The 63,504-nt window shown below is 41.1% G+C and overlaps 1 protein-coding gene across 6 annotated transcripts; it reads right to left on the bottom strand.

The window, feature by feature from the left end:
• Positions 1-6,689: 6,689 nt before the first annotated feature.
• SALL4 (spalt like transcription factor 4) lies at positions 6,690-26,897 on the bottom strand. 6 transcript variants are annotated; one of them, XM_084646048.1, is made up of 4 exons: positions 26,753-26,897; positions 11,191-13,719; positions 10,186-10,493; positions 6,690-8,825 (listed from the first exon to the last, which is right to left on the bottom strand). In XM_084646048.1, the coding sequence occupies exons 1-4, from the start codon at positions 26,835-26,837 to the stop codon at positions 8,403-8,405; spliced, it is 3,345 nt and encodes a 1,114-aa protein (XP_084502174.1). In that variant the 5' UTR covers positions 26,838-26,897; the 3' UTR covers positions 6,690-8,402. The 6 variants fall into 6 exon arrangements, with proteins under 6 accessions (XP_084502174.1, XP_084502175.1, XP_084502177.1 ...); XM_084646049.1 differs by having other exon boundaries at positions 26,765-26,897; XM_084646051.1 differs by lacking the exon at positions 26,753-26,897 and adding an exon at positions 26,190-26,251.
• Between the last annotated feature and the right edge of the window lie 36,607 nt (positions 26,898-63,504).

Here is a 63,504-nt window from a genome sequence, read left to right as displayed (position 1 = left end):
GAGCGACAGCCTCTATAGAAGTTGGTAGAATTAAACTGGAGTTAACCCTGCACCTCTAAAAAGCAGGCCCTAGGTATGTTTCCAGCTGTGTTGAGTGGAAGTAGTTGACACTTTCTGAACAAAAAGCTTTTTATTTTTAAAAATGGCCTTTTTTCAAAATCAAAAATGTTAGTTACAAAAAACCTGACTTGAAAACTTTTTTTTTTTTGCAAACTTTTATGACTTATGGAAGCTTTTAGTGAAACTATCAAAGTGGTTACTAACATTTAAAGTTTTGGTACAAACACCCAGCATTTAAAAGAAACCCTTAAACAATGGGGCTATTTCAAACCCTGAGAAACAAAGAAAAATGTAAATCTTTGCAATTTTTTTTTTCCTTTTTCAACTACTGAACATGTGTAAGTGCTTCATGGACCATAGTCTGATCACCTCTGCGTTTGGTGATGTACTTTTTATGCAAATCATGCCGGTTTGTACATGGGACATGATTTTTTTCCCAGTCATTTAGGTGCCTAAATACAGATAGGTTTCAGAGTAACAGCCGTGTTAGTCTGTATTCACAAAAAGAAAAGGAGTACTTGTGGCACCTTAGAGACTAACCAATTTATTTGAGCATAAGCTTTCGTAAGCTACAGCTCACTTCATCGGATGCATACTGTGGAAAATACAGAAGATGTTTTTATACACACAGACCATGAAAAAATGGGTGTCTGTGTGTATAAAAACATCTTCTGTGTTTTCCACAGTATGCATCCGATGAAGTGAGCTGTAGCTTACGAAAGCTTATGCTCAAATAAATTGGTTAGTCTCTAAGGTGCCACAAGTACTCCTTTTCTTTTTGTAAATACAGATAGAAACTTAGGGGGATTTAAGGTAGTTAGAGAAGTTAGGAACTCTTGAAAATCTGCATCTTTAGGCACCTAAATAGCCTGGAAAATCTGGCCTATAGGAACATCTTAGTGGTAGGGCCAAACTTTTACTGGCTTCTAGGAGAATGACTCAATCCTTGGCTTGACTCCTACGAGTAAATCTGCTGCTTCTATATTAGTAACAGCTAGGACAAATCCACTAAGTAGCTGCAGTGGAAAGGTGAGCAATTACAAGAAGTACAGAATGGTGCTTCGGGCAATCAGAGTGTCTAATCAACAGAGACAGTGCACTTACTGGCCCCAGTCCCTCTCCACGTACACTGACATAACTGTTGGCAGCAGTGATATTCCTCCCAAGCTGCATGAGCATATAAATAATAAAAAGGAAATGTTACTTTAAAACTAAAAGTTACCTCTTCAATAAGTTCCATTACAGTGAGTCTGAAAATTGCTTAGAGCACATATTTTTCAGCACTGTAGATTGGAGTTAATTTCTGGTCCCACCTGTTCTGCAAATGTAGCCAACCTGGCACCCAGTTACAACATTGCTCTCCCCTCTTAGAGGCTAATTCTCTCTTGCAATATAGATGAGATCTGATTGTAGTCACAATAAAAGGTCAGACATGTCTGCTGCAGTTAGGGTGACCAGATGTCCCAATTTTAAAGGGACAGTCCTGATATTTGGGCTTTTTTCTTATATAGACACCTTTTACTCCTCCACCCCATCCCGATTTTTCACACTTGCTGTCTGGTCACCCTAGCTGCAGTAGCCCCGCTGCAGAGCATAGTTAAGATCCCATCTGTGCACAAATTGGAACTATATTGTAACTGAGCCATGGGACAGTATTATAAGTGGGTCACTGACACTTTAGTATAGATGAGACCCTTGCAACAATTGTAGCCAGAACCAACACAGTTCTATTCCACCTGTAGATTACAATACAACCTTTTCTTCTGAAATGTTACATGAATCACTTGCTGTAGCTGAGTTCACTCCACTCCAGCAAGACTCCCCCCCCTTTTTTTTTTCAAATAAGAGAAAGCATTTAAAAAGAACTGAAAAGAGACTCAGTGATCTGCTTTCCCTTGCTTGTTTTGACATCTCTCCTTGCTGCTGTCTGTTTTCATTTGATTGTAATGTCTTTGGGGCAGGGACTTCTGGTGCCATATAACTAATTGTGTAGGGTAGGGGTCTCCAAACTACAGCCCACAGGCTGGATCCAGCCCGGGACTTCCATTTGTCTGGCCCTCCAACCAACAGGGGAGATGCGAACAGCTGAGCAGGCCCCCGGAGCAGGCAGGGGGAGGGGCCGCTGGCAGCAGCTCAGGTGAGGGGGGAGGGGAGTAGCTCAGCTGAGCTGTGCAAAGCTGTGAGTGCCCCCAGGAGCCAGTGTCCCCCCAAAAGGGGAGCAAACTTAGGGGAGAGTCATTGCTGCAGCCAAGCAGGCACATACCCCTGCCTTAGAGTAAAAATACAAGCCAGATGCTTAATTACATCTCCAATAAATGGAGTAAAGAAGATGGAATTTAACCATTTCATAATGGTTAAATTTTAACTACAGCCCTAATAGAACCAAATAGTCCCAACCAACAATGGGAACCTGGAGCTCCTCTTACCAAAGTATAGCCAAACTTTCAATCCTTTGTCATTTTCTTCAGCAGAGCAGGCACAGGGCAGAGCAGACCCAAAAAGGGGAGCCAACTTACTAACTTTTATACCTGATTTAGAATTTAATGCAAGAATTTAGAATTTAATGCAAGCAGACCCAAAAAGGGGAGCCAACTTACTAACTTTTATACCTGATTTAGAATTTAATGCAACACTGACACAGTATAGTGTTTTTTTTAATGATTTTGCATATATTTAATTTCTTTCACAGTTGCTTCGGCTCGTGAAGCCCCTTCAAAATTTTAACATGGCCCTCGTCACATAAAGTTTGGAGACCGCTGGTGTAGGGAGACCAGATGTCCCGTTTTTAAAGGGACAGTCCTGTTTTTTGGGACTTTTTCTTATATAGGCACCTATTACCGCCCCCCCCCCCCGGTCCGGTTTTTCACTGTTGCTATCTGGTCACCCTATAATTGTGGAATGCACACACTTTAGCTGCACAGAACTAGTCCTTTGAATTTAGGATGCCTCTTTCATACTATCCATGGAAGCGTGCATGGATGTACAATATAGCAAGTCCTAATTTAGGGTAGCTCTTTGATAATTAAGACCAGGTCCTTGCCTCTGCCATCTGACTATTGCTTCCTTTCTTCCAGCAGCTGCTATCTAAGCAGCTTTTAAGCATGGAGAGGTGTTTGATTTGACCTAAATGTCACTGACATTTTACCAGGAGGGGTACCAAGCTACTCATTGTCACAGCAGGAATAGTCTTGGGATCCAGCTTGTTCTCAACCTAAAAGGTGTGGTGTATTACATGAAATATGAATGAGATGCCCTGGTAATAAACTGATAGACACAGAATACCTGAATCAAGTTTACCCTCTCAAAAAATATTGAAAGGTTTATAATTTGGCTATTACAAGAGCAGCCTCTACTACAGCTAGCTGGAGGACAACAACTGCAATTTTGCAGCAACTTTCAAAATTTGTTTTCATGCCATATTGGAAAACTAAACACTTCAAATGTTTTTGTAAAAACTAAGAGGTGTTGAAATGTCCACTGACCGATCAAAACCTGGGAGTGTTCTTGTCCTAGGGGTCAGGGCTCTAATCTAGGCTGTGGCAGATGCAGGCGAAAGGCTCTGCCCTTCCTGATTCAGAGCAGTTTTGCATCCCAGATCACTTTGAATAAGGCAGGGCAGTAACTAGAAGCAGGTTTCCACATGGTGGGCTAGTGCTTTAACCACCACATGCTAGGCTGTGAGTCTCTCCCTCCAACTCCTTTCCAACAAAGTCTTTGCTGGGACAGATACATCTCTGCAAATTGTTTCAGCTTTGGGAAAAAACAGCATACTTCATTTAATTGAAAATGTTCTGAGCAGTGCTAGCTGCCTACACGCTGGGGGGATGTAAGTGCATCCTCCTTCCCCCACCAGTAGACTTTGCAGACTGCAGTCAGTCGTTGATGAAGACAAATGCTGGAACATTAGTAACAACTGTCTTCAAAAACTCAAGCATAGATCGTGACACCCATTTTGACTGTGTCGTAAGAGATGCACCCCTGGAGATGGTGTAGAGGGGAGGGTGGGGTGGAAAATACCCAAGCGCAGCACCACTCACTCAGGTTTGCCCCAGCCACCTGCCCAGTTTGCCTTGAACTAGAGCAGCTCCTAATGCTATGCTACCTTCCATGTCCCACATGGAATGACCTGGAAGAGAAAACAATCAACACTGATAAGGTCTCCAGGTGACACAAATTGGTGAGTGGTAAATAATGAAAAGCATGGGTCACTACTTTGAAGTGATCTAGCTTGCTTGGTAAACTGAGTGCATGCAAACAGTGTGCATTTTGATATGGGTGAAATATAAATGCACACATCTGGGAACAAAGAATATAGGCCCTAATTACAGGATGGGTGACCCTGTCCTGGGAAGTAATGACTCTGAGAAAGATTTGGGGATTGTGGTGGATCATCAGCTGAACATGAGCTCTCAAGCCGATGCCGTAGCCAAGAGAATTAATACAATCCTGGGATGCACAAACAAGGGAATCTTGAATAGGAGTACACAGGTTATTTCACCTCTGCATTTGGCACTGGTGCAACTGGCACTGAAATACCGTGTCCAGCTCTTTTGCCCACAATTCAAGGATGTTGATAAACTGGAGAGATTCAGAGAAGAGCCATGAGAATTAAAGGAAAAAAGCCATATAGCAGGGATGGCCAAATTTACTAACCCCTCTGTGCTGCATATGACAATCTTCAGAAGTTCAAGAACCAGGGTGTGCCTACTCAGGGTCTTCAGCCCTGCTGCTGCTGAAGCCCCCAACCCCAGCCAGCGTGCCCCACGACCCTCCTCCCCATTGGGCAGAAGTCCCTACACCCCCACTCCGCTGCAAGGCACAGGTCCTGAGCTCTCTCCCCCCAAGTCTGGTAGGTGAAGGGACGGAGGGGGAGAAGCATGGAGGGCTACACGAGCCCCACTTTAATGGTAAAAGAGCCATATGTGGCTAAGGCAGGGGTAGCAGTAGCCAAACCGTGGCTTGTCATAGTGATACTCAAGGAGCTGGAGCTATTTAGATTAAAGAGAAGGTTAAGGGGTAATTTAATTATAGTTTAAGTACCTAGATGTCGAACAAATATTTAATAATGGACTCCTCTCTCTAGCAGAGAGAGAGCTGGATCCAATAGCTGGATGTTGAAGCTAGACAAATGCAGAGTAGAAATAAGGTATAAATATTGAATAGTGAGACTAATTAACCATTGGAACAATTTATTAAGGGTCACAGTGGATTCTCCGTCACTGACAACTTTAAAATAAAGATAGAGCATGTTTTAGAAAAAACATCCAAAGACTTATCTTGGGAGAGTTCTAGGGCCTGTGTACGTGTGTCAGACTAGATGACCACAGTGGTCCTTTCTGGCCTTAGTTTTTAGATTCTAAGTGTACAAGCTGGTGAAGAGAAGGAAAGAAGTTACTCCATATTAGTAGAGTAAGTAAGTGGAAGAGAGAGACAGTTTGCATTACAATGCAGAGGTGAAAAAACTAGGCACTTTTATGAATTGTGTTATGCTAAACAGTGATGTTAAACTTAGATTACACATTAGTGTATGTAAAAAAAAAAAATCATGATTTCCTGTAAAGGAGAGTTTAAAGTTTGGAATTTAGAAAGGAGGAGTTCCTTCTCTAGAACTGAGTATAAGAGACACCTTTGGTGAAGGAGCACAGCAGCCAAGTTCTATGGAGCAAGTTCCTCAAGCTATGTCATGGTCCTCTTGCATCATCCAGATGGTGCAAGAGGGACCATAATCTGCCTGCAGATGCCCAGAGCTGTTTCTGTCTCAGACAGGACATGCCTGTGGCAATAGTATGTCAGATCCAGGCCCTACTCTTTGCGGTCTGTTGTAGGGGGCCAGAGATTCCAAGGCTAGAAGGGACAACTATGATCATCTAGTCTGACCTTCTGCATAATTACACACCCTAGAACTTCCCAAGAGAATTCCTGTTTGAGCTGGTTGGCATGTCAGGGCATGTGGCCAAGAATCACTTATTTTCTATTAGTATAGGGTCCACTAAAGACAGTGATGACAAGCTCCTGGTGGCTGGAGAAGCCCTACCCATTTTGCTGGCTAGAATAGAAAATGGCTGCATGAACACATCTTATTCACCCAATCAGTGGTGCACCAAAAAAAAACAAAAAACAAAACAAAAAACCCTACCCAACCAGACCTGAACAACAAGCACCTCTAGAGGTTACAAAGGGGCAACCTACTCACGCACCTTAGCTTCTGGGCAGCCATGTTCTGACCCTCAGAAATTGGGAGCCAGAATTAACTAGTCCACTTACCGAGCCAGAGATCTGCTTGGCAGAGAAAGATATGGCTGTACATCTGCAAAACACACCCACCCATCCCTGCCCTAGACACCCATAAAACTGTGGATAGGTGTGTCAGTGACTGTGACCTAGTACTCTTTTCCCTTTGTAGCCCAATTGCAATATACCTGTTGCTAAGAGTTCAAATCAATATTCATGCACATACTAGTGTTTCCCCTATTAACTAAACTAAACTCCAACATGTAGCATGCGAATACCAAAAAAAAGACTCTGTGGAGGCAAAGGTATTACTAGGCGTACTGGAATTTCAGTTCAAAGGGGACAAAAGTACTTTACCAGAAAAATGTAAGCATGAAGTGCGAAAAAGCCATCCCAAATTTATTCTCAAAACATCAACAGAAATGCATCAGATACTCAAAACTACAGAATTCTTAAGTCATACATTCACAATGCAGAAACGTGACACTTGGGATGCCTTTGGCATGTTCGACGTAACAATATCCATTTTACAGTGTAAACAGGTACTGTTGTGTTCTTACTTACAAGTCCAGCAGGAAAGGCACAACATGGCAAAAATAGATCATAAACAAGAATCAGGTGCAACAACATTACACAAACTTTTGGTGATCTGCATTTTGGAGGGGGGGGGGCCCTTCCACAATTGAGACTGGACTCAAAGGATTTCCTGCAGTCAGAAATCAGACTTCTTTCCATCATTCAGTCCTTTAATACCAAATGCTTAGTTGTTCTTCAATCTAGCTTTAGATTTTGTTACCTACACAGATCCAGCAAATGTAAGAAGAGTGAAAAATAAGTCCACGAAGTCTTCAGGTGCTTCCACTAATACATCAGGTTTTGGTTTCATATAGTGCATGGAAGCATCTGCTTGAATCTCAGTTCATTACAGTGGTCATTTATAGAAAAATAGACACTACATCTACAAAGAAAAAAAATGAGGTAGATAACTTAGAATCCAGAGGGCTATCCCAATAACCTTCATACAATACACATGGGTCACCATGGTTTTGTGATGTAATGCAAGTGCACTAATCACCAAGAAACTTAATGACCAAAGTGGGAATGCCATCCAAAAAAACCCACAAAACATTAAACTTAGGTGTGAGTACTTTTGTATTTAAATACAGGTTTACACAAACTGATCTCCTAAATAACTCAAAATTTAAAAAAAAACAAAAAAAAACACAAAAACGTTCCTCTTGCTAAAGGAAACCAGTTCCAAAGCTTAGATGCAACAGTCATCTGAGATTCCTTGCAGAGCTTTCAGACCTGACCTTCTCTTTCTAGAGGAGAAAGGGGGGAGGGGGAAGAGAGGAAAAGTATATACATACCTACCCATGCTTCTTCAGGGCTCTTGGTACAAATAATATTTTAGGAGAAACTGCACATCTTTGGAAGGAGTAGTTTTGGCACTATTCTTAAGGGACTGTCCAAGTATTAAATAAGCAGCAGTCAACAATACAAGAGTATTCAGTTATTAGGAGCAATGATCAAAGGGGGAAAAAAGCCAGTAAGAGATCTTTTTACAGCTTCGGAGGCAAATAAAAATAAAAAAAATCTGTAGCCATATAGTAAAAAGTACATTAAAAAAACAAAAAACAAAAACCCCACACAAAGACTATTTCTAAAAGGGTGGCAGACATTCTAGAATATTTACCCGCATAGTAAGTTTTCGTGTCGTCTGTAAATACAAAGTTTTTCCATGAACAGTAGGTTGTTTCTACTGTGTTCCAAACCCCCAAAGATTTCAGTTTAAACAGAGGCAAATGTTATAATCTTTGGAATTTCAAGTTGTGAAACTTCTGTAAGGCTGTACACATTAAAGTCACAAGTAACAAGGAATACTTTGCAAGACCCGCATCTTTCCAAATAAGAGGATTATTTTTTTTTATTATTATTATTACTACTTTTGCAAAGCAACATCATGATTGTACTGTGGGCAACTCTTACAAAGACAACCATAAAATCATTTGCATGTCAATAGGAAAATAGGAGGTTGAGATGGAATCTCTTAAAAATATGTTTGTAAATATATTTGCTCTTTCTGCATTTCACCTTCACAAAGAGTTTTTCTAACTAACAGCAATTTTGTTCTCCTCCATGAAGTGAGGGAACTGGTGTTTTGGCACATTGTCTGCAGCAGCACCACCAGCCTTCTCCATATCCGAGCTAATTCCAGACTGGGACCCATCTATCTTGGAGACTGTTGCAGTATTTATTGCAGAGCCACTCCCAATGGTGACTGGAAGGGAAGGTATGCCACCACTCTGGATCACTGAAATCTCATTAGTCTTCATTGCCAAGCCATTGCTGAGTACTGCTGCATACTGGTTCCATACTGTGGGATCAATGTTCACTGAAGGAGGCACTATATCCTTTGGAAACATTTCAGATACCTTCTTTGGATCATTCCCCAACAGAGCCATGGGATTATCAATGGATAATCTTCTTCCACGCCTGGCAGAGTTATTCCACATGTGAGTTCCAACATGGACCTTGCAGAAGAGGGGGTAGGAGAAGTTAGAAGATGAGAGCTATCATAATTCTTAGCTCCTGTTCTAGTCTATCCAAGTTCTTATACCTCACCAGCACTAGGGTATCTGAGCCTCAAGATAAAGTAAAGCCAAACATTCAGAGGAATGTTTATGTAGTTCTGTACTCAAACTACAGCAAAATCTTTGTTTAGATCTTTGTTACTGTAGAATGGCTTATATGCCCTACATGTTCTTGTTTACTTTCACCTGAAGTAGAACAAAAAGAGGGAAAGCAAGAACAGAAGTAGTCAGTTACTTAGTGCATGGGAAGAGTTTATTTTTTCCTCTACACAATTTAAGATACATTGGTTCTTAAGAATAGGCTACAGGGAATATTGGCAAGGCAAGGACTTATAGAAATGGTTTTACAAAAAGTTTAGCAGGAATAGAATTTTGGCAGCTAAAACACTCCTGTGTAGTTGGAAAACACAAATAGCATATTACTGCACAAACAGAGAACCTCCTGAAAGACCACCCACCTACAAACAAGCAGCTATCCGTGCCCCAGTCTTCATTTTGTTTTCTAAGTTTGAGCATCTCTTTTCTCTCCTCCTCCTCCACTCCTTATAGAGTGCTTATGCAAAGGCTGTTAAAGAGGAAGAATCTTGAAGCTCTACAGCGTCAAACCATAGTGTGGGTGGGGAAGCTAAGTGTTCCTTAAAAGATAAATGGATTAATCTGATAAACAGGAGCACGATGGGCAATTTTTTGTGCTTAACTGAAATCCCTGAACATTGTTGCAGAACTTTGCTCCAGTGACAGCCATTTCAACAGGGGACTCTCAATGTGCTCCAAGCAATAGTGGAGCCTATAACATGTTTCATTAAGGTGAACAATGATCATTGCTTAAAAGTGTGGGTTTGAAAGAATCAGATCAAATACAGTTTTGGTTTTTTAAACAGGGCTTTTCCCTGCATGCTGAGGTATCATCTAGATATGGGCTTCGGCTACTAAATTCAGATCCCACACCATGGTTCAGGAGCATTTGGAGGCAGGGTTTCTAAACAAAGCAGTTATAAGTTGCAGTTAAAAATTACAGTTCTTCCCCTACAGGGTTTTTGTTTTTTAAAGTAGATTTAGGCTGATCTCAAGGCCTACTAGAGAGCTGTATGATCCTTGCATATTGAGAGACTATAGTAAACTCCGTCTTAAATGACCACCCAGAGGGCCAAGAGAAATTATTAGTGGCCATCTTTAAAGTGTGGACGATTATGATTAGGAGGAATAGAAGCATTTTAGCGAGGTTGTTTAAGAGACTCTTAGTGAAGGGGATTCCAAAGGCAGGCATCAGCACACCTCAGCCCCCTTAAGAACTGCTTACCTTCAGGTTTCCTTTTGTGGTAAAGGCTCTCCCACAGATGGTGCATGCAAATGGCTTTTCACCAGTATGGGTCCGTTCATGAATCTGAAGAGCACTTGCAGAGGAGAAGTTCTTCCCACACGTAGTGCAGATGTGCTGTTTAGCTGGACGGCAAAGCTTAGGCCGTGGCACCAGGAGAGGGGGAACACCAGGTGATAAAGTTGGTGGGCCAATAAAATGGCTAGTGCTAATAGGACGCTCACTAGGCATTTCCACTTTTATGAGGGCTGGTGGTGCCCTGACAAAAGCAGCATGAATGCTGCTGTGACCTGAAGAGAAAGAACACACACATTAGGCTACCCCCACTACACATTCCAGCTCTGTTTAAGCTTTGCAAGCAAGATATTGGGTCCAGATTTTTGAAGGTGCACAAGCCCAACACTCAATGCACATGCAAGCTGTAATTTGCAGGCACACTGGTGCTAATGGGTTGTAGATCTGTTTGAGGCAAGAGGAAGATGGGGTTCTTCAAATATGTCCCTTTGCATTCAGGATTTAACAACTTTCTCCCTGATCCAAAAAGCTCAGACACAGCATTCGCGATGCTAGGTTTACACTTCATATACTAGTGCTGAACAGTCTGTTCCATGGTTTATCAACACTGAAGTGTCTGCTTTAGAGAGCTAATTAATAACTTTAGGACAAAATGCAAGATACTGAGCACAACTCCCATTGCAGTAAATGGGATGAGTGTGTGCGTGATCACTAGGCAGCAGGAGGTTACAACTTGAAAACGTGTGTGTGTGTGTGTGAGTGAGAGAGACTTTACCTTCAAATGGGAATTTGAAACTAGGAAGGAGATTTTCAGTGGCTTGCAGAGCAACAAGCACCATGTGCCTTTTGAAAAGGAACCAAACCAGCAGGATGGGGGGGGGGGTCTTACTCCCACTGGTCCTCTGAGGAGCTCCCCTCCAGATGGTTTTGTTAGTTGTGGGGAGTTGTGTGCAGCTACTGGTCATAACTCACCATACTCTCCATTTGGGAAGTGTAACCCAGGTTCTTCTTTGATGACCTTTCGACCAATATTGCCATAAGTTAGATCCAAAGCGCCAGCCCCTTCCATCTCTGCAAGATGGTTTTCAGGGCCCTCAGCTTTATTTCCCATGCCAGCATCTTCTTGACTGTTGAAACCTGGTGACTTTGACCTAATGCTTTCAGATTGGCTATTGGCTGGGGACAATGCCTGGAATGAAGCAGATTCAGAGGCGGCAGGACTCCTGCCATTTTGATAATCTGGATCACCTGCCACAGAGGAAGAATCATTCGTCATGCCATCACTTTCTGCTGAACCATTGTCGCTAGACTTCAGGCTGCTTTGCCGTTGCAAGTTCAAAGCTGAATTTACCATTTTCATTTGGTTCTCCAGAGCTGCAATCCCAGAAAATGCTGTGCCTGGAGATTCTGACTGTGCATCATATGGAATTGGTGGTTTCAAAGAGTTGCTAGGGCCATCCTGAGAGTCTAGGTCTTCTTCCATCTCTTCTACGTTTTCTATGTTCTCACCTGGGCGAGTCAGGTCTCCATTCTTCTCAGTCACAGTAGGATCCACATCAGTATTATCACAAGTGTTTTCCGGCATAGGTGTATTGGGAATTTGTCCCCCCATATGCATGCGAATATGCTGCTGCAATACAACTGCATTTGTAAACTTCTTCTGACAAATTGGACAGGAATGTTGCATCTTTAGGGGGGTGTTTGCCCGGTGGACACCATAATGAGTCTTAAGGTTACCTTTTGTTGAGAAGGCACGGCCACAAATTTTACACTTGAATGGCCTTTCTCCAGTGTGAGTACGGTAATGCATTTTGAGTGAACTCTGGCAGCTCAGCACTCTGTGACAGATGAGGCACTCATTGGGGTCTGTGGTGGACTTGTCAATATTCTCAACCAATTGCTGTAGCTTAGATGTTTCTGAACCTTGCTCACTTGCTCCGCTTACATGGAAGACACTCACACTGCAGCTAGCTTGCGGTGAGCTCAGGCTCTGCTCAGTTCCAGACTCGTGACTCGCTGCTCCTGATGAGGAAGAACCACCTTCGCTTTCTGGAGAAGGCCTTGGCTGCATGTCACTTGAAAATGTGCTGGCAAGAGACTCCTTGATGCATGCTAGACTGGAGATATTCTGAGGCAAGCCAGTACCTACTGAGGTAGGTAGTGATGCCAGAATAGGCTTGCTGTCCACAATTAGGTTAGACTCATCCAGTGGTACAGACATTCCATATGGGATTCCACTGCTGGTGGGCACATTGTCCAAATGCTCAGGTACTGGATAGGGATTCATTTTAATGTGAGGGTACTTATCTTTATGACGCTGAAAATGCACTTTAAGGTTTCCTTTGGTTGTAAATCTGTTACCACAAATGTTACACTTGTAGGGTCTTTCGCCAGTGTGGGAGCGGAGGTGTATCTGCAAAGCACTATCGTTGCCAAAGACCTTGCCGCAGAACTTGCACTTATGTTTAAAGAAAGGTTCTTCAGTGTTTGGTTTGCTTTCAGACACGCTGATATTGGGGGGCTTCCCTTTCCCTTTCTTTGAGGGATCAATCACTGAAGAAACTGCCGAGAGTGGGTTTTGGAAGATGACAGAGCTGGATGATTGAGGTAGTAAAGGGTTTGGAAAACGAGACATAGAACTTGGGAGGCTTCTGTTTGCTTCAGGTTTCAGGGAGAAGGAAGAAGAAAGCCCACTGGCTACTGAGCCAGCAGTTGGAATGACCATGTTAGAATGAGGTAGTTTTCCATGCTTCAAGGATTCCAGTGATAGGCTTTGGCTTCCAGCTTTTTGTCCAATTAAAGCAACAGCAGCAGACAGCTGCTGAGACATCTGAGCACCCAAAGCTTTTAGTGGATCAGTAGCAGCTACTATTGAAGGATGTAGGGCATGAGGAGCCATCATGGCAATTTGAATACGGATTTGCTCTGTGAGCTGAATTTGCTGGAGTTGCTGCTGCTGCAAGCACACGAGCTGTTCAAGGATCATTGGAATAGCATTAAAACTGGCTGCTGAGGAAGAGATAGCATCAGAGGTACGTTGATTCACAGCCACTTTAGTGCCACGTATTGTCTGCAAAGTCACATTAGTGTTTGGTACTTTGGATTTTGGTAAATAGCGTAGCCCATGAGTTGCAGGAGTAACAGGAGGTTCTGTTTTTAGATACATTCCTCCCACTGCTTCAGTATCAACTTTCCCCTCTCTCTTCTCCACAGAACCAGTGCAACTCTTTGACTGACTGTCCTTGGCTGGCTGGCTATCCTGTCGATCATTTGGAAAGCTCTCTGTAGAGGCTCCAGGGAAGTCTTCAGGGGGTATTGTTCCTTCACTATCATTCATGATTAGGACAGGTGGATTTTTAGTGCAATTTTTCTTATGCTCAAGGAATTCAGAGAGATCAAAGAACTCTGCACAACATTTCTCACAGATATTGGTTTCTTCTGTTCGGCACCTTTTGGAACTCATTTCACCATCTCCATCACCTGGGGCGTTTTGTGGACTCCCTAAGGAGGGGGGAGAAAAAAAAAGTAGTCAAGTATTCCCTATGTATACATACATCTAGCACATGGGTAAGTTTTTTCCAGGTTAAGGCTGTAAGTAAGCCAAGAATTGAAAAGCTATAAATGCAAGATAATGGGAGCTTAGACACATGGACCAAATGCAAACCTCGGAGATGGGATTCCCAAGTCCTATCCCAAGCTCTGCTACTGATTCACTTTGTAGCTTGCTCAAGGTCACATTACGTCGTTTGTCTGTGAAAGTGGTATACTTTCCCATTGTCCGCCTTGTGACGGAAAGAGGAGCGATGTTACCTCCTAATTCAAATGGGGAAAACTAGGTCACTAGAAGTCTCTTTACACATGTAAAAATAGAAATGGGTGCTCTAACTAAGAGTGCTTGGATGAGTTGTTTTTTTAAACAACTCAAGGCAAGAAAGTAATGGAGTGCATACACGATTTAAATACAAAGTAAACAAATTAATAAATTATGTTATTTAGAGGGTCAATGGCCAAATTCTAGCAAAGCCATATGAAGCTGTGAATCACTAGAATTAACATACATCGTAACTGCCTTCCATTTTATGAAGATTCCATTGAAGCACATAACCACTGCAGATAGAAACAGTGAAGCTGCAATTATTCTCCCATATTACAGTATACGAGGTATTTTATGAAAAGGGTTGATAGAACGAATAAACCTGGTGTTATAGTCCATATACTAGAAATCAATGGAGAACTAATCATGTTAAGTAGATTACAGCTCTTATAATAATGAGACTTTTTGAAAGGAAACACTTCCTTTCAAGCAAATCAGACTGTATAAACACAAGACAAACCTTTGTGTGAATACTAGTTTGTTTAATTTAATGCTACTTTTAAGGGAAAGGGCTAATAAAGCCTACATTTTTAACATTCATGTGGAACAACTTTAAAGCTTCATTTTGTTCTAAGAAAGAGCACATATTATATATAGATATACACACACACACACTATTTTAGCATATACCAGAGGTTGCCAAACTGCAACTCTTTTATAGTTAAAGTGTGGCTCACAGAGCCTGCCCCCCTCCCCCACCTACCAGAATGGCTTCTGCCCTGCAGTGGAGTGGTGGGGCTAGGGGCTTCTGCCCAGTGGGGAGGGGGGCTAGGGGCTTCAGCCCTCCAGGAGGTACCTGCTGGGGCTTCCGCCCCACTCTTGCTGAAACCCTGAGCACCAACAGATACCTCCCATGGGGCTGAAGCCCTGAGCCCCACCACCCTACTGCAGGGCAGAAGCCCGGAGCAGGCTCTCCGACTTTGAGCAGCATATTATAATCTTCAGGAGGATCAGAGTGTAGGCCAGGGGTGGCCAAACCTTAATAGAAAGGGGTAGTAGTATAATAATTTAACACTTAGACTATCGAGAGTGGACAACTCACTACAGGATGGATTTGCAGTGTTGTTGGAACTACGTTGGTCTCAGAACATTGGAGAGACAAGGTGGGTGTTCAGTGTCACCAAATTCTTTTGACTTTTACGACAACTTTCAGGATATTTGGTATATGCATTGTAGTTGTAGCTGTGTTGATCCCAGGATATTAGGTGGGAAGGTAATATCTTGTATTGGACAAACTTCTGTTGGTGAGAGAGACAAGCTTTTGAGCTACATGGAGCTCTTTTCCCACCTTGTCTCTGTACAAGGTGGGTTGCAAGATAAGCATTCCACTGTGAACTACACTCACTTTGGAATTTATGTAACAGCACTTGCCTGTCAGAGACAGTCTGTGGGGTGCAGGAAGCAGAAAGATTATGTTTTGTAAATTAGACAAGAACCCAGGTGTAATCACTTCCCCCTTCAATGTGCCAAAAGCTGAAGAGGAATTTTCCTGTTTTTCCAGACTTTTCTGGTTCCCCTCCCCTCCAAACTACATAGACTTTTAAAAATTCTGCAGAAAGATTTGAGGGGAAAATTTTACCTTGGTCTGAAAAAGGTGTTAACACTCATCCAAATGACCCTGATTTAGAGCCTTAAGCGCCTTAGGTCAGCGGACACCCAGGAGCCACTCATCAACTCACCATTGATGAGTTATGTCACATTTATTATCCCAACTTTAACAAGAAATCCCACAGTAATCGTATACTTCCATCAGTTGTGTTTTCACCTCAGAAGGCTGCAGCCCTATTTTATTCGTTAACAAGTTCCCCTTTCCTGCCACCAACCTATACACACAGCACTGGAGACATTCTATCTTCTACCAGGAAACCATAAAGTGCCCTCTGGCCACACACTGTGTGACCCTTTGATCACAGAGGCACTTTGTTTGAGTTTCATCTTTATAGGTCAATGGTGTAGAGGCCTGACACTGTATGGCTTCAGTAGGAGTTCAGGGTGTTAGCACCTCACAAGATCCGGTCCAATAATGCCAATAACCCAGGGACTGGAGTTATTTCAGTAGTCTAGTTACTAAAATGCAGCATCCAAGACTATAGAGTAAGTGGTCACGATTATCACAGATCATTGATAAGCTTAATTTTCCAGCTTACTTTAAAAAGCATTCAACTGCAAAATAATTACAGCCCCTATATCAGAGACATAGGTTACCAGGCTGCACAACGTGCATCTTGTGTGTGCAAGGGGGGGATTTACATGGACAGACATTTTTACACCTACAACTCAGGCAAGTGTATATAGTTTGGGCCAGAATAATTTCATGGGGGAGGATGCGCCAAACCTTGACATTTGGCTAGAGTAACAGAGAATCAGTCATACACTCTCTCTCTCTCTCACACACACACACGCTTTTATCAGCAATGAAAACGCAAAAAAGTGTTTAGGGTTGAAATCTGTAGTTGCCCAGAGAATGAAAGGCTTTGAAGGAGTTTCCTTAAGCTAGGTCAGGTTAAGAAAAATTCACAGTAACATTATAGTGGAGAGAGATATAATCTCTGCCTTACAATAGCTACCAAAACAAGGCCTGTATAAGAGCAACTGAAGTAATATGCGCCTCAGTGTAAGGGGCCTGAAGGGGAGTATGGACTAGATGGTGACCTCTTGGGTGCCTTCCAGCCCTATATTTCAGATTAGCAGAACTGCACAACACACACAGAGGCAAGGTCTATACTGCAGACCTACATTGGTATAATAATGTCATGTAGGGGTGTGAAAAATCTGCACCCCTGAGTGACACAGTTATACCAACCTAATCCCCCATCTAGACAGCACTATGTTAACAGGAGAAGCAGCTACTGCCTCTCGGGGAGGTGGATTAACTACGCTGAGAGGGAGGAGTTCCTGTTGGTATAGGAGTGTCTTCACTTAAGCGGTACAGCTCCACTGATGCAGCATTAAGTGTAGACCTGCCCTGAAATACACAAAACAGAGCCTCCCGCAAAAAGAGAAAAATACAAGCCACCACACAAAGCATTTCCTCTCCACACCCCCAGCAACTCTACCAAATTGTTTTTTAAACCTACGGATAAATAGCCAGGCAGTCCCCTAAGCAAAAGGTAAAGTGCTAGATCATAGTGACCAACTCTCAGTGCTGCACCCAAAATATACAATCAGCTCTCCAAAGAAATAAGAAATAAACCACTGTAGCTAAAAATCCATTTTTCACTGAAAAAAATTTTACTCGGAAATTTCAGTCTCCTAAAAATTTAAGGCCCAACTTGATTCAGGACTTGGTCAACAGAAAGCGACCAACCAAAGTCAAACATGGACATTTTAGAACTCCATAAATTTAGTTCTACCCTTATCAATGATGAGGGAGAGTAAAATTGAGTTTTTTTTTTTAAACAAACAAACAACAAAAAAAATAGAAAAAAACCCCACTGTCCTTCCTGGAACTAAGATGCACACTGACTCAAAAGGCTTTTTAGGCTCAAAGTTTCACAAGAACAATCTCACTCCCATCCAATATGTAACCCACCAAGCTGCAGGTTAAACCACCACAGCCTTTGTTCCAAACACTTGCAAATTTGGGATTAAGGCAGTGAGGTTTTTGTTCTGCCTGCAAAAAAACAGTATAACTTTGAGGGGGACTCTGATTTAACTTGACTGGATTAGAAAGATAAATGTGAATGGTAGCGTCCCCCTTGTATTGATAGTAGACTTGTTTTGGCAGATGAGTACCTTGTGTCAATTGAAATTAAACTGGTAAAAAAGGAGAAGCTATGGACCTAATCTGTAAATCCCCTCACACATATTCCAAAAAGGTGGAACAAAAATGTTGAGATCACAAAATTTTTCACGAAATGGGAGATCTTGGTTTCTGGTCAGCCCTAGTTAACTTCCCTCCGATACACTCATGTGGTCCCATATTGCTCATTTGTTTCCCTATTTTTGACAATCTCACATTCACTGGGTCTGAGAAGATCTGAATTCAATTCCCAGTATAGACTCCTGGGTAACCCTGGGAAAGATAGTGAGACACAGCCTTCCTCCCCGCCTCCAGATCTCCTCCCAATTGTGAAACGGAGGATACTTTTGTGCCTCACAGGGCAGAGGGTTGAATATAAATGAATCAATATTGGCAACTTGGGTGAGGTAATGTCTTTTTTGCACCAATTTCTGTTGGTGAGAGACACCAGCTTTTGAGCTCACGTAAAGCTCTTCTCCAGGTCTGGTAAGCTTAGGGCTAATCTACACTGGCAATGCTAAAGCGCTGCTTGCCTTGTGTGGTTGCGGCGGAGCACTGGGAGAGCTCAAAAAACCCACCTCCGTGAGGGGTGTAGCTCCCTGCTCTGGGGCACTGTTTACACTGGCGCTTTACAGTGCTGCAACTTGCTGCGCTCTGAGGGGAGGGGGTGTGTGTGTTTTTTCACACCCGGGAGCGAGAAAGTTGCAGCGCTGTTAATTGCCAGTGTAGACAAGCCCTTGGGCCAGGTGTACATTACAGACTTATGACTGTATAACAACAATCACTCAGGGGCGTGAAAAATCCACCCCCGAGAGAGACATAAGGCTATGTCTACTACGTCTACACGGCGCAACTTTTAGCGACACAGCTGTGCTGCTACAGCCCTGCCGTTAAAAGGCGCACAGCCTACCTGCTGTTTGTCAGTGGGAGAGCGCTCTCCCACCCACAAAACTGCCACCCCAACGAGTGGTGGTGTCCACGGGAGAGCAGTCCTACCAGCACTTGTTGTCAGCAAAACTTGTGTCTTTTGGGGGTGTATGGGTGTTTTTTAAAAGACGCCATTGAACAGCATGAAATTTGTCTTTCACTTGCCAGTGTAGATAAAACCATAGTTAGACCAACCTAACTCCCAGTGTACACAGTACTACAGTAACACTGTAGTTATGTTCCTGAAAAATACTACTTTAAGTGAAATGATGTTAAGCTAATCAAATTTCCCCATAAGAATTAATGTAAACGGTGGGGGGTTAGGTTCCAGGGAGATTTTTGTTCCACCAGACAAAAGATTATGTACATATACAGTACAAATTGTAAATAATTTTAAACAATTTAATACTGTACTCACCAATGATGTTTGTGAAGCTTGGTTGAGGCAGGGGTGTAGTGGGGTCGGGCTGCAGGGGCTTAAGCCATTCCGCCCGCCTGGCATGCTCCTTCAGGGGAGTGGGGTCGGGGGCTTCCCTGTCCCCCGGCTAGAACGCTAGGCGGACTGGGGCAAGCCCCCACACCCTGACCCCGCTCCCTGGCTGGAACGCTAGGTGGAGCGGGGCAAGCCAAACAATCTTATAATGGAACATAATGCGACTTTAAATAGATCAGCAACCTAATAACAAAACAATGTTAACCAGGATGATTAAGTGAGGAGTTACTGTATGCCAGGAGACCACCAACCAACATAGCTACTGCCTTTTGGGTGAGGTGGATTAACTGAGCCAACAGGAGGTCAGCATAATAGGGCTTGTCTACACTGGCAATTTACAACACACCCCTGAGCGCTGCAAGTTTCAGTGCTGTATACGCCCCTCATGGGAGTGATTTAAAAAAAAAACAAAAAAAACAACCGAGTGCTGGGAGAGCTCTCTCCCAGTGCTGTGCTGCAACCATATAAGCCACCTTAGTTAAAGCGTTGCCAGTGTGCACCGCTCCAGTGATGTAAGGTGTAAGACTGTTTAGCATAAGTAGTTAACACATTTCAAGGGACCATTTATGGTAAAGTGGCCCATTAAACCCGTTCCTCCCTATGACTGGAGGGGTGGTGGGGTGTTAGTGGAATATAGATTGTAATAAACCATAAATCCAGTCTCTATTCAGTCCATGTTTAATATTTAGCAAAGTTATGAATTTAAGCCCCCAGGCTTGTCTTTTGAAAGTATTGTGTGTCCTGAGGACAGAGTGACAATCGTGCATTCAATAGTGGTAAAACAGTTGGGTATTATAGGTACTGAGATCAGAGAAAGACAAAGAGTGATGAGCTTCTCTCTCACCAACAGAAGTTGGTCCATTAAAAGATATAGCCTCCCCCATCTTCTGTCTTTTATCCTGGAATTGACATGGCTATACCACCACCACAAACATTTGAGATCCTAGACAGAGACAGGGGCGGGGGGAAATCTGCTCTTAAAATAAATTAAAAAATTAAAAAAAAAAAAAAGTCACCAGAGATCCTTGTTTTGATTTCTAGCTGCCACCTCCTCTTCCCAGTCTTGTAGGAACACTCCAGTGATTGCAATCAGGCCACCTCATTTACCAAAACATGCCTTGCTCTACCAACCCACCCTAGAAACAGTTATCAGTGACACATACTTAACAGTCTTAAAATGTAAGGTTACTTCTGTGCAAAGAAAGTTCACCATGCATGTCTACATCTGTGGAGAACTCTGTCCAAATACTGTAACAGTATTTGTCAAGTAGCAAGGGAGTTCTGTTAGAACAGTTACTCATGCACTTAAGTTAACCCGCTCAAAAATGCTTCACAGGGATTGAACCTCTACTGTTTTCTATCCCCCCCTCCCCACCTTCGAATTTCAGGAATGTTATCTCTCAGCATCTAGTTATCCAATAAGTTAGAAGAATGCAGTAAACCCAGCAGGGGTTTTAGATTCAATCACTGCCAAAAGGATGGGGGGGGAGAAGAGTCCACTATTGTGTAGGATAAGGTGGTAATTTACAATAAGGTCTGATGAAATCTTTAGACTCAATTTTAAGTTTTTAAAAAAAGTTTTCTAAAGACAATTAATAAAATACCCCACACCTTTTACCTGATTTAATTTGATTTAGTGAAGAGCTATTGGAAAGAAGAAAGAGGAGAGGAGGGTGGTTGGTCAGAGACCATGAAACAAAACAAAAAAAACAAAAAACACCCACACACCAAATTTTAAAGTGTCTACTTCACAGTAACTGAAGTTAATACCCTGTGAGGTTTCTTCATTTTTACAGAAATTTGATCAGTTTATCTATTCTCACTTTCCCAATAGTCACTGTTAGCATAATCATACACTCCTTTTCTTCCTTGCTTTCAAAAATTAATTTTAAATAATCAGTTTAGTAATTTCTAGTTTTGAAGGGCTCAACCAGCATTTAAAAAAATTAGACTAGACACTTTATTCTCAAGTCTAGCAATGTCTGCAACAAACTCAAAGTGTGCTATTTTAAGCCTTTCAGGGGGAAAAAAAAAAACCCTCACAAGCATGTCGAAGAAAAATAGGACTGAATAAACGTGTCAAAACAGCTAACTACCAAGACCCATCTGCTTTAGTAAATAAGTTTGGCTCCCTCCCCAATTTTAAGAAATGCAGGTGGTTTATTTTAAAACATTTGAAGTTTCCAATAATGATTGGAGACAATGTAATTAAATCTCCCACAGCAGAAGTCAGTCAATACCAGTTTCCTACCCAAGAATAACCAGACAAGAGACTTCTTGTGCCTTATAATACTTTTAGTTTATAGGTTGTGAATTGTCTTCCAAGGTTTTAATCTAACCTTGTTAACAAACCTTTAAGAGTACTAATTAGGTTAACCCAGAATATATTAAAGTTTCACAGAAATTGCTTTGAAAATCTAAAGGTACCAAATCATTTAGACAAATTTAAGACTCTAGCTATCCTCACATAAAAGAAGGATTTTGTAAAAACAGAGATTGCAACTCTTAAAAGTCTTAGGACTAGATCTCTAAATTCCATGTCCTTGCATGATTAACCTTCTGGTGTAGTTTCAAAGGGCTTTAAAAACAAAGTTACTGAATGCCATGACAAACCCCTTTAAAATGTCTGCAGTTACCTGCTGAGGCTCAAAACTGAAAGCTTTAGCAAACATGTTCTGATGCTGCTATTAACAACTGAGCTTAAAAGGCCGAACAGTGGAGGGCACTCATGTATTACACTGAAAACAATATCCATTTCTGGAGCCGGGAAGGCAGGTTAGCTCGATCAAAAATGACAAAAACCGTCTACTTTCTCCAGAACAAGAGATTGCAATTTAAAACAGCAGTAGCGACAAACATGCAACTAAAATTCATTCGTTATTGGTGGCTGGAACAAATTAATCATTCCCTAAGGACATGTAAATAAGTAGGTTACCATCTGCCCCCCAAACTATGCTAATTTAAAAACGGAGGTCGAAAAGTGCAGTGGTTAAAATAGGCTAGAAAAGCTACCAACATTTTGGATTACACGCTGCAGGTAAACCCGAGTTCTTGGGTTTGCGGAGCGAAGAACATTTCGGAAGCTAAGTTCAGGACAGACAGAGTCAACTCCACACTGGGAAAATTAAATAACTCGGTGTTGCAAAGAGCAGAACAGAGGACTCCAAAAGTCAATGAAACCTGCCTGGCTGCAACACCCCAGAGTGGAGGAAAAGTCTTTTGCTCTACCTGACCCACCACGGTTTCTTCCTCAGCGCTCAATTACTTCCACCGGCCCGTCCTTCGCCCATAAACAAGGCGGCCCGAGACCACACTTAACACTAGTACAGTGTTTAAGACCAAGCTAAACGGCGCAAACCCCGCTGCCAAGGTCAATTGCATGAGAGTCCTAATTGTAAGCTTGACATCAACTTACCACCCACAGCAGGCAGGAGGAGGCAAAGGTTAGAGCAGCAGCTCTGTCAAAACGTCACATGCTGCAGGGTTTAGCAAGAGGACTTGATCAGGACAACCAATATAACGTTTCACTTACGTAAAAGGGAAAAAACAAGACAGACATTTTCCCCCTTCCAGTCAGTCAGTCAGCCTGCCTTGCATGCTTCCCCCAATGGCTAGAATTTACAGCTCTGCACAGATTAGCCAGCCCCAGCACACCCCACAGCGCACAGTCAGCCCTGGATGCAGTAATGGTGACTGAACCCACCTAGAGCTCTGGTAGATTCAAACAGCACTAACTAGCTGTTAATTTAAACCGCAGCAACGGGCCACGGCAGGCGTGTTGAGTTCTCAAGTTGGGCCGCACTGAATATTTCCATCAAATATAACCTGACCCGTCTCCGAGCGCTATCTGGCTTCACCTCACACCGACTCAATGGACAACTTTTGCAGCATAAATCATGTTTGCACCAGAAGTTCTGGAATCAGTGGCTCACATCTCTAAGGGCTCATTAACACAGTTTACTGCATGAAACCCATTGTTTTGAGAAGCTACAACTAAGAATACCTCCTTTATAGCAGCATGAGCTGAGAAAAATATATTTTGAGAATTATTACAGAACTCAATTGTGGGGATCCCAATGTGAATGGATGCCCACATACAGTATACAACTTCAGTTCTTAGCCTGGAAAGATTTTTTTTATTATTATTTAAGAGTCGTATACTGCATTTTAAGAATCCTACATTTTAATGGCTGTAATCCAGTACAATGGGCAGTTTAAACCCTTTTGTGAAAATGCTAATTTCCCACTGTGTAGTATTATTCTCAAGTGACCACCTGCCGATTTTTTTGACCTGTTAATCGATCACCAGGTTAGCAAAACCATTTTCTGGCACACTGCATTGTTCTCAGAGGTGGGTCTCAAATTGCTTTGCAAATGTTCTCTTGCAAAAGAGCGAGATAAGGGCTTGATTTTATTATTGCCATTATGCATATATTTGATCATTTCTCCGGCAATCTGGCAGGAATTTTAACTTTGTCATGGAGCTTCATCCCTTGGTATTTATGGACACACCTAGGTCGGAGAATATCTAGATTCTTCTGAAGAGTAGGAGATAAATTATGGTTAATCCTAAATCCAGATTTTATTTTATTTTTTGGTATCACGTCAAGGCTGTTTTATTTAGCTAAGGGGTTCGTAGAGATGGTTTAACTCCCACCCACTTCTTCTGATCGTTATCACAAACAGTAGCGGAGAGATTTCTGCAACGGTTTCTATAACTTTGTTCCAAGCTGGTATTGTAGGAGTGGAGAAAGAGCAACAACAGTCAGGTAGCTCTGGCTCAGGATGGGCGGCACACTAGCCCCATTCTGCGGGGGTGGGAGGAAGGTTAAGATCAGAGGGAAATCTGCTCAGAGATTCACCAGCAGGGCTTCTGAATAATACAAAGTTTGGGCGGGGCACTGGGGGAAGGGGCAACCCGTCTGTCCACAAGTCCTTCAAGAGCAGGAGCCGTCATCTGCAGCTCTGAACACCATGTTATGCGTCTATGGGCGAAGGGGAAGCTACCATCCAACTTCAAAAGACCTTGGGGGGGGGGGGAATGTTCAAAGTTTTCTTTACAGATCGCCTAGTACTGCCAGTGACCCCTGGGTGGCGCAAGAAAGCAATTCAAGTTCCACAATAAATTAAAGTCAAGCAATGCGCTACATTGTGGATACCGGGCTAATTTTGTCTGTTACAGATTGACAAGCCCCCCCACCCCCAATGCCCATCGAACCTAAGGTAATGTAGCCAAAGCAAAAAAGTTAGGATTAAAAACAAAAACAAAAACCAAACACACTCCACCCCACTCTGGGTATTTAATAGACTGACAGACATGCACACCCACCAGGCAAGTTCCAGAGATGGTGCTTTAAATTGCTGTCCTTCGAGACCTTGCAAAATCATTAAAAAACCCTGATAATACCTGTTACTCGAAAGGATGAGAAAAACCCTTCTCTTCTCCCTCCCCCACCCCCTCTGGAGTAACTCTGCAGCTTCAGGAGAGTTATTAACCCTTTTGTTTCAGCACAGCCCCCGGAGGTGACTCTCCAGCAGTGGGCAGAGATTTACATGTGGAAACATCACCTCCATCCCCCCAGCCTAACCATATGCACAAAGGAAAACAGTCATGCATTAAACATGGGATTTATTGCCTTCTGGCCAGCTTGCTGTTTCTTAAGTCACCATTAACCGGACCCAACAATTGGACATTTCGGCTCAAAGAAAGAAGGGGGGGGGGGAGAAAGAGAAATAAGAATCCTAATCTCCTGCGGTTTGGGAATAGGCGGCTCCTGTTACATACATTGTTATTGATCATTTCTACCTATGCGGAAAAAGTGATCAAGCATTGAATTTGGGGAGTTATTTGAATATTTGACCTTTAAAGACAGAAGAGCCGACCCACAGAATTACAGAGTCCAGGTTGTTTAGGGTTAGTAAAATCCTGCGGACCCTCCCATCCCAAATATCTCGAGGCAGTTGGTGCTTTAATAATAATAAAATAAATCTGAACTATTTACAAATCCCACCTTCATCTCTCTTGGGGACGGGACTGAAACTGACGATTCTTAATTGAGACCAGAGAAATCCACTGATCTACATAACCAGGCAAATTCAGTTCTAATAATACCAACCCCAAGTAGTTGCAGAGGTTGATATCCAGTCGGTCAATAGGAATTATGCGATGAGTGGCATTAGATCCGCACCGATTTTTTTTTTTAAAGAGTAGGTTGAAATTTAAACTGACAATTAATAGTAAAGGAATCGGCCCATGCAGTCGTCTACAAGTGCTACAAATTCTCCCCAATTTAGCAACGCACCAACAGAAAAACCCTGGGAACATATGAGAAGAAACTGCATAGTCTCGATGAAACTTTCAAACAGGATCCAGGAATTACAACTCTGCTCAATTCGTTTCTAACTAACAGCACTTATGCTAGGTGATCAATTCCACTCCCACCCATCCACAACCGATCTCCCCCTCTGCGCACCCCGCTCCCAAAGATCAGGGATAACTTCATTGCAAACGTAATTTTCCCTTCCTCTAAAATACAAAGATCCAGAGCATCTAATAGTGGTTCCCGATATTAAAAGTCCCACCCCACCCAAATACAAAACACACGCACACACACACACACACACCACGTTAGCTCACCGGAGTTATTTTAGGAAGTCGGAAATCAAAGATGGCTGGAGGTCAGGCTACAAAAGGTCCAGGGCGATTGTGATCTCCAACCAAACTAGCCAAAGCAGGGTTTTTTTTTTGTTTGTTTGTTTTTAAGAAATCCCCACCAAAAGAACCATAAAATAGATCCAGAGAAACAAAACTAAAGCCTTTCCCTATGCCTGCGCTAAAGAGATGGTTTGCAACTCCTTTCTGTCTCTCCCCCCCCCCAAATCTTTTCCGGCTGGGTAGGGTTTGGGGGTTCACCTTGCATTAGGCTACAACAAACCTGGCTGTATCAAGGCACGTAGCAGATCGCATCCTGCTTCCCTGGCATGACACAAGGTAGAGAGCCCGGATTCCCGTCTAGAGCCAGCACACGTTAAACTTTAAGGGGGATGGGGAGGAAAGGCTTTCACACACACCCAACAGGGACGGCAGGGCAACACACAGAGAGATTTCGGCTGCGATCCGAGTGGTCAGCAAGGAGCAGCCATGGGGCTGGAGCTCTGGGCAGACCCACCGGACAGTTTTAAGGGGCGGGGGGGGGGGAGGAATCCCGTTGCGATTTCAGAAGAAAAAGGAGGATCAGGCCCGATATCAGTCGAACAATGATTGAAGATAAATGAGGGGTTGGGGGTTTTTTTGGGGGGGGGCAGATTATGGGAATAAATGGTACAAACAACGAGTGGTCAGTGTGGGGTCATGATCTCGAGCCGAATCCACTGCGTGTGGGGTGGGGGGGAGGGGACGGGAAAAGCCACACACGCACCCACACAAAACCCCTTAGTCCCTGGCTGGTTTCTTTGCACATCTATTAAAGTTGGTAATTGGCAAGCCTCCGTCTCTTACTTTGCGCCTTACCACTTGCAGCATCTGGGGGCGGCTCCTCCTCGGAGTTGATGTGCTGGGGTTTCGCCTGCTTGCGTCTCGACATGGTGCACAAGCATCGGGAGCAAAATAGTAGCAATTATTTTCTTCACAACAAATTCCTAGAGTTGGGAAATTACCCCCCTTGGGCGGAATGCGCATGTCAGAGTAATTATGATTATCAATAATGCATTGCGATTTATCATGGGTCCCTGACAGCTGATTGGCCTGAGTCCAAAGGCTCACAGATTATTCAAATAAGGTCCATTGATCAGGGAGCAGAGGGGAACGCTGGGCATTGTAGTTTTCCCACTGCTGCTCTGTCCCATGCATGTGACAAAAGCGTGTGCTCCGAACATAGCTCTGGGGGAGCCAGTCTCATCATTTCCTACTACCTGATTGGATCATATTTCCTTTAAGGGGCGGGAGGGGGGGTGGAAGAGGAGCATGAATCCATCTTTGAGAGTAAACAAACAATCTGGCAGCCCGATTTTCTGGGCTATCCGGGGGACAAAACCTTTGTTATCTCACCTGTCCTTTTTATTTTCTATGCGTGGTTTAAAGATTATTTTTTAAGTAAAGCAGAACCTTGAAACAATGCAATGTGGAGGGCTAATTCTTCCGTTTGTCCTTAGATATGATGGGGAAAGCAAAAGAGCATGATCATGTGATTGCCCAACTGGATAAATTGGAGGACAATATGGTGCATGGTGGGGATGGTATGAGGCGTGGGAGGGGAGGATTAAAAAAAGTAAAACCCAGGATACAGAATAATGTTGTGTATGTAAACTCTGGCACATTGCTTTATTTTCTTCCAAATACCTTATTCAAGACTCGCTTTCTTCTGGGAGGCTCACCAAAAATGGGTCAGTGAGAATAATTATTAAATAAATACAATACTGCAAAAAGTAGAGTAGATAACAAAAATAAAAAAACCTTGGAATTTGAAAAACTACCAACAAAGAACAAAAACTTCTTTTAAAGGACATGCATTTGCCCAAGTATAATCTCTCTGCTGTTTATTTCTGCCACTTATTACATCACATCTTAAGAGAGGCACTGGTCTTGCAAACAGATTCACACCAGTAGACCTGCTGGAACCATTTAGAGTCCCTCTGAAGTCAATGTCTCTATGTGTGGATTTGGGTCACAGGGTTGGAGCCCCATAGAAGTAAATTGGAGCCTTAGCTACTGATCCTGCAAAGTGTTCTCATGAGTGGAGGTTGGCTGTGCCCAATCTGACCCGCACTGTCCGTGGCAACAGGCATCTGCACAGGGGTAGAAGTTTCTGATGCAGAACTTCTTGCATGACTAGAAGCTTAGCAAAAAGAAAAGGAGTACTTGTGGCACCTTAGAGACTAACCAATTTATTTGAGCATGAGCTTTCGTGAGCTACAGATCACTTCATCGGATGCATACCGTGGAAACTGCAGCAGAATTGTTTCATGATCTCTGTGTGTATATAATGTCTGCTGCAGTTTCCACGGTATGCATCCGATGAAGTGAGCCGTAGCTCACGAAAGCTCATGCTCAAATAAATTGGTTAGTCTCTAAGGTGCCACAAGTACTCCTTTTCTTTTTGCAAATACAGACTAACACGGCTGTTACTCTAAAAGCTTAGCATAGATGATAAACTATTTAGGGAATGCGCTGCAAAGCATTCAGAACCCTTTCAGTCCCATAGCCATGATGAATAACAATATTGTTATTGCTTAAAATATTTTATTTTACAATTTGAGAGGTGGAAAGATGACCTAGTAGGTAGGGCCCTGGACTAGTACTCATGCAATCTGGCATCAGTTCCTGGCTTTGCTACAGACTCTCTGCATGAGAGTGGGCAAGTCACTTAATCAATTCTGCGCCTCAGTTTCCTACCTGTAAAACAGAGATGGTACTTCCTTACCTTGCAGGGACATTGTGAAGATAAAAATCCATTAATGATTGTGAGGGGCTCAGGTCAATGTTCTCAAAGGAATTAAGGTACCTAAATCCCTTTGACGAGATGGGTCTCAGATACTGTGGTGATAAACGCCATACAATGTATAGATAGGAGAGGCAATATATAAGAAACAATGATATATAAAGATACGAGAAAAATTATTAAAGACCATTGTACAACATTAGTCTCATTTTAATAGTTCCTTTACAATAACACTAGCAAATTGTTTATTTCAAAACATCTTTTAGTAATACAATATAGCATTTATTATATTCAAGGGTTTATTATTCAAAATTTATTCACCAAAAATATGACCTACTGTACACCAGTGAACTCTTTGTGACATTTCTAGAAAGTGGAGTGTGTGTGGGGGACAAAGATTTTGACTCAGCAGACCAAGGTGCACAGTGCATCATGATGATCTAATTATCTATTTATTATCTTAGGTTTTTCTTGCAGTGCCTTTTACTGGGATCTTGTCTAGCATTTAGCAAATGATAATGAAAACCACAGAAGTAGGGTGTTGCACACATTGTAGCTTCCGAAGGCGGAGCCTATTACACACTCCAAAGGCTCTTGCGTCACTCCGTTCCACCATTCTTTCACCCTGTGGGGAGCTAGTGAACATGTAGAATCAGGGAACAGATTTTGATGTTTAGGGTGAGCAGCAGGGTTATTTTGTGTGATGTCTCCCTGACAAATAAATAATTGCTGTATACCATCCTGATCCTGGCACAACAGGATCTCAGATTCTCTGTATAATAACATAAGTATAAAACCACTTATCAGAAACACCATATATACTAATATATAACAAAAGAGATTAACTCAGATTTCAAGTTATTCTGATCAGAAAGAATCTTTGTGGAGCATTTATTCCAGTCCTGTATAGTTGTACAAACAGAAGCTTTAGTTTCAGCCAATTTTATATTTTTAACTAACAGTTTGAAATGCTCTTAGTTTGCAAAGTGTGTCCAGATAAAATAGATTGTTAAACAAGATTTAGATAGATAGATAGATTACATATTTACACTGGTGAGTTTTTTTCTCCCTATACATTTGATATATGTTCAGTATAACTGACATTTTTTGTTCGCTACATAGAGGTGACATTACACATAACATCACTGAGCCAAATAACAATCTATTAAACACACTATTTTATGTACCAAACTGGGAATGAAAGGCAACCATTTGTAGTCAGTCCACTGTTTAAGATAGGCAACTTATAGGAAAGGGTTTGTTATAAGCTTTTTAAAAAATAATGGGTGAAATCCTTAGTCCACTGAAGCCAATGAGGAGTTTTGCCATTGACTTCAGTGATGCCAGGATTTCACCCAATACAACCAAACCTTGCTGGAAGAAAGGCAAGCATATAATGAAATATTAACTTATACTGAAAAGCAAGAAGGCTGGGTCTGAGGTCTATTGGCAATTGGAATTCAGAAGAAGAGATCAAGGTTGGGAGCAGAACACACCAGGATGCTAACCATTCAAGAAGGACTAGAAGACAGATGGTGTTATTCGTGAAAGCTGGTCTCATGATGCCTTTTCTTCAATGGGCTCCCACCTACTTATAATTTTAAATAGGATCAATCGAGTGATTCCATCAGATGCAAAAGGCACATTATTTGGAATTTGTATTATCATCTGGATTACCATGATTACAATTTCTCCATCTGAAAACTACAAGGCTTCTTTTTTTGACATGACATTTATTCTCTAGAAAAGTTCAGAGGTAATCAATGTTTTATCACCAGCAATGCTTAAGAGCCATTCCTGGTAGGCGCACTTCCAAGATTGCAGCCTAATTCCACATTGAAAACCGATAAAAGGAAGCTTTTTACACAATGCATGATGACCATGTGGAACTCATTGCTACAAGTTAACACTGCCAGAGACAGGATACTAAACTAGATGATTCACAGGTTTCGTCTAAGCAGGAAATTATTATGGTCCTAATAGGCCACCTAAAAATGAAATTGATCAGGACACAGGCAAACCTGACAAGTGTCCCAAACCGACGACCTCATGGGAAAAATATATTTCCACCACTATAAATAAATATTGTCCTGTATTCTCTGCTGTTCTACTATGAACAGTTCTGCTCCTTGCTGAGTAGAAAATGGTTAAAAAATATTTTTGTTGAAATCTTGAAGTTCAATAATAAAATAAAATAATAATGATAAATAGGAAACAACATTTTCATGAAAAAATTTATTGGGGTAAGTTGCACTAGTGTTAGTCCCATTATACATCAGTGCAGCATGTTTACATTATTGGTTTGTACCAGTGAAGCCATATCCGTTTCACTATACTAACGCACGTTTTCCCTGATGTAGATAGTCCATAAGGGAGTAATCTACGCAGACACGGGTGTAATCTGTACTTTGAGGGTCCTGGAGAGTAAAATAGTTTACATCTACTGACATCTTCCTGCAGGGGTGCCGGAACAATTTGTATAGTGGGGGTGCTGAGAGCCTTTGAACCAAACTGTAAACCCTATATATGGTAGAAACCACTTCAAGCCGGGGGGTTCAGCACCCCCAGCACCTATATCTTCCTGTTTTTACTTTTCCTGCTACCTTCCTCTCCCTAGCATGGCAATATATACATTGCTGCAACTTACTTGCTAGGTAAATGACTCCAGTCCAGAGTCCTTGGGCTTACTTCCACTTCACAATGTTATGTTACCCTTTTTTGAACATGGCTGGGAAGACTCAAGTTAGCTGACATGATGCTAACCATGACTTTGTAGTCAGTGTAAACAAGGATAAATTATGTTCAGCCCTGAGCCAGTTGCACAAGATTAAGTCTTGAGATTTAGCCTGCCCCGCACTGAAAAATGGGTGGGTTCCACCCCAAGTTAAAATGGAATCTAGTTTCTAACCCCCAACCCCAGATGGGTAAGCTAGCCTGGACTTAAATGTACCCCCAAGCCCTGGTCAGAGGTTTTACTGTATAGACAGGAGGGGGTTAAGGCTAAAACCCTGGCATTAGCCCAGGCTAACTGTGTAGTATAGGCATACCCACAGAGGTTCAATTTCAGAAGTGGTTAGTGAGTAGGGTAAATTACATACATGTAGCTCTAAAGGAATCGAAATCTAACTGAATCTAAAGGATTGTATACACAGGAATGTTTTACCTGTTATACCGGTATAATTATACCAGTGTAGTTAAACCAACATGATTATACCAGTATAACCCCCCACGTAAACACTCTTATTCTGGTATAGGAATATTATTTTTTTTTGTTTAGCTCAACTACACTGAAAAAGGCCAGAATGAGAGTGTTCTCAAGGGGGTTATAACCATATCAGTTTAAATTAATACCTTATCTTATACCTGTATAACATTCCCATGTAAATAAGCCCTAAGGGAATGGATGAAAGTCCAGCTGGATGTAACTTATATAAGGAGGACACTAGAAGAAGGCATACACATCCAATTTTGCACTAGTATAATTATGTAGGCTAGGGGGTGTTTTTTTTTTTTTTTTTTTTTTACCAATTTCAGTACAATCCCTAGTGTGAATGCAATTATATTGGTATAAAGGTACTGCCTTATAGCAGTATAACTTATTCCCCTTTCCTATGGAACTAGTTATACCTATTTCACTGTGTTCACACTTGGGAGTTGGTACCACTTCAACCAAGATAGTTAAAATGATTCAACTGTTGTGTATAAATAAGGCCTAAGTTAAACAAGTTTAGGCCAAGTCTACATTACAGACTTCTGTTGGTGTAGCTATGTCAGTTGGGGGTTGAAGAGGTGTGATCCCTGACCAGCAAAGTTGTGCACCATAGGCCTTGTCTACACTACAGGGGAAATTCGATCTCAGCTACATAATTTGAGTTACACGAATAGAGTAACTCAAATCAATGTAGCTTAGACCTACTTACTGCAGGGTCCACACTATGCGATGTCGATGGGAGACGCTCTGCCATTGACTCTCCCTACTCCTCTCGATCCGGTGGAGTACCGGAGTCGATGGGAGAGCAAGCTGTGGTTGATTTAGTAGGTCGTCACTAGACCCAATAAATCGGCCGCCGATGCATTGATCGCCGCTCGTCGATCCCCCAGTAAGTGTAGACAAGCCCTTAGTATAGACGGAGCTTTATTGGCAAAACTGCATTTTTACCAATATAGCTGGTTTCACTCATGGCGGAGGTGTGTTTTACTAACCAGTGCTCTGCTGCTATAGTATTCTGGTATTCCTACACCGCTAAAAGCGCTCCCATGCAGATATGGCCTAAGACTCCCCTCTGAATTAATCTCTTATAGTTTCTACACCCTGGCTCTAAAAGGTTCAGGTTGGGATTTTCAAAAGGAGCCTAAATCAAGGGTATCTAGACACCTAACTATCTTAGGCACTTTTGAAAATCCAAGACTAAAATATTTCAGATGTAAAATATTTAACAAGTCAACGAATAAAGAGCTGCTAAATATTTAGTGTTAACTATACTCCATATTCTTCCCATGTCACCTAATAAATGTAACACAGCTGATGTAACCTAGTCATTCAAGTACATAAGAATGACCATACTGAGTCAGACCAATGCTCCATTTAGCCCAGTATGTCTCTGACAGTGGACGGTGCCAGATGCTTCACAGTGAATGAACAGAACAGGGCAATTCATCCCTTGTTGTCCAGACCCAGCTTTTTGGCAGTCAGAGGTTTAGGGACACCTAGAGCATGGGGCTGCATTCCTGACTTACTGTCCATGAACTAATCTAATTGTTTTTTGAATCCAGTTATACTTCTGGCCTTCACAACATCCCCTGGCAACAAGTTCCACAGATTGACTGTGTGTTGCATGAAGAAGTATGTCCTGATATTTGTTATAAACCTGCTGCCTATTAATTTCATTGGGTGACTCTGGGTTCCTGTGTTATATGAAGGGGTCAATAACGCTTCCTTATTCACTTTCTGCACATCATTCATTTTACAGACTTCTATCATCTCCCCCCCATCGTCTTTTTTCTAAATGGAACAGTCCCAGTCTTTTTAATCTCTTCTCGTATGGAAGCAGTTCCATACCCCTAATCATATTTGTTGCCCTTCTGTGTACTTTTCCCATTTCTACTATTTTTTTTTTTTAAGATGGGACGACCGGCGCTGCACACAGTATTCAAGGTGAGGGTGTATGATGGATTTAGATAGTGGCATTCTGATATTTTCTGTCTTACTGTCTACCCTTTTCCTAATGGTTTGTAACATTCTGTTAGCTTTTCTGACTGCCACTGCCATAAGCACTATCGATTTATAACTAGTTGTTGTTAAATGTGAGCAGCTCTGATTTCATTGATTAAAGCTTTTTGATAAGAGATGGCTCAGTTGCTTGGTAATCAGAGCTCTGCACTGTTATGCAAGAGCCCCAGATTTCACGTCCACCCCTGCTTCATAAACGGGTGTGTGCAGAGGGATCACATCATCCTGCAGTTACAATTTAGAAGTGGGGTTGACGTGGCTCCTGTGGGAGTCATGTTCCACTCTGCTTAGTCAACAAATTGACGACCACAGGATTCAGCCACTTGAGAGGCAAGGAAGGGGTCTAAAATGGGTGATCTTCAGAATTCCATTAGGGACATGGAGGTAAACATGGGAAACTGGGGAGAGCTACTATAGATGGATGATATAGAATCAAAGAACCATAGGGTTTCAAGGGTAAGTTACACTGTTGGCTAAAATGCCTAGTTATCCTCTTAGCTCTTTTCTTACCAATCTCTGCTGTATTCAAAGCAAACAACTTCTCTAAAATATTATTTTTATGAATGCAACTAGCAGACTATGTTTATTCTGGGTCATGTCTGTGCAGTTACACATGGGATGAATTTGACCCACGACGTCTAAGACAGGAAAGGGTAACTTAGGTGATCTTTCTAGGGTTTCCTTGTAAGTAAACGAAAGAGCAGCATAGGGATTGTAATATTTTGAAAGACACTCCAACTGGCTCCACAGCCAAGAGGAATGACAAGCATGTGGGCTAGGCAGGTAAACAAACAAATCTGTGGATGTTTGTTAAAATGCTCAAGTGTTTCATCTAGGCAAGAGTAAACATTATCAGCTTTATTTCTTAGAGCATGAAAAGTCACGTAGAGCAATATCTTGTATCAGATGGGTGATGTGATTTAGAGAAAGTTAAAACTCAACTCTAACCAAACCTTTACGTGAGTTTGTTTAAAAAAAAAAAAAATCTGGTTAACATCTTTTTCCGCCTCCATTATTCTCCAGCACCTCTTTCTTAATTTCGAAGTTACTAGTTTCAGAGTAACAGCCGTGTTAGTCTGTATTCGCAAAAAGAAAAGGAGGACTTGTGGCACCTTAGAGACTAACCAGTTTATTTTGGTTAGTCTCTAAGGTGCCACAAGTACTCCTTTTCTTTTTGAAGTTACTAGTGAGATTGGAGGAAAAATGCTAGCATGCCACAAGTAAGGCTGGCTTTATAGTATTACAGGACCAACTGGAACCTGGCAGGAAGCCATGGGAACTTTGTGAGAAAGTCTGTTCCCATGATGTACATTACACTTTACAGGATTGGGCCCCAATTAATGAAGCTTCACTATCCCCCATAACAGATAACTAACTGTTATCCCCATTTTATAGGTGAGGAAATGTAGGGACAGAGGGTTATAGGAGTCATCCAAATTCACAGAGGAAGTCTGTTAAAGAAGTAGGAATAAAACTAGTTAGACACCTGCAACCTGAATTGGGCTCATGAGGCTTGGGGTAAAGGACTGTTTATTTGTGGTGTAGACATTGGGGCTGAAACTGCTGCCAAGCTCTGGGACCCTCTCACCTCACAGGGTCCAAGAGCCTGGGCTCCAGCCCAAGCCCAAACATCTACACCACAGTTAGAGAGCCCCTCAGTCCGAGCTCAGTGAGCCTGAATCAGCTGGCACAGGCAAGCTGCGGGTTTTTAGTTGCAGTGTAGACATACCCTAAGGGGCTTTGACTGAAAGGCCTTGTCTACACTGCAAAGATGTACCATGTTTGAATGTGATTGTGAACTATTTGTTAGATAACATAATGCTGAACACAAATTAGTGGTCAATGGAGACTAAGACAAACCAGGTTCCTTCTCCTAATAGTATTTAGTATCATAGTTCAACTAAAATAATCCTTGAAGCTTGCTTTCACAGGGAAATATAATGATAGCACTACAGTTAAACTGCTACAACTCCCCAAGTGGGCACTCTTATTTTTATAGCTAGAGCAGTATAATTAACACAGTATGGTTCTACCAGTAAATTTCTCCATACCGACAAGTCCTAAGTCAGATATTTTAGTGCTAAGGTGCTTCAACTTGAGCCTACCTGAGCATTGTCGGCAGTACAGCTTGCCCTGTTGCTACCCCCGCAATAGCAGTGAATTATGAGCCCATTTTGGCCAACGTAGACAAGGCTCAGCAGTTCAGCCTAAAGAATGAAAATTACTTGTAAGGTGTAATATGACTTGGAAGAGCTTGAAAAGCCTGTATGGTTAAGGTCTGGCTAATTCATACTTGCTGGGATGGATGAATGCTCTATGTGACCAATCAGCATTTCTGTGATTTATAGTAACATTCATAGATTCATAGAATATCAGGATTGGAAGGGACCTCAGGAGGTCATCTAGTCCAACCCCCTGCTCAAAGCAGGACCAATCCCCAATTTTTGCCCCAGATCCCTAAATGGCCCCCTCAAGGATTGAACTCACAACCCTGGGTTTAGCAGGCCAATGCTCAAACCACTGAGCTATGTAGCATAGGAGTCATTGAGTAAAAAGTAATGTGAAAGAGAGGAGTCTAACATGAGTAATAGAAGAATTGTTTCTGGTTAGCAAGAAACAGAGTTCTTTTATCCATACAGCACTGGTGTTTTCCAGATGGCTAGCAAAAAAGATGCTTTGAGAGATGTTTCTGCTGACATGAATGTACATTCTCCAAAGGTTAATACATTTGCAGTAAAAAAAAAAAAAAACTGTTCTTTTTTCTCTACAAAGAAATTTTAAACTACTCGTCCTTAAACTATCTAAAGTCTCATCTACACTACAAGTGATTTCATGTTTGGGGACCTCGTTAAAACATGGATGTCTCCCCACACGATTCATGCACAGCTCAGTGCCAGCCAAAATCTGACTTCCACACAATTCTAAAAGCAAGGTTATGTCCCATCTACACTGCAAAATAGTGTTGGTGGAGAAATGTGTTGGAACTGGGACATAGCTGAATGTGTAGCACAGTTGGTATTATAGGCCTAGTCTAAAAGAGCCTGACAATTGAATTTAAAAATCTGGTTTTAGACATGGTTTATATACAGTTTTGGCTAAACTGGGCCCTGATGCTGTTTGATCAGCTACTGCTGATGGTGCCAAACAGTGTTAAAGCAGATTTCAAAGCCTCTGCTTTACCCGTCTAAAGCGTGGCTGTTCAGATCTAGCACAATCCACACTGGCAGACTGCCCTGTGTTAGAATCTCTCTGGGCCACAGCCAAGTTTGAAAGATGGTTGATCAGCTAGTATCACAAGGAGTTGAGGCTCTTAGCATCCTACAATGACTGTGGCTGCAGTGGTCTATTTTCTACATTTTCACTGGGTGCAGCTCCATAGGGGTTAGTAACAGCTCTGTCTGCAAAGCTGCCACATTATCCTTTTTTGAATCTCTCTCTGCCGTTATGCCTACAAAATACTTGACAAAGGTTAGGCAATTAGCATGCTGTGACTGCTGCTTATTGTACTAATCATAACGGTCTGACTGTCACAATGTGCTCCCTTATCTATCTCTTGTATCCACTTATTGTCTCATTAACTACTTAGATTGTAAATTGTTTGGGGGAGAGAATTTTATTTTTTCTCTATATATGTACAGTGCCCAGGACAGTGGGAACCTGATTGGAACCTGATTGGAACCTGTAGGTGATACCACAATACAAATAAATAGACAAGATTCTGGCAGCTGCAGCTATTTTAGCCAGCTGCTCAAAGCAAATCTAGATGACATACTTGTAAAAATATTGTTGGCTGATGACACCTTGTCTATGCTAGTGCTTGCACCATTGCTAGGAATGATGGAAAATTTTAGGGGGGAGGAAATAAAATTCAACACCTTGAACTTTAGCTTAGTTATGTACAGTTAAAGTCCAGCTATGCTTGTAACTAGATTAAGGGACAACGGAGTTGTCATCAAGTTCCCTGACCATCTCACATTTAAATTATAGAAAGGACCTAATTCTTTTTGGATTCCCAACTTGAGACTCCTTGAAAGAGACAGGTTTTCAGAAGATGGGTGCTGAAAAACACTACTCTCTTTTGAAAATCCTGACCTTGTTTCCCAACATGGTTGCAGCTAGCCTTGGTTAAAGTCTCATGCAGACAGGGAAGGGATCTTTTTAGACAATTCCACCATCAGAATCTACACTATAGACTCCCCTCTTAGCAAATGAATAGCATAGTTTCTTAATACCATTGTAACATGGTTTTAACCAGGCTGGGTGTGAGCTGAAACCAGGATACAGCCATATTAGGCAGTAACTGTGTTTGAAAAAGAGTTTTAAAATGCGGTTACAAGTCTTTAGTATGGACTAATAGGTCTCATGTTTTATTGTGCGACATAAGCTGAGAGCCACAGTTTAAGCCAAGAATTCCTTTTGCTGACATAGCTTTTGTATCCATTTACATTTGAAAAGGGCAGTTGGTTGAACAATACTCTCAGTACTGGGTGGTGTAAAGAATCGGTTCAGTGCTTGACACCTTTCAGCATGTAAAGGACAAAAGCTTGAAAAACATTTTTTCATATAATATCTTTTCCTGTTTGTGGCCTTTACTCTTTAGAATGCTGTGAGACTGGAGCCACCAGTGATCTTGCTAAGTAGGTCACACCATAAACAGGCTTATCAGAAAAATAGCATGTTGCGTAACGTAAGAAGGAAAAATATATAGAATGGTCTGAAAAACAAATCTATGGTTCCCTTAAGTGACCAGCTGTCACTCACACACACACACACAAGCCTTCAAAAATGTTTATTCCTATTTTAACGCTATTTTACGTAACGATCTCAATATTATCCAAGTAATGGCCCAGATTCTCCATTCTGGCTGGTGGAGTAAAGGAGGGGACACAAAAGTGGCTTTAAGTCACTTTTGCACCTTTTGCGTTCTTGGCCCTCCCCATTGCCCAGTGTAAATTAATGTAACCTCAAAAGCTCCCTAGTATAAACAAGCTGATGCAAGGTGAGCAGTTCTGCAAAGGTTAAAGGCTCTCAGGGAAGAAGAAAATGGGAGAATTGGGCTGAGTAACATACTTTCTGATTTATGCAAATTTTTCATACAGGAGAAATTCAACAGGGCCAGTGAGATTCCTAGACAAGGCAAACTTCGGATGCCTTGTAGCTTACTAGCCCTCTCCAGGCAGACTTTCGCTAAATTAGTTATCAGGCAATCAAATATCAACTTGGCATAGATGGTTTTCTACCAGAAGCCTGGAAAAATTGTTCCATCTTCCAATCTGGGATCTCTAGCAGATGAACATCCTCCAAATCTCCCACGGACTGAAATAGTGATGGCCCTGAACCCCTACCAACCAGACCCAAACATTTCTCAGTTGATTAAAAATAAATGAAATATGAAATACTTATCATAGTCTCTGTGGGCTGGTAACCTAAGATGCAGCTGCTTCTGAACAGGTGAACATGTAAAGATGATATGAAGGCGTACACCAAGTAGATACAAATTTCCAATTGTGACCTTGCTGTGATGCAGAATGTAAAAGAGGAGATACATTTCCCCCCCCCCCCCATGTACAAATATATAATATGCTTTTTCATTGCCTTGTCTGCCATCTCTGCTGGGTTGAGGCAGCCACTCAGGTCTGGTGGGGGAAAAGAAAAAAGATCAGAACAACCTACTGCAAGAAATGCTTAATGACTTTGGGTACAAGTTGGATCGGCACCTTGGATTCCAGAAGGAGCAACTGGGGTGGAACCAGAAGAGGAGAGACAGGTGGTGGAGTACCAGAACACAATTGGAGGATGAGGGAGCAGGACTGGCAGCAACAGAAGCAGCTGCTTGAGTGGATGCTCTCCCTGATGGACAGCAGGATGCAAACCTGTCACAGCAGCACCTGCACCAGTGGATTCCCCTCCATGCTACCACAATCTGCAACCCATGCAGCCATTGGACATTTCTGGGGTGGGGTGGGCTATGAGTCAGTCCATACACTACTGGAATGGAACTTCCTTATTTACTCGATCCTGTAACTGCGTGGGGTAAGGAGAACAGGTACACTGATGCTGTGCATACCATTACCAGTGAGACTGCACTGATTGGTGTCTCTGGCAGTTTTCACAGCACATAGCACTTTTCAATTCTATTAGTGTTTCACATTTTACCTTGGTTCTTAATACAGTATGCTTTTATTCCTTGCAAAAATTTTAATAACGTTTCTTTGGTTGTATACTACATTGGTTGTGGATGCTTGGGAAACAAGGAAGAGGCAGGAAGTTTTATCCAAAGCTTTTAATAGGTCACATAAAAGCAATGACAAATTGATAAAATGGTATGAGCACCACAACACTGCACAGCATCACATTTCCCCATGCAGTACCTCTGCAAGGCAAGGATGTGTACACAGAAGGCATTCCTTGTTCTCCTAGACCTAGCCCCACTGATGACTGCACTTCCTGCTTGCCTGTGCCTAGCCTGCAAAATCTTGAGGCCACCCCTGGCAAAAGCTCTCCCCCTTATCTTCATAAATGTTGGGCAGTGCACAGCCCGTCCCATTAATATGAATGGCATTGGGCACATTGCCATCCAAACAGGTTTGTAGACAGTGCCATCTTGCCTTCAGCAGTCAAATGAGCATTCTACTACCATCATGTAGCTGCTCAGTGTGTAATTAAATTTTATCCAAAACTTTATTCTTCTGCCTGGTGCTCTTTATTTTTCTGCCAGGCTTCCTCAGTCAGAGAGGTAGAGGTTAGGCTGGGTCCTCTAAAAAACAGTGGGCAGATACTCCATTAATAACCATATTATTTGGAGGAAGTACGTCTCTTCTTGTCCAAATAGGTCAATACCAGTATCTCCTGAATGCTCCGAGTCATGCACCCTACTGGTGCAACTCACGTTGGCGTTCATGAACCTGCCTTTGTGGTTGACCAAAATCCTTTTCGATTGACATAGTCATGTGTTCCTTGTGGTGGGCAGACAAGGGGCATATGTGTGCCATTGATAGGTCCAGTGCAGTTCAGGAACCCCATTCTCTCAAAGCCAGGAATGTTACCAATATCCACCACCGGTGGGTAAACCACAAAAATTGCCTGACAAAACTCTACCACAGCACCAACAGTTGATTTGCCAATGCTACACCGATTAGCCACTGATCTGTAGTAGCATGGAGTACCCAACTTCCAGATGGAAATAGCAACCTACTTCTGGACTGATATGGCCTCTCCCATCTGCATGTCCTGGAGCTGGAGGGTTGCTGCAACTAAGCTCCTCACACAAATCTAGGAAACTGGCCTTCTGCATGCAGAAGTTCTGGAGCCACTGCTGGTCATTCCAGCTCTGCATGTTGATTTAGTCCTACCACTCCATGCTTGTGGTTCTGCATCTGATGGGGGAATCCACAGAGATTGCAACCAGCATCATCTGTCTCCACTGTGCCATGTCAGCATCCAGCCTGCATGATCTCCTTGCCAAGACTGGCCACCACCTTCTGAGGGCCAAACGCCACTGCTGAAATGCCTTCCATCATGTCTTATACCTGCCTCATGCTGCATTAACAGTGCAGCCAAAAGCAGGAACAATTCATTGACCTGGTTGAATCGGCTTCTGGCACTGAAAAAAATCTGAATTTCCATTTTTTTTCCAAATTACATTTAATGATTCTTTTTCATTGTGACTCTAACAAACACTTTTTTGCTGGCAATGAACAAGGAGGAAGGGTCAATAGGTAGTGAGCCTGACAGCTTCAGAAATGTGCTCGGCACAGTTCAGAATTCCCTGTAAAGCACTGATGTATCTGAAGCCTAGAGCCTCAGAAACGTTGTGGAAGTTTGCATCTGTATCTGGAGCTTGCCCTGTAATGGGCCAACCCAAAACCACGACTTCACAAATTCCTAGCTGAACATTACAGCTCAGGATCATCCAGGAGGAAGTGTTTAACTACAAAAACACCCGAGACCAAATAGGGTGGCCAAAGCAAATCTGTAGCTCCTTGAGCCATTCTGTCAAGACACGCAAAATCCTGATTATCTTCAGCAAAAAACAACTTTAGCAAAAAAAGGAGGTCCCACCTTGCTGGAATTCCAATTATTAGAAGATAACACTGGGAGCTGCATGCCTATAACTCCCCACGCCCCTTTGCTGATCATTTAGCTCTTAATGTTACCTGAGTTTAAAGGTAACTTGACCCTCCAGAAATAACTGGCTCCTGATTTATTTATTTTTTCTAAATCATAATGTTTATGTAGGTTCCTGGAATGACAACATGAACAAATCACCTAATGCATCCAGTTGTTCTTGCGATACAGGAGCAACTAGAGATCAAATTAAATGAAATTAGACAATCAAATATATGTTTGCGGTAACAGTATGTGACAATATATAGTAGGCTAAATAGTAATTTTGTTCCAAGTTACTGAATGCTCTCATTAAAGTCATGCACTCAATGTCCAATCAATAGCTAAAGTATACGACTAACAAATACTAATAATTTTTAATTATTATTATTTTTATTAATGGACCAAATCTTAAATTCCTTACTTGGAGTTTACGCTGTCCTTATCCGGACAGATACACACTGAATTCAACTGGAGTAAGGTGCTGAGGATTAGGCCCATTGTTATTTGATATACACACTCTGCCTGAAATATGTGAAATTCTTTTCACACAAATAAGGAGACAAGGGACGAAAGTCTGCCCCCATTGCAGTTAATGGGACTTTCACCTTTGTCTTCAGTAGTGCCAAGATTCTACCCAAGGTCCCTGCCCCAAAGAACTTATAGTTTAAACAAACAGTGAGCACATGACGGATGGGGCATCAGATGCAACAAATCATTACAAGAAAAATGATTCATTTCCCTGGTGAGGAGGAGCCAGAGGGAGGAGGTTGCCTTGCCACTGGAAGAAACCAGCGGCTCCACCAAAATCAGGTAGTTAGAAACCCCCAGATATCATTTGTACCCACAGTTCATTTTTTCAGGTTCAAAAACCTCCATGCAAATTTTGTAGATGACACTTGTGCCTGCAAAAAGAGAAGATGGGCCCCAGCCCCTGCAAGCTCACCCCTTCCGTGACCTCTTACTCGTTTTAATTAAAGTGATTATTCAATGGACTCCAGATGCTACAAAAAGGCCCCATCTTGTTAGGTTTAGAAGCGCAAATTCTCTCAAATTTGCACATCATAAGAGTAAAAGTAGCCAAAAATCAATCTGTAGCTGAAAAGTTAACCTTTTCCTCAATGTTTTTCCAATTCTCAAGCCTGCTTTGCTGTGATGGCTTTAGCATGAGCAACCTTTATCTCTTGGGTAGTTAATTAAGAGAGGTCAGATTACCTTGAGGAGCCAATCACTTTGGGGATGGGGGTTGTTTAGGTTGTAATTTAGGACAGCAGGGATCTTGACTTCTAAAACTTGCTTCTCTAACTTTTTTTTTTCCCATGCCTGAGTTCAAAACTTTTATTTTGCTTGAAAAACCAGAAGAGTGGAAGAGATTGGAAGTCACCTTGAGTATGCGAAAGACTGACCAAAGAGGGTGAAAAAATTGCAATTTCCTGTATTTACTAAGCTTGCTCCATTCCCTGTTTGTGTATGACTTGGCAATGATATATTGATTTTTCAGAGGTTTCTTTTTACAATTACAAAAGAAAACGAAATTACTGATTGGGAAGGAAAACTTCTTTGTGTCTGTTTTGTAAAAGAAACAGCTTTGTGTATGTGTGTGTGTATAAGAAATAGAAATGCATTAAAAGAAGAAAAAAGGAAGAGGAAGATGATGATGATCCAGAGATCAATACAGAGAATTAAGTGAAATAGAACATCTTGTATGTTTTTTTAGAAAATCATTTTTTATATACTAAATACATTTGAGGACTTTGTTCCAAGCAAACCTTTTCAAGTTGTAATTTGAGTCCAAGCCACAGGTCTTCGTGCAGATTTTAAATGGCTGAGAAATCATCTTTGATTTTGAGCAGGGTGAAAGCTTAGAGAGAACTTGGTCTTTGGAGACTTTCTGAAGTTAACTTAAAAACAAAATTCAGCCCTACAGCCATGTCACAAAGGAAGTAAGGTTATTGCCTGAGGGCTGAAGGATTTGGTCATGTGTCATCATTTTGCAGGATGTTACCTCAAAATGACATAATGATAGAAAAAATCCAATCCAGAAATGGCACATCCACCTACCCACTATATACAAAATATTGAATGCTGATTCTCCTAGACATGCTTTACAAGTAAGCATTTGTCTGAGCTGACTATGAGTAATGGTGAAATCAGGCTGAATGACTTGGATTTTGAATGCTAATGAAGCTTTCAGTACAAGTAATGCCATCAACAATAATCAGTTTTCACACAGGTTTCAGAGTAGCAGCCGTGTTAGTCTGTATTCGCAAAAAGAAAAGGAGTACTTGTGGCACCTTAGAGACTAACCAATTTATGTGAATTTATGTGAGCATAAGCTTTCGATGAAGTGAGCTGTAGCTCACAAAAGCTTATGCTCAAATAAATTGGTTAGTCTCTAAGGTGCCACAAGTACTCCTTCAGTTTTCACACAGTCATCCTCATTATTTTTCTGCTGGTTATTTGGAGCAGTCAGTGTACACAGTTCTGCATCAAAACAGGGGAAAAAAAAAAGGTCCCTGCCTCAAAGTGTTCACAATCAAAACAATAGGAGCAAATGAATATAAGAGAATGAAAAAAAAATCATCTTAATTCCTTAGCACTATTTGGGCCCAGATTTTCAACAGCGGGTCCTGATTATAGAAGTCCACAGTTGCGTGGGCAGCTGACCGGATCTACGGAGTGGATGAGCACCCATTTGGCACACCCAGCCACTTCACTTGCATGTGCATGCTGAGCAGCTCCTTACATTTCTGTTGCCAACTCCTGCTATTTTGTTGCGAGTGTCATGGTATTTGACATTTGACTTAAGGCCCCAGCACCTGAAGACAAATAAGAATGTCAGTTGTTGTTTTTTGTAAGCTTGTAGCACTTCTGGTTGCAAAAAAATGCTTGAAAATGTGATCTGAGTGCACCCTAAAGGCTCAAATCCCATTAAGTAAACATAAAAAGAACCCAAAATGGATTGTTTGTGAAATTGCATGATTTTTAAGCCAATTTTGTGATTTTAAGGAGGGACCTGACTCATGATTTTTGAACATTTGGGGTCGGTATTACTGCAGGTTGCTCACGTAAATATGGGATTTGCATACGCAAACCAAGCGCATATCCAGTTTTGAGGGCACAATCAATGGTGTATGTGGACAAGGGGTTCAGAAAATCAGAGTTCAGCTTCAGCCTGACTGGAAACATGCCTCTCAAAGTCTCCACAAGTTCTGGTTTAAGTCTGACGTTCACAACTGGTAAATAAAGCATATTGCACATAGATACACACCCGTTTGCACTGGCACAGCTTGCAGGGGGAATTAAAAAAAGGGAAAAGAAAATCTCAAAGGAGATGATGCCAGGAAGTGAAGTAATGACTGAACAATAATCATTTAAAAAAGGCATTCTAACCCCCTAAGAGAATGGCATGCCACCATGATCTATTGGCACAAAGCGACAGATTCTTCATTGGTAGATAGATGCCTCAGCTACACTATGTGGATCCAAGTTCGGCCTCCTGACATCAAACTAATTTGCTAGATTGCCTTATATTCATTATATTCATGAGTTTTAAAAGCATGTAAAATATTTTTACACAGATTTTGCAGAACATAGTAAACATAAACAACATAGGAGATGGGTGAGTTTAACATTGCAGCAGCTGCATAAAGACCCCAGCCACACCTACCAGAATTCTGATTAACAGGGCATTAAGGACCTGATACCATACACATTATGGAGATAATACCGTAGGGAAGAGTCACATGCTCTAGGGAACAATCCTCCGTTGGCCTGGATGAGCTATCTAGGCATTTATTATTGTTTATTATTGGTATTACAATAGCGTTTATGACCCCTGGTCATGGACCAGGATCCCATTGTGTGAGATGCTATATAAGCCGAGAACAAAAATATACTGTATTAATCAATGTAATATCTGCGCTTTCAACCTTACTATCTTCTTTGATTCTAGGAACATAAAAATTACCATACTGGATCACACCTGATGTCCATCTAATCATTAGATTCTAATCTAATATCCTGTCTCTGATGGTAGCCAGAAGATGTAAGACGGTTAGTAGAAGGTGTAAGATGATGGGTGAAAAGTATAAGAAGGTGTAAGAACCTTGCAAAGGCAGCTGTGGTATAATCAGCCCATTTGGTCAGATCCAGATATCTAATAATTAGAAATTGACTTAAAACTCTAAAGCATTGGGTTTAATATTCCTTCCAACATTTTTGTTACCAATAACAATTATAACTTCATATTCCTGCTGTCCATATAAATATCCAACCCCTTTCTGAAACTTGCTACTTTCATAACCTTGACAACTTCATGTGGCAATGAGTTCCACAGTGTAGTTATGCACTATATGAAAAATATATATATATATTTTAATCACTGAATGTCCCATTATTCTTGTGTTACGAGACAGGAAAAACTAAAGCACCTGAAAGAAAAGGAGTATTTGTGGCACCTTAGAGACTAACCAATTTATTTGAGCATAAGCTTTCGTGAATGCATCCGATGAAGTGAGCTCAAATAAACTGGTTAGTCTCTAAGGTGCCACAAGTCCTCCTTTTCTTTTTGCGAATACAGACTAACACGGCTGCTACTCTAAAGCACCTGAACTACTTCATCTGCATAATTCGCTCTTTTACATACTTTTATTATATCCCATTTTAGGGGTATTCTACGCAGTAAAACTATTGTGAAATAAAGTAGAGTGTACATTTAAAGTGCAATAACAATTTCACAATAGCTTCCCATGTAGACACTCTTAGGCCATACCTACACTATAAAATTATGTTGACCTAACTTACATCGGCACACAGTCACTGCAGTTATTAAATCCCTTGAGCATGTACACACTTGGCTTCTTGTGTCGGAGGTATGCATATTCACTAGGAGCACTTGTATCATCAGTGTGGGGCATTGTGGGATGGCTCCTGAAAGCCAGTAACTGTCAACGTAAACAACGCAGCATCTACACTGACATTTTGTCGGCCTAATTACATTGACTCTGACTCTCCGCCACTCAAGGAGGTGGTGTTACTAAATCGGTGTAGAGAGGCACTTACGTCGGCAGGAGCCAAATTTAAGTGAAGACTCTTTCACGGCTAGATCAACGCAAGGCAGCATCTGTTGACCTAACCCTGTAGTGTAGACCAGGCCACAGTCTGCATTAAGAGTTCCTTCCAAAGTGCATTAAGTTAACCACACAAAGGCACTCAGTGCAGAATAAATTCATCCACAAGGGAACTAGTGTGGAACAGCTATTCCACATCATCTATTCCGGGCTCATTCCCTATTAGAGAAGCCCTTATTCATCCCCGTTCAATCGTAAACTATCTTAATTCCCACTGTAGTGAGATTACAGCATAAAGAAACCAATCCCCATACAAAAACCTGCGACCCGATTTTCTGCAGTGCTGAGTCAAAGGCAGCTGTAAACACTCAGCACCTTTTAAGATCAAGACACTAGTTTTCTAACCCTTACTCACTTGAGCAGCCCCTTTAAAGTCTATGGGCCTGATTCCCCACTGTCCAGCATCCCGTGCAGCCATTTATACCTCTGCAGATTGAGTACAGAGTGAGAGTAAAATGGTATTCTTCTGCTTTGTAAGACTTTGCACCCACTTTACACAAGTGACTACACAATTAGCAGGAAAATGTCGGATCAGGCCTATGGGACCATCTGTGTGAGTAAGGGCTACAGGATCACTCCCTAACAAGTACAGGAAATTAAAAACAAAAAACGAATAAACAAAAATTTGGGGCTAATAATTTATCTTCTGGGAGTCCTAACAAGTATTTAACCTTTTGCAGGATAATTACTGCTTGCAACTATGTCAGGAATAACAAAACAAGACTGGTGGAGAATCCATACTGTTGGGTCATACTATAGTAATGTGGGTGGGCTGAATTTAAAAAAAAGATACATAGTGGGGGATAGCCAGAGTGCATTTAAACTAGCCTACAGAAATGAGACTGTTCTGTATCTGAATGTACTCAATGGAAGTAAAATATTTTGCTTATAAAGAATTTTCATAAACATTTCTGAGGATGGGTATGTCATAGGATGTGCATTAAGCGTAAGTTAAACAAGATGGTATAAACATAGAAATGGTCTGTAATAGGAGAATAAATAGCCTGCCTTTGCTTCCCCTAGCAGCCATTGTTCAGATAGTGCATTCTGTGAAAACGCAGCCATGCTGGCTGGCACGTTGCTTTTTAATTAGAACACAACAACATACTGCAAGAGATCAGTCTCTGTAACTGGACTAGCTGCAAATAAAAATAAAGTGGACAAGTTTTCTACTATCACAACCCCTTCCTAAGCAGATTCTTCAGCACCTAAAATATCTAAATATATACAGAGGCACTGGGAAGAACAATTGAAAAATAGCGAGAAGCTAGGCCATTACAATGGGACTGCTCATCGGATTAAAGTTAAGCATGTATTTAAGAATTTTGCTGGTTCAGGAACAAAGGGCTAGATATTCAAAGATGCAGATAGACATGGGATTTCAAAAATGTCTAAGCAGATTAGGCACCTAACTCCTACTGAAATCAAGAAATAGGTGCCAACCTGATTAGACGCTTTTGAAAATTCCACTATGCACTTATCTGCATCTTTAGGCACCTAAATTTAGGCACTTTGAAAATCTGGCCCAATGTGCTTAGTACCTACAGGATTAAATCCTAATTTTTACTCAGCTTTTCCTCTGGCACATTTTCCTGCAGACGTCAGTTTGAGCTATCGGGTGCTCAGCACTTCAGATCTGGCAGATGCCTAAATATGGATTTAAATGCCTAACTTTTGGCTCCAATTTTTGAAATTCTCAGCCTAAATCTATTACCACATCCAACATATACGAGGCATACTGAACAATAATTATTGAATTCAAAGGTGCTTGTCCTGATTAAGCACAGCAATAGCTTTAAAATGCACACGAAGTTTTGGAGCCTGGTTGGAAAATGGGAGTTATCTAGTTTGTTGTATTAAGCGCTAATTATATGTTCATGGTATCCATCACACTAATATATTTCCTGTGTGATGTGAAAAACATATGGTAAAGAGGAACTTATTTGTGCATTTTATAGGATTGAATTAGTGTTTCTAATATTTGGAGGGAAATTGCAAGAATAACTAAAAAAGTGCCACCATCAATATCTAGTATATTGGACCCAAAAGAGATTAAAATAAATAACGTGGACTAAAATTCACCATAGCCGGTATGGTCAGATATTTTGCCAACATGGCTATACTGGCAAAAGCCCTAGTGCAGATGCAAAAAAAAAAAAAAAAAAAAAAGGCTGCGGGGAACTGGTATAAGCAATAACAGCAAAAGGGCTTTTTTTTGTCAGTATATATTGCAGCTACGCTAGGAGTGTTTCCTAGTAGAGCTCTAAGAAGGGCCACAAGGAGCTCTTTTACTGGTCTAGGAATACTAGTATACTGTACCATCAAACCACTCCTAGTCTGGACACAGCTATACCAGCAAAACTTAATATATAATTAATATAGCAAAAGCTTTTATCCGTAAAAACACAGCTTTGCTAGTTTAACTGAATCTACATGAGGGATTTCTGATGGCACAGCTATCAGGAATTTCTTCACACCCCTGACCAACATAGCTAGACCAGCAGACGTCTGTACTGTGGATTGCTTCATTACTCAAACTATCCAAACCTTCCATCTGAATCCCATCAAATACATTATGTGACATATGTTTAAAGTCTCAGCTCATGTTCATACTTGTAACTCCACTGTCCTAAATTTTCAAAAAAGTGACCAGTGGTGATTTCAGGTGCCTAATTTTTTGTTTGCCCAACAGGAGACATGGTAAAGGGACCTGGTTTTCTGGAAGCGGTGCATACTCCATCTTCTGAAAAATCAGGCCTCTTTAAGGCATCATGAGATTGTGCGTCCAAAATCAATAGTCACTTTTGAAAATGTAGGACACTGATTTCAATTAAGTTACACCACGGATAAAAATAGTCCGTATTCCTTCCCAGTACTACTCAGCATCTTTTTCAGATCTGAATTAATGTCATTCCCACATCAGTAAAGTCTTCAGGGCAACAAATGGCATAAACACATTAGAATACGGGTCTTTTATTTAATTTATTTATTTAATTTTAAAAGAGTTTGTTTCCTCAACACAGTAGTTAACTCAGATGTTGTTTTTTAAATTGTTGCTGTGCTGTGTTTTCTGTCTGTGGATAGGTGTTACATTATTCCTGTGAGAATGTTGACTGAGGGTGGGTGCAGCAACAGCTGTGGAAACCATTCTCAATCCAATAACACGGCAGTGGCATCTCCAATGAAAGCAAAGTGATGCTTTGCCACCTAATGAGCAGAGACAATTTCCATGTTAATAGTAAACAGGAATATCTGTGTGAGATGTGGTAGCTTTACTCTTGTCCAGTCTTTCTTCCACCCCTTCCCCTGTTTGTCTTGGGGCCCCAGTCCGACTAAGTTCTTTTTTGTGTGTTTCTGCTCACTTCCACAAGCTGCATCACTAACAAGTCAGTGCCATTTAGTTTTATTTGCTCTTAAAATGAGAAGCCATTCTTAGGATGTGTTGGATGATACAACTGTTTTGCTACTTCCCCTGGATAATAAACAGTTTGGAAATTAGTTATTTACAACAGTTTGGTGTTTATGTGACAGAAACTAGGACAAGGAGCTTGAGTCTGATCCCCCATGTGCTAGTTTAACTCTATGTAATTGTGTCAAGCCACATCTTATTTGCATTGATTCAAGTGAGATCAGAATCAAGTCCAATACATGTCCTTCAGCATTTCAATTTAAATGTAATAGTTTGCTAATAACCAATAACAATCAGATAAAGTTACAGCTTTTTTTCTCCCTCTTACATGAAGAAAGAACGAAATATACATAAACCTTGAGCTCTAGGGAAGCACAAATTTGTATGGCTAAGTCCAAGAATGTCTCACTTCCAGGCATAAACAAACTGCTTCCTTATTAGACATGATACCAGCTCCTTGCATAATACTGCTGGACACTGTCCTGGTATGGAGCAACTCCTCATCCACAGACTTCTGGTGGAGACTTTGATGCCTCAATACGGCTTTTATATTTAGGCTCCAAAGAGCAGGAACTGTATCTTGTTCTGTGATGAGCACACTGTAGGCACTTAGGAATTAGCACTTAATCATGTTTTATCTTTAAGCACATCAAGTGGACACACTGAAGCCGTGATGGGACAACTCATATGCTTAAAGTTAATCACATGTGTAAGTGGAATGGCCCAAGCGCTCAGCCTCTCGCAGGACGTATCCTTTAAGGCCTGGTCCAGCCCCATTGAAGTAAACAAGAGTCTTTTCATTTACGTCAATTAGCATTGGATCAGGCCATTAATAAACAATAATGATTAACAGTGAATAAATCCAGCAACAATTTCTGAAATCACTCCTAACATTAAAACTCCTGTTCTAGCTGAAATCCGAAACGACTCCTGTTCCATCTTTGCATCTGGATCAGTATCACTAAAAATTCAGCCCAAATGGAAACTCTGGAAAATAATCCTCACTCTTAAACACTCCACTCTTTACACGGTACAAGTATAATTCCACATGGCATCCTCCTGAGAGGCAGTGCCATTCCAGTGTCAAGTAGGCTAGCTATATGTAGATAAATAACCAAACAATGGCCTTTTGTAAAAGGGATCAGGAATGAGTCCAATATAATTTAACATACAATGGAACAGTCTAAGAAATGTGCAAATCTGTAAACAACCCCCAACATTCTGCAGTTTTTAAATTACATGATAGGATCACATAGCCCAAAGTTAGACATCAGGACAGAGATGAAGGACCAGATGCTTAGCTGGTGTGAATTGGTGTAGCTCTATAGAAACCAACTGCTGAGCATCGGCCTTGACATCTTTAAAATGCTCACAGTATCATGGGTCAATGAATACATGAAAAATACCAATAACACAGGATCTTACATATTTGAGTCAGAGGGAAATTTCATGGTCTCTCTCTCTCTCTCTGGGATTATTAGCCATTGGATTTGCTGCCCTGTGTAGTGCTTGTCTAGTTGATGGAACTTTTAAGAGTTTTGAGAGCTGAGTAAGATTAAAGGATCCCTGAATAGTGGCTGTCTTGTGCCATCTGCCCCAGAGGTGGCTGAATTTTAGTGGTGATGTATAGAAGTAGTTTGCGATCCGACAAGCTGAAGGTTATTAAGGAAACATGATTCATGATTACTATTTTGCCTAAAAGATGAATGCTGAAAGCTGTTTCCCAATGAAATGGGCATATTTGCAGCCACCACCAATTTATTATCCAGTGAAACTTGCCTTAATAAAACACGCATAACTATTTCCTAATTTTAAAAGCCTTTAAGGCTTCAAAGGTTGCATCTCCAATCAAGTTTCCATTTGCTTTAGGGTCACTACTGACACTGGTGCCAGCGGGATGTGTTTCATCTATTCTTTCGCACAAAGAAGTCAAATATTGCACAGCTGTGTGTAGTACCATTGTGAGGATGCAAGATGGCTTTGTCTGAACTCCATACTGAAGTGAGCCACACAACTGTGTAATACTGTGCCCAATGCATGCACTTAAGCATCTGCATAACTTTATACATGGATAGTTTCATTGAAGTCAGGTACTGCAATGGGACTACACTTGAATTTTGAATAATGTATGTAAGTGCTTCCCTGGATCAGGCCCTTGCTATGTATAATTTTCCTGATGTCAAGGGGGATGAGGGTTAACCTGCAAAAGATTTATCAATTCCATTTTGATGCTGAGCTGAACTTATCCAAACTATTTTTTTGTTTGGTTAGAGTTCTGGCTGGACATCATATGGAACAAGCTTTTTAATGAGAAATCCAGTACTTCTTTTTCTCTCTTTGGGTCAGATTTACAATAGGAACATATTTATGCTAAATTTCCTGAGTGAAATCCTGACTTCATTGAAGTCAATAGAAAAACTCCAAATGATTTCAATAGAGCCAGAATGTCAACTTCCACGTAATGAAATTGGATCTGGTTTCAAAATCCTCCAGATTTGGAATTCTTCTGCTTTGCAGTTTTGGTTTGGCCATAACTGAATGAATGGTCAGCCATAAAGTTTGGATCTCTAATCAGAATTCTCTAAAGCCGGAGGCTTTTTGTTTTGGCCCATTATTCCCTCCCTCTCTCTCTCTCTTTTTTTTTTTTTTTTTACCCATGTGTTTTGGCATTTCCAGCACTGGCTGAAACCAAGAATTGAAGAGAAAGCCACAAAAGTTTATTTAAAAAAATAAAAAGTCAACCAGATTTTCTTGATCCTCAGAAAAAGCTGGCATTTTGGGGCAGATGTTCAGGTAGCTCCCATTTCATCCACATGAGTTCAACTAGCCTGAGTTCAGAATTCAGAAAAGGCAATAGAAACTTTCAATATCCTAGAAATCACTGAGTCCACAAAGAAACTCCCCTTAAACCTCTGCCTTTGGAAGACACCCAAAGATGAAGGAGGAGTCAAACTTCTCAGTAAAAGATCTGCACGGCAAAAAGGTAAGAAAATAACTCAATGGCGTGTATGATAAATTTGTAATGTGGAATGCACAGGAGGATATTTACCATGTGGCACCGTCTTAAATTTCCTCTACATGTACTCGGTTACAGAGTTCATTCCAATAAGCCTATTCTTTGGTGCATAATATACACTATCATCACCTGATTACGGCTTGGTTGAGCACTGTATGTTTAGTGATGGTATAAAGGAGGTGCAAGATAAGAAACTGTTTATACATGACAGAGAAAACACATTTTAAAAGATGGTGAGATGGAATTATAACAGGGAAACGCAAAAAGGGGTGAAATTATTCAGTATAAACGATGGAAGAATTTTATTACCAATCTGACTGTGTTATAAATCAAGTACTCTGTAAATGCAATAAAACAATTGTTTAGTCTGCATGATTCATACCACAAACCTCAGTATTCTGTGTTTTGATCTTATTGCAGCAATAAACTGTCTAGACAGCAATTAACAAACTGTTTTTCCTTCAGATGTTTGGCGTGCCATTGCCGCCTGATCAGCACTCAGAATACAAGGCTTTCTCTTCTATTCCTATTAATTATCAAGTTGAGTGGGGAGTATGGTTAGTCATTCTCTGTAATTGTACAACATATCTTCCTACTATAGGAAAAATATGGATAATACTGTTTTTAATTAGTTGTGAGTATATGTGATTACAATTTATTTTACAACTAGAATGTAAAGTAGAACACATACAGATAAATAATATGGAGGTTTAGGACCTGATGCAACAAAGTACTTGAGCATGTGCCTAACTTTAAGCATGTGAGTAGTCCTGGGACAACTCATGTTTAAAGATAGGCATGTGCTCAAGTACCTAGCGATGGACAAAATATATATATATATATACACACACACACACAGATCAATCAGTTCTATCTATCCCTTAGTTTGCTTCTTTTACAGCACAACTACAGTGGCTGCCATGTTGGCCTCTAGCCCTGAATAGAGCTACATATCAGTAGAAGGTGAAGTAAAGTGATTCCTATGATCACTTCCTATGATTCCTATGATCACCTATGCTTTTTTGGAAGAAGCTTTGATGCTCGTGAAGACACTATTGAAACTATTATTTAATCATTTTCCAATGCCCTAATTTTAAGTGCATGACCCAGCCAATAGCCTCAATGAATCCTCACATGCTGTTTGGAAAGTACTGCTATCCTTATTTTACAAATGGGGAAATTGAGACACAGAACGGTCAGGGACTATATTTTTGAAAATGATTCCTAATTTGGGGTATGTCTACTCTGCAACTAATCACCCATGACTGGCCTGTGTCAGCTGACTCAGGCTGGGGCTGCTGGGCTTTAAAACTGCTCTGCAGGTATTTGGGCTGAGGGCTGCCCTTCCTGGGTTGTCAACTTGAGCCGCGTGGAGGCTGATTTTCAAGGGGTGCTTTCCATAACCCTCATCTGAAGTTAATGGTAACATCCAGTGTCTCACTTTTATGGAATGTAGGGCATTGAAATAATATATTTGTTCACAGCAAATATTGAGAGGGGGTGTGCGTGTGCACATATCTATAAAAGGAGGAAAGTGTCTCATCATCTTGAAAAAGTAGAGGTTTCCCTTGAATAGCTTCTTATTGCTGACAACTCGGCATATGTAATATTTACAGGGCATGGATACAAACAGGTCTAGATCCTCAGCTGGGATAAGCTAGCACAGCTCCACTTATTGACTTCACTGGAACTATGCCAATTTATAGCAGCTGAGGATTTAGTTTCAGGTGTCTAAATCTGGATTTTCTGAAAATCTGGCCCTTTTATTTTGTTTTGTTTTATCCTCTTGCTGGACAGCTCCCCAGTTTAGAGAGACAATATGGGTGAGGTAATATCTTTTACAGGACCAACTTCTATAGGTGAAAGAGACAAGCTTTTGAGCAATAGGGCTACAACAGCAGCTCCCTAGTTTCTCCTTTTTTTATTCTGCATGAAATTGACCTGAGATTTGTTGCAGATGACCAGTTTATGGCTTTGGGCTGGGAAGCATGACACACATTCCAATGCATGAAAAGAATATTTAAGTTTTGCTGTTGTGAAATTAAATCCCTATCCAGGCATGCTCCTCCAACTGTGGGCTTGACCCTGCTTCCCGTTGAAGTCAGTGGGAACTTTGCAACGATGATTGCTTAGATACATAGACAAATAGGGAACTATACAGGAATTGCTAAAGGAGTATGCTGAGCTGACATCTTTCTTTAGTTTCCAGAAAGACTCCAGAATGGCCTAGTTGTAAAACAAACAAACAAACAAAAAATCACACACAAAAAATTAAAAAAACACTTACATTTTGAAGTTTTTGAAAAGAACAGATTGTGTATGTGTGAATTTGTTTTTACCAAAATGTGGTGTTTTAAAATGGTTTTGTTTTTCCTCTTTTTTCTATTTTGAGACTGACGGGGGAAAAAGAAGGATAAAAGTGTCAAAAAGAAAAACCAAAACACATGGGCCTGATTTTCAATGGCTAAAGACTCAATTTATGCACCTGAGTGTGTAGTTATATGTCTTCTGTGCAGAAATAACTGATTTGCCTATACAATTTAAGCAAGATGCACAATTACACATGCAAAATGGACACACAAACTGTATATGAATCCTCATCTTGTGCTGATACCTAGATACTAGAGGTAGTTGGAAAACAAACAAACAAAAACAAAAAAGCCCAGTAAAATCATCAAGAATAATTTTCATAATTTTTACTGTTTTTTCAAAATTCCAGGCTGTTGACAACATTTTTCAAAAATGGAAAAATTTCTGTCAGCTCTTGCTGCTTCAAAAACTGGAAAAGAAAGGGGGATGGGGAAGGAAGAGTCCATGGGGGGAGGGGGAGAGGTTTGTCAAAATGTAAATGAAAATGCAAACAAACAAACAAAACCAAACCTGCTCCAATAGGTACTGGGCATTGAAGGGTACATTTAAAATACACTTAACTTAGGTGCTCAGAACCTGTTAAGCCAGGTGATTGGCACCTGGTTCTGAGCACCTAAGTTAGCTTAGCCCAAGTGCAAGTATCCCCTCAGCAAAGCCCTATCTGCCTTACTGTTTCCTCACTCTGTACTCACCCATGTGTGTCTGGGGACATATCCCATAGTTCTTTGTACTGAACTGCTCTAGGATTCTTTCCTGTTCTATTGTGAGAGAACTTGTCTGTCCTTAGGGGGAGAACTGTGGGAAAGGCACTGGAGGACTATCAAACTCAAGTGATTTTGTCTGGATCCCCACTGCAAAGCTTGCCCAAGGTAATCTGGAGCCTGGGTTCTAATGTATGCCCCCAGCTGTGTAAACTACCCTGGATTTAAAGCACTTCCAAACCCAGGTCAGAGGGTTTTCCATGTGGATGGTGGGAGGTGGCTGAGTTGGGCTAAAATACAGGGAAGAGCCTGGGTGAACTGTGCAGTGAAGCCACATCCAGAGAGACACACCTTGCTGAAGGCACCAGAGATGTGATGCTTTATTAGGATTCTCTTTTATCTGTCTATAAAATAATCTAATCATTTTAGTTACTTCTCTTTTTTGTCATGTTAAAGTCTTTTTTTTTTTTTTAAATCAGCATCTACCATCAGGGTAGGTAAATTTGCAGTTGAGGTTGTGGTATTTCCCACTCTAGGCAGGGATCATTTCTTTCTTATTTGGGGGTACCACTGCTCACACTGAACGGTTCTCTACTCAACAATCAGCCCTAATGATTTCAGTGGGGCTACTTAGCTGATATGTGATGGAAGGATTGTAGGATCTCTCTTTTAGTAAAATATTCAGATCATATATATATGTCTTTCACTCTCCATCAGCACTTATCTTTGTCATTTCCTAGGCCAGAAATGCTAGATACACAGTAGGGTTGGTCTGATTCTGTTCCATGAGGCAATGTCTATTAAGAACTTGAAAACGGCACCATGTTTAGTTTTCATTATGCCATAGCAATTAATTTCTGCATAGCTATGTAGCTAAGACTGAAGTTGTTTATGGCTAAATAAATAAATAAGTTTATCCAGCCACACTCTTCGCGTGCACACATCTAACAAGTTATTGACTGAATAATTGACTGAATAACTGACAAATTGAGCACATGCTAATTACAGTGGACATGTCTGGATGTCAGGGCTTGACTGTTATATCCAGAGGGGGTGGAGCAGATATGGAAGTAGTCTGTATATGTGGGAGAAGGAGATCAGAAGTGTGGGAACTTCTGTAAACATCAATCAACGCTCTATAGTCTGCTGACAAATGCTGTGTTAATGTTTGTTTATTTGAAAGGCTTATGGTCAAAGTGTTTTACGTAACTTTTAAAAATATCCTGTTTATTCAGTTGCTTTATTAAGATAACCCCTTTTGGAAGTGCAAGAAAGAAATCTGTTCTCTTTCTGATTTGCTTTCCTTCCATTACGTATGAACACCAGGTATGTTTTGCAGGGCGTCTCATGAAGCCTGAACTGCTGATGGCATTGAGAAAAACCTTTGTTTGGTTTGAAAGAAAAAAAAACATAAAAAATTGCACAGACTTTGTAAACAAATATAAGAAAAAAACACATATGGTTGGTCAAATCAAATATTTGGCCTAATAACCACAACAGTGTCCTTTTAAATTAACTTTGTAATCAGGGAACATCCTCAGAGAATGTTTTAAAGAATATATACACACACACATACACTAAAGGAATCAGACAAAACTTTAATTTACTGGGCTGCTGGCTATGGGCTCTAGACAAGAACGTAAGTAGTTGGGAGCATTTGACTGGAAATGCAAAATCTTAGGACTATTTGTATCAGTATTTTTCCATTAGGTGGGGCATAAAGGATCATTGTGATTGTTTTTCATATGGAGTGTAGAGAAGCTATCACTGAAAATTTACCTACTTGCTATATTTTCTTGATCTTACATTAGTATTTAACAATGTCACGTTGTGTTGGACGGCTGTACAGGACATTCCCTGAGGAACATTCGTACATTGATTAGTCTTTTCTAAATTATTCCCTTCGTCCTCATGAGAAGGAATTAAGTTCAGGGCAAGGTTCTGTGGAGGGGGAAATCTTTCATACTTTCATGATTTTATGCATCCGATGAAGTGAGCTGTAGCTCACGAAAGCTTACGCTCAAATAAATTGGTTAGTCTCTAAGGTGCCACAAGTCCTCCTTTTCTTTTTGCGAATACAGACTAACACGCCTGGTACTCTGAAACCTTTCATATTTCTGGAATTCTAAATAGCTAGTGTTCACTTGTATAGATTTGCAGCTGTGCTATGTGTGTCCATAAGTGTTTGCTGTGCCTATAATTCAACTTCTCATTCAAATGTTGATAAAAATAATCTGAGACATGTTCATCTGCCTCACACATCTCTTTAAAGTCACCCATTGCCAGCAGATTAGAGAATTCATTATGTTGCTCTTCGGAAGTTCACTCTAATTGAAACCACCAGTTGTGCTGAATTGATCATGCCATATAGGAGAACCAATACACTAACCCCAGTATTCTCAACTCAGAACATGATGTTTGGGTGACTTTAGGGAAGTCACTACTTCCTTACTGTTTTAGGATTTATTTCTTCCATGTGACATTCAGCAAGCAGATTCCCCCAAGAGATCCAGGCTCTTTTTTTCTTCTTGTGGAGGAAAGAGAACTATATCAAATAGGAAAAACAAGGAGGAGTCCTTGTGGCACGTTATAGACTAACAAATTTATTTGGGCATAAGCTTTCATGCTTTCACTTCATCAGATGCATAGAGTGGAAAATACAGTAGGCAGATACAAATATACAGCACATGAAAAGATGGGAGTTGCCATACCAAGTGTGTGTGTGGGGGGTCAGTGCTGAAGAGGCCAATTCAATTAGGGTGAAAGCCCTATCTGTGTTACTGTTTCCTCACTCTGTACTCACCCATGTGTGTCTGGGGACATATCCCATAGTTCTTTGTACTGAACTGCTCTAGGATTCTTTCCTGTTCTATTGTGAGAGAACTTGTCTGTCCTTAGGGGGAGAACTGTGGGAAAGGCACTGGAGGACTATCAAACTCAAGTGATTTTGTCTGGATCCCCACTGCAAAGCTTGCCCAAGGTAATCTTGGGCATTCCCAACAGTTGACAAGAAGGGGTGAATAAATTTGTTAGTCTCTAAAGTGCCACAAGGACTCCTCCTTGTTTTTGCTGATACAAACTAACAGGGCAACCACGCTGAACTATATCAAATAGGATGTCACATAATTGCTTCAGGTTCTTTCATTGTTCAAGTTACTAGGCTGATATAACTCAGCTAAGATAAAGGGAGAAGCTGATATGCAAATACAGGTTTCTTAACAGGAACATTTTACTCTAAGAATATTGCAAATCTGCAAATGCAAATATCACTGTGAAGTGAATAATCCTGTTACTTGGGTGTTAATTACCTGTCTGGGTAGTTCTGCTGTTACTATAAACGGATTACAGTCCTGGTCAATGACTTTCAGTGCGGAGCACCCTGCCTATAACCGTTAAATAACTTTGGTGCCTGTGTTCCCCTCTCAAATACAAATATAAGTGGATGGGAAAAATAGTAGTGAAAAATTCATGTGGGTTTAAATGCATGGCCATTGAGCTATGTGCTCTCCAGGGACTGTGGAAATGTCTTAGATGCAACAGTCAGAACCTAAGAGGCAAAAGATCCACAACCCTCACCCCAACCACCTCCATCCCCATGAAGTCCTGGCCAGGTACAAGGAGGGCGCCTTCCATCATGATTCATCGAGCCCTCCCCTTCATCCCTTTCCCATTAATTACAGCATGGGGCAGTAGACCTAACATTCTGTTTTTGGCTTCTGGGCCACCACAGTGCTCTGTGACCTCGCCAATGGAAGGCAGAGGCCTTGTCTTCACGGCTAAAAATATGCATGAACTAACCCAGGGTAAACAACACAGTGAAGACCAGGCACTTCAGTGTTACTGTAAGGTAAAACCAGCCTTACGCCTCCTCCAGGGATTGACCTAGTGAATTTACCATGTGGTAAAACTGAGCTGCCCAGTCTTCATGGTGTTTTTAACTTGGTTTAGCTTGCATATGTTAGTTATCCTTAGGCAAAGATACTTTTTTTTTTTTTTCAGCACTGAAGACACGGGCATAGACTGCAGAGGGTTTAGTTCATGGAACTGGTTTGAGTAGCCTGAATGAATCCATTGCTTTTATTTGTTTAGACTGCAAAGAGGGGAGCATATGCTGATGTGATGCGCTATCTCTACCACATGAGCTAAAAGCCAACTGGCTAAGCTAAGGCTGCAGAGCAGACTCATTTAATCTCTCTTGCTCTCTCTAAGTGGTCTTGGTGCCACTAGATGGGACACACCACCACACCCAGAAGGTATGTGGGTTACACCTGCACTTATGCCCGGTGCAAACTTCTGTTATATATTTTTCCACGCACCCTTTAAATAGCTTAACTGCTGCGAACACACAAGTGACAGCACTGGCCCATATATAGCCCTAGGCTAAACTACAGAGTTAGGTCGATGCAAGACATCTTACGTCGGCCTAACTCTAAGTGTCTACACTAAAATTTCACTCCTGCTGACATAACTCACCTGCTACACTGACTTAATAACTCCACCTCCACAACCGGCATAGAGTCAATGTTGATGGTGTAGTTAGGTTGATGCAGTGTCAGTGTAGATACTGTGTTGCTTACATCGACCATTGCTGACTTTCAGAAGCCATCCCCCAAAGCCCAACACTGAGAGTTTAATTGGTGCAAGGGCTCCTGGTGAGGACATGTACTGCCAACACAAGAAACAAAGTGTAAACACGCACAAGCAATGTAATTACTGTGATGGCTATATGGTAATGTAAGTTAGGTCAACTTTATTTTGTAGTGTAGACGTGCCTTTAGACTATTTGAAGGTTGTTTGCACCCATGAAGTTCAGGCACAAGTAGATGCCAGGTAGAAGCCTGGCTGAAATTATACCCCACAATGTGTTTTATACCTCATTTTCTAAGACCAACCTGTGAATACTAACTGACAGTTTGACTGTAACCATTGCTAGATACTATGTTAAGAGTTAAGTCACATACTTGTACTATGGCCTTCTGATAGGATTTTATGCCACTTTATTCACTAATCAGGGACAATTACCGTGGCATCAGCTATATTACATGAAACCAATATCTTCAGAGTAGAGACAATACCGTCTTAAAGAAACAAACAGTCCAATGCATTTTAGATCCAGTTCTCCTGTTGTCATGAAGAAAAACAAGTATTTTTAATTACACTTTTTTCCTCATTTGTTTTTAAAATGCAATCGTGGTTTGAAAAACATGTTTTTACAGCTCACGCTTATTATAAGCTAGCAATTTTTTTTTGTTTTTTGGAACAACAGAAAACAAACAAAGGTTAAGGGTTATACTGAAGGAAGTTAAAGGAAAGTGGGTGGGTGAAGGAGAGATTTGGATTTTGTGCTGCTGTGTTGATATTGCTATGGGTATGCTATGTTCATTGCTTTGTCAAGCAGCAGAATGGTTTCGTTACAACTCGATTACTAAATCAGGCACTTCTCAGTTGAGTGGTACACAACTTTATTTGTTGTTTTGTTTTTCTAGAAAAGCAAAATCTATCTATCTATAACAGATCAGATAACAAAAAAATACCCCTCTATTTTTAAGGCTTTTTGTGGAAGCACATTGAAGGTGAAATGAGATGCTGCCTATACTGTTCTTGGAACATTCACCTGAATATTCTCTGCCAAACAGCATGCAGCTGCTTGTGAGGTTTACTTTTTCTTTTAACTTTTCTTAATATTATCTCTTATTTATATCAATGACCAAAAGCATGATGATCACGTCACAGAACAAATAAAAGACATGGGCCAGAGCTTACAATGTTATATTAGAAAAAATTCATACTATATGTGGCAGAGGAGGAAGTACTGTTCTAGGTGCAACGGAAATATCACTTGTGCCATGCAAAATGTTGAAAACAAAACGCATTACACAAACCTCACCTGATTTATTCAAAATTCAGAGCAGGTTCTTCAAAAAGTAACATGTCAAAATTCATGGGCCTTTTGACAAAATTTGGGATGAGTTTTGAGATAATAAATATAGGTCACATTGCAAAAGAATCCAGAGTGACGCAAGGTTTTGTAGCAAAATAAAGTGAAAATATAGTTTTACATGGCTTTGACTCAAAACCAGGTAAAGCTCATTTATTTCAGCTGACCTTCACTTTGTAATTTTAGTTTTATTTGAATCTCAGAGGTTGTGAAAAATCACATGGGTCAAAGTCAGATAAAATGTTCACACAAACCCCTATAATCCTCAAATCACTATGTTTTACACTGCTGTAAATATGGCCTTTCATTGAGAAAACAAAACAAAACAAATAAAATATCCTTCATGAATAGGAATGTTGCAGATGCATTTTGTTAAACTTTAAAATGAAGAAGCCAAACAGTGAATCTTAATTAACTGGACACAGGTGAGCCTTTATGAATGGAATGTAACATAAGCACACAAAGTAATCTCGTTACATTAAAACAAGAGGTTAAATACCATTTCCTGCTAGGTAGCTGCTGTTAAGTATAGTATTGATGAAAAATATGCTAACACCACCTTCTGAAATGCATAGTTTAGTTCTCTTTAGCTAATATCTTGAAGCTATTTTGTCCCCTTAGGTAGTATTATACATAATATCCCATGTACACCAAGCAAAATGATTCAATACATTCAAAGTATGTAGTTTGATTCTAAAGAAGATTTTTTAAAAAGTCAGACTAATAACCATGGTTTCTTCGGTTTGCCTTTTAGCTGGTCTCATCTAAAGAATCTCAAAATAAATGGACAAATCCAGATTTGCCACAGGCATTGTTACCAAAGGAATCAGCATAACAGCACGGAAAAAGTGTTGGCCCCAAAACCGGTCTGGATTCTGATTTCAGTTTTACTAGTATAAATTTAAATGGAT

The sequence above is a fragment of the Lepidochelys olivacea genome, assembly GCF_965140295.1.
Source record: "Lepidochelys olivacea isolate rLepOli2 genome assembly, chromosome: 13".
Classification (NCBI taxonomy): Eukaryota; Metazoa; Chordata; order Testudines; family Cheloniidae; genus Lepidochelys; species Lepidochelys olivacea.
Note: the sequence above shows the minus strand (reverse complement) of the source record. Positions and strands in the feature narration are given on the sequence as shown.

What these genes read in the sequence shown, in the direction of transcription:
- SALL4 (XM_084646048.1), bottom strand. Translation starts at nt 26,837, where the DNA reads ATGTCGAGACGCAAGCAGGCGAAACCCCAGCACATCAACTCCGAGGAG. An exon ending in TGCAAGTGGTAAGGCGCAAA is followed by an intron (nt 13,720 to 26,752) that starts GTAAGAGACGGA and finishes CCCCCTCCTTAG; the next exon opens with GGAGTCCACAAAACGCCCCA. An exon ending in CCACAAAAGGAAACCTGAAG is followed by an intron (nt 8,826 to 10,185) that starts GTAAGCAGTTCT and finishes CTCTTCTGCAAG; the next exon opens with GTCCATGTTGGAACTCACAT.